Genomic DNA, 72,089 nt, shown 5'->3' on the forward strand with positions numbered 1-72,089 from the left:
TCAGCCAAGTGCCATAACTTTTTAAAGACGTTCAACCAAGTGCCAAAAATCCGTCATTGAAGGTCGTTAAAAAGTGATGGCACTCAAATGATCGATTGAAAAACTATATGACACTCACGTGACTCGAAAAAAAAAATTATAGCACTCGAGTGAGCACCGTTCATAAGTTATGACATTCAAGTGATTGGAAAAAAAAATTATGAAACTTTATTAATCACCACATGAAAGTTATGGCACTTGCGGTGTCCTTTTCCCATATTATTGGATGTAAGAAAGAACGTCGAATAACGACCAATGAAAACCGTGTAAGAAGAAGTTTTTTTATTGTTTAGTGAAATAAAAATACTAAGCAACATTAAGTTTTGTAATTTCATTTTCTGAATGTTCATCGTGTTCAAAGACGCTAAAAAGTTATTCACTATATCATTGTCTCAGTAAAAACAAGATTGACATAAACATTACCCTCAAAACTTGAATATCCATTACAAGTTTAAGTTGAAGGCAAAGAGGAACAGAAATGTTTGATCTTTGAATCAAGTAAAAGAATCAAGATTTCTGCGCATCCCAAAAAAAAAAACAAAACAAAAAACAAAAAAGATGAAGTTAAAAAATGCAACTGCATCCAGTTTCATAATCAAAATCTCTAGCATACAGTGTGAATCTTCACACACAAATGGATCCAGTTAGTATAAAAAAGATGAACCCAAGCCAAATTTTTAAGGATATCTGATGATTTAAAATAGTGGTGGTTAGATGATTACCCATCATATTTCTCCAGCTCCCATCCCTGGATGCCACCGACTTTCTGGAGAGCCCGTCTCCACTTCTCTACTTCCTCTGTGCTGACCTTCCTCTTCTGATTCACCATCTTTTGCTCCAACTCCGCTATGGCCTTGTTATATAAACCCTTGTTTGACTTCAGATCATCAGTTTTCACGTTATAAAAGATGGGGAATATCGCCTTCTTATTCCCATCTTCCTCGGATTTAGAGGTGCTCTCCACCTTCTTATTCCCATCTTCTTCAGGTCCAAAGGCATTCTCCACCATCTTCGCAAGCTCGCGGAGGCACCAGTGTTTCGAAGCATAGTTTGGGGAGAAGATGGTTATGTAGAGCTTGGAGTCATCGATTGCTTGTAGAAGCTCCGTACTAAATTCTTCACCTCGTGGAATCTCTTCATTATCGATGAAAACATGAATCCCAGCATCTATCAAGGCATGGTAGAGGGTGTTGGTGAATCCACGGCGGGTATCCATCCCACAAAAATTGAGGAACACCTCGTACTCACTTCCTGAGTTCGCCATAGGATTAGGAGCTGAACTTCGCACTTAGCAGGGTCACCCCTCTCTCTCTCTCTCTCTCTCTCTCTCTCTCTCTCTCTCTCTCTCTCTCTCTCTCTAACAGGCACTATTGAAACGCTTCTTCATCAAGCAAATTGTACTGGGTATAAGAAATTTCGCACGAAGTCGACGACGTTTTGCAGATCCCAATACAAGTCGGTGACTTTAATATTGAAGTCACGACGAAGACATTTCAGACTTCTAGAGGACCATTAAGTATTATTAATTTTACTAAAGGTAGAGAATATGATATGATTCTCAAACATTTAAATCTTTATGATTGTCCTATCTATATCTACAGTTGGAACTTATTAAAATCCCAGTGCGATATGTCAAATTCACCTTATATGTATATAAAAATAACAAAATATCCCTAACGAATCAACTCTCAAGATAACTCATGGGACTCTAGATTACTGGAAAAATCTCCTTCATATTGCAAAGAGTGGATTTGCTGTATTTTTTAGAATGATGCTCTAACTAAGCATTGTCTAAGCATATATTTACTTCTCACAGTAGAGTATTTTTAATGGTCTCTTCACCTTGATGACTAGCTTTTTGTTGTAATTAATTGTAATTAACTAGTCAAATTTCCTCATAAAATGTACCTTTAGCACGGTCAATAGGCGCGGTTCTAATACTTTTTCAGCTAGCACATTGTACCAGTTGTAGGTAATTTCAAAAGAAGCCGAAGAGGTTTTGCAGATCTCGTTACAAGTAGGTGACTTTAAATTGAACGACAAAGACTTTTTAACACTTCTTAGAGGCCCGTTGGAGTACCATCAATTTTACAAAGACTCGATATATGAGTCAATTACCAATCGAATCGGAAAATTAAAATTGACTTGGCTAACCTATAGATTCAAAGAGTTGTGGCATATTCGGATCTAATCTAGAGTCCATCTGATCAGTTCAGACATCAAGCCAGAGATGTTTTGTAGATCTCGATGCAAGTCGGTGACTTTAATATTGAAGACACGACCAAAACTTTTTAAAACTTCTCAGAGGACTATTGAAATATCATCAATTTTTCACAAAGACCTGAGATATGAGCCAACCGCCCATACATTCGGGAAATTAAAATTGACTTAGCCAACCAAAGGATTCTTTAGAGTTTTCTAGTAATCGGATCTAATCTGGAGCCCATGTGATCGGTTCAGAAATCAACAACAATGGTAATACATTATTACCAACTTGGAGGGACGTGGCCTTATCATAACAATTGTGAAACATTGTCTTCTCCATCATGAACAGGACATGCTATGGCATGGCCACGTCAAGAATTATTTTTAAAAAATTATTACACTTCAGACATTTGAATATGACCCATTTGCCATAAAAAAAAAATTGCGTATAGGAACCTTCGCAGCAGGTGCAGCGTTCAATTTACAGTCAATACGGTTGATGGATTAAAAAATAATAAGGTGGAGACCAATTGAAAAAACACATGGAGGTGTAACTTTCACACGCCCAATTTCTTTCAAGTGTCTTTTTCGTGAGTTAAGTACACCACAAGTATCAATTTTTATGTACGGCACTCACTTTCGTGCCATAACTTTTAAAATGATTATTTAAGTGCCGATTTTTTTTAAACGATCACTTCAGCGCCAAAACTTTCAAAACGATCACTTAAATATCAATTTTTTTAAAAAAAACACTCACTTCAGTGTCACCTTCGGCAACCCGTCAGTTTAAATACTAATAAAATATAAGTAATGTCGGATTTCCGACGAGCCATGTCAAGTCAAATCGGACGTGGCCTATTTTTTATTAATAGTTGAGCTGACATGGCTTGCAATAAATCTGATGTGATTAATTTTTTCATTAATATTTGAGCTGATGTGACTCACCGAAGTTGGCGGTAAAGGTGAGCGTTTTTAAAAAAAATTTGGCACTTAGGTCATCGTTTTGAAAGTTTCAGCATTAAAATGAGGTTCGTACACAAATTTTGATATTTATAGTGTATTTTAGCCTTTCCTTGTACATCTATTCTCTGAATCCACTCTTGAACTTTCGAATAAGTAAAATGAGATTCTCTAACAAAATGTTTCCAAATAAGATTTCTCTAGCTAACTAGAAAAATTTCCTTCATTTCATAAAAACTGGATTTGCTTCACTCTCTGCCAAAAATGCTCCAGATAAGCACTCCCTTAGCGCGCGCGCATATATATATTTGCCTTCATGGCTTGCCTTTTGTTAACATTATCATTACTTGGATATAACTGCTCGCGTTTTCACATAAAATATGCCTGCATGTTAAAAAGCAAAAAGCTGCGCAAATCTTTCACTCTTATTTCCTTATTGAAAACTATTAGGACGTGAGCACGGTACAGTTGGTGCAGTTTGGATGTCAAATCAAACCGACCTACATAAGTATGATTTGCCGAAAAATGAAACCAACCGAATCGTATTATAGTCGAGAACCATCGAAGTCAAGCCATTTTTTTTTTTTTGGGTGGTTGGGGGATTGATTCAATTTAGTTGTTCTTTCTTCTTTCATCTTTTCCTTTTTTATCATGAAAAAAAAAAACTAAATCTACATTCACAACAGCTCATAAATTCACACATAATGAAAATCAAACCTATTTCCATAGGCCAACCGATCACGCGCCTGGATAAGTGGATGTTACAATGGTTTGATTCCAAAATGAACCTGGTCTCGAACTAGGAAATCGCCGGCATCTTGTGATCGATTTGGAAATCGCGGAATGCCTTCATATTTCATTCGTACCCGCTAGACCTGAGAGGTACCATAGACCATGCAATTACAGCACAGTCAAGCTTTATGAGATGGAATCCCAATTGGAACAGAAAGAGAGAGCAAGAAATCCACTCACCTCGTACTTGGCAGATGCCAGCGAAGGGGTCACTAAAGGTCAACCTAGCTTGCTCCAAATCGGAGAGCTCGCAGGACTCGGCCGTGGCGGGAGTGGTGCGCTATCACAGAGGGACCTTGACTAACGGCTTCGCATGCTCGGTTTATGCTAGATCTGCCGCGGCAGCCGAAACCCTAGCCCTGCTTCGCTGTCTGCAGTTCGTGGAGGAAGAGTTTGACCGAGATGTGTTTCGTGTGAGAAACGTGGAAGTACAAATTGATTGTACTTTGCTACAGAACTGTATCCTTCGTGGGGAGCAAAGCCCATGGAACGTCCGGGCTTGGATGGATGAATGCAAAGCAAAGCTGGCCCAACTTGATTTTTTTATCTGAACTTTTGACTCAAAATTCTTTAGTGTATACATGTAGTTAATCACAATTTTTTACTCGAAATTCGTTTGTGTATAGATCAAATTAATCACATTTTTTCATGTTCACGTCGGACCACTCAAAAGAAGGCAAGATGATGCTATAAAGATTAATAAAATGGGTGTCTGAACCAGATTATTCGTCTCAAACAGGGACAAAACCAAAGTGACACCAAAGGCATTGTAAGGTGTCATAGTGTACAGTAAACTCAAAAAAAGAACAACCTGTATTCATAGGAAATTGCAAAAGCTTGTTAGTTAATACAGGAGGCCTTGTAATTCCGCCAGGCAATCAGCAACAACCCTTGTAATGATCTCCTTTGGCAACAGCACATGTACAACATGGAACCAACTCAAATCACTCGAAACTGATGAGCTTTCATCGTTTCTTGATTCATCTTCATCTTTCAAATAGAGAACATTTACCTCCTGCCTCTCTATAAAACATTGGTGTTTGAGAAGATATTGTAAAGCAATGCTGAATGCACAGGGCAAACACCAATAATAAGAATAAAAGCTTCACAGAAATTATATGTACCAACCTCCAACTTTGTCAATCATCAAGAGACATCAATGTCAAGTTTGGCTCAATGGTCATAGTTGGCAACTCTGCATTAAATTTATGATGAAAATGAGAACTAAGGTATCCATTGAAATATAGAAAGGTATAAATATTCGGCAACTAATTTTTTTTTACTTAACTCAAATTTTTTGAGTTCTTCTAAGTCCTCCTAAATAATGGAGAATAATTTCAAAAGAAGACAAACATGAAGAAAACATTGAAATGTAAGGGTGTGGAGAAGCAGCTAAGATGAAAAAAATATATACGGATGTGGAAGAAACGGTTAGGGTGAAAAAAACAAGTTGTTTGGAAGGGGTGTGGGCAAGGTTTTCCTTTAGTAAAATAAAAAAGAAAGAAACAAGAAACAAGGTCAAAAATAATCTTAATTAAAGAATAGGACCTAAAAGGGGTAATGTAGTTAATTAATATAAAAGGGGGTATCATGAGCCAATAAAGAGGTGGAAATAGGGCGAGCCTTTAATAACCATCGACATATATTTTTGTGGCTGACCAACGCTTTTGAAGTGAATAACTTCTATTAAAGATCACCAACCTTAATTAGACTGACGTACCAACTTTCGTCATATTAAATATCAACTAATTTTAGTCACCAACCAACTTTTTATGTTGCTTGATTTAGAAAAGTACCAACATTTCTAGAGAAATTTTGTAGAATGGCCCATTAATTTTTTTGAAAGTTTCTAGCTAGTTAGATGAGTTAAGGCCTGATTCACTTTCCCTTTGAAATGCGCATCACTGTTACATTTCCATGTTCCCTAGCTATAATTTATTAGAGATGGTAACATGCCCCCACATCAATGTAACCCTTGCTATTCCAACACGTAAAAGCAAATTGAACCTCATATAGCTCCACCATTATAGTGTCAGCCCAATTAAACTCCCTGGGATATGCTGGCCGCGCATCCGCGTATATCTCCACTTGCTTATCAAACTCATATATATCATACGCGACTTCTCCAATAGGGATCGAGTCAGCATAAGAAAGCCATGACAAGTACTGATGAAATGTGGAGGGGCCGCACTCGACTTTAACTTTCTATTTCTGCGATTGCACAGTTTACTATTGATCCTTTTATTATTGCCAAATCGTGCTTCCTCCTCTAGACAAACTCGGAAATAGAAAGCTGAAGTCAACATGCCCAGGAAGAATACATCTCTTCGCTGGGTCAGTGGGATTGTAATCTCGTGAATATGTGAAATCTTAGGAGAAATGGAACACTTGACTCAGCGAATTATAATGATTATACAAATATTTCCGCTTAGTTAAGGTCTACGCTTGAAGAATATATTAAATTTAGTTGAGTTGTGAGATATAATTTCTTTTTCCCGCCTTATATAGAATTTGTTCAGATAGTATCTTCCCTTGTTGAAGCTTGCGGGCTATAATGTACAAGCTCTTTTTTGTTCTTATCTGTCTGGCCAGTAGCTATGTGGCACTTATTCAAATGATAATTTTTTAGTGCATAAAAACTAATTATTTGGGGAGGATATGAATCCTCTTATTCAATTACTAAATTCAAGTTCCCTCATCCATGGATATTGTTGGAGGAAAATGGATCATGACGTGTCTTAGACCTGAAGGATGATACATTTGGTAATTTATCTCGTTTAAATAGAAATGATCGGTTTTCTTCTGAAAAATAATAGTGAGTATTGTAACATATCCTCCATAAAAACTCATGGTGGACTCCTTGCAAATCTCAAAATTCGCATTCTCAACAGGACTGAAAGGCTAGGCTTAATTTGATGTAGGACAACCAATCTACAATATCACATGATCACGATTCTCGAAAACAATAATATGGGTTGGTCAGCCCTTTTTCAGGCTTCTTATAACAAATGGGAATGCTAATAACTCTCACGGATACTTGTTGATTATGGAGTCATTGAACTACTCCTAAATCTTTTCCTAGTAGTATCCTCTTGGACTTGGATATATCAAAGCTATTTCCTATGGAATAATTCAACTTTGAATTCTTAAAGTAATAATCACGACATGTTACATCGAAAAACTTACTATTTCAATTCCAATTGAGAATTCGTCGTGGTGACGTGTATCACCTCGGAGAAGCACAAGAAATGGGTGTGATAAAGAAATCTGTCAGTGGTAGAAATGCAATGGATCCCAAAATATGGGCAACGGAGCAGCTGCGGATAAGACGAGCACATGTGGGTGTCGATTCAAGGTGAGAAACTCCGAATGATACTGCAGGGGATTCCATCAAAGTGCGCAATTTCCCTAGTCCCTCCATTGATGGGCGCTATCGGCACAAAGATGGGCTATTGGCTACTCAGGTGGGATATTAGATCAACCCCAGCTAATTGAAGAGCTAGTGCGAAACACATATTACTTGGGACGGCACCTTGGTTAGTTACGATTTTGAATGAATTCTCTTCTTTCTAATCACGTAGTCTTGTTTTTGGAACCCTTCTTTTTGTGTTTCTTTAGTCTGCTATTTCAGGTCGTAGAAAAGAAGGATGCAAAAGAGAAATGCAAAGTAAACGATATTTCTGTCGCGATGGACACTTTGCTCAGCCTTTTTCTTTGCATACGTTTGCTAAATTCATTGATTATTGATGATCACTCTTTTGCCAAGAAAAGTAAGAAAAAAAGCTGTAAACATATTGCGTTAGTACTAATTCAGTCTTAAACTTTTTAATTTGATCAATTTAGTCCTAACTCTTTTCACTTTTTCCTGATTGAGTACATCGGGCCAATTCATTCTGAAATTGCTAATACAGACATCAATCATCCTACAAGACATGGCTAGTGCCACCTAGATATTTTTCATAATTATTAAATTACTTATTTCTTGAACAATATTAGTAAAGTCGGATTCACAAATGACGTAACTAGAAATGCATACCTTGAATTGGAGCATAATTAAGTAAAATCCAAACTAATTCGCCAAATAAATAGGGCACTTGCATATCATTGTTTGGTTGTGGATGGAACAAAGGAGCGAAGTAACATTTGACCTATAGAGAGGGAAAGAACACAACCTAATTAGAACCAAAAGAGACGAACAAACTGAGGTAGTCCCATGGAAGCGTTTCATGACAGGATCGAATGTAAGGCTCACTTCAAGATCATTGTAGCACTACAATGCAACCACACATCCCGGCTTCTGGAGCAGACAGGTCACGAGGAGGCTTGAGCCACCATAATCAAATCCACTGAATTTTCACTTCCACTCATGGCCACGATTTCGTAGTTGGAAATGGGCATTGGGGTGTGGATATAAGGGTCCGCTTGCATCAATGGCGATCCCCTGATAGTAATGCTGAGCTACCCACTTTACAAGGAAACGCAGGGCATATGAACAGAGCTGTACGTGACGAACAATTTGGTATTGGTGAGAGAAATTGAAATTGGTGAAAGAACTATCGAAATCATAAAGTATAGAGAGAGGAGGAGAAGCACATTTGAAAAAGAAAACAAATGGGAAAAGAAGCTTGGAAGGCACCGAGCACTAAGCAAAAATATGAAATGCAATGTTTGGCTATCGAAATATTCGCAGTCGACAATACATAAGCTCTCCATCAATTTGCCCTGTGCAAGAAGACACCTCGCTTCTCTCAGTTTACTCGAACTTGATGTAACAGATGATCTCTCGGGGAGTTCACACCCAAACATAAACACCAAATTTCAAATGCGAAAACCGACAAGTTTGACAAATCAGAAGTCCTACCGAGGTGTTGGACATGCATGTAATCAAAAAAGATATGAGCTGCTGGTGAGCTGGGGCCGAATTGCTCCCCTACTTCGCGGACTTCTTTGAGACAAACACCTTGCCGAGAAATCTTTTGAGAGAGCGACCCCACTTCACAAGACTTTTTGGAATTTTCCCTCCTGCTTTTGCCCACTCTGTTTCTCTCTCTCGCTTCTTCTCATTATTTTCCTGGTCCTGCGAGGAAGCAAATAACAAGATGGGCTGCGCTCTCTCGGTGTTACAGAAATAGAAAGCAAATAAAGCAGAACAAACAGTGATGATCAATGAATTGATAGAAGGCGCACCTTTTCCGATGGAGGATCATCCCCTGTTTCTGTTTCAGAATCTTCAATTTCATAGTGCGACTCTGGTATCGATATGTTCATTATATGCTCTCTGTAATACCCCACAGTGAAGTCCATAACCTTATCGCCAAGGTCGTACACCCCACAAGTTGATGTAGATATCCAGATCCCATCTGATATTCTTAAGACTGATGCATCAAAAATCCCTTCAATTGTTCTGCACCAACACAGCGTCAAAAGGTGCAGAAACTTTAACTCGTCGATGCCCCCGACATCCTGCAGGCTCTCGCACCCTCCAATGTTTAAATGCCTCAACTTCTTCAAGTTCGACAAACCAACTATATATTTCAACGAAATGCAATTTTCAACAGAAAATAGCCACATTGATTCCAACTCGAAACAAATTGAATCTCCTGTAGCACTGGGCACCTACACAGCTGGAGTTTTTGAAGTAGGACTAGGGAGCTTGAGACAAGGGACACTCCTCCCACCATCACTCAACTCGGGAGCTTGTAGCTCATTGCACCCTCCCTCCTCCGACTGACAAACCAGCCTCTCCAAAGATTTGCATTCGGTAATAGATAAGCTCCCCATCAATTTTAAGACACCGAGAAATTGAACTTCAACTAGCTTGTCACAAGAATCCACATCGGCTTCTCTTAGTTTTCTCAAACTTGATGTAATTGATATTCTTGTGACGAGTTCACACCTTGCGATAGTCAACCTTTCCAACTGAGGAAGCCCATCGAGATCTGCTTGTTTCACTCGAATGTTGTCAAGCTTTAGAACTCTCAAGTTTAGCGGAAATTGTTTCAGCGTTTCCAAGTCTAGTCCATAGAGAGTGAGTTCTTCCAGCAGAGAAAGGGCATCCCAATCTGTAGACATTGTGCGGACATTTAAAAGGCACAAGTGCTGCTTCCTCGGTTTGGATAGCCTCCCAATCCATGGCAAGCCGCAAGCTTGAACTACGTATGATTCGTTTTTACCTTCCGAGTCATTGGATAGGAGCAATTCAACTAGATTAGTAAGGTTTGAGAGGTTAGGGACAGTCCGCAACGAGCGAGATCTAAGTTGTAGAGTGGTCAAACTTCCGGGGAGCTTCGGCAACTCTCGGATCTTATGACAATCCTCTAAGTCCAGTGTTTGAAGGCGGCGAAGCTTGCTCATTGCCCCAGGCAATTTCACTATGTTCGTGTGTGATGCATAGAGAGATGACAGACTTTGTAGTCTACCAATGGACTCCGGTAATCTTGTAATGCCTGTGTGTGATACATCCAGCTTCATCAACGACTCTAATTTCGAAATTGAGTCGGGGAGTTCCCTCAAGCTCTTACATCCCTGAAGAGAGAGGTGCTGAAGATTCTTTAGTTCGCCAATTTGTTCGTGCAATTTTTCAAGTGCCTCACAAAACTTAACACTCAAATCAGTCAGCCCTATCAATTTCCCAATAGAGCAATGAATTTCCTTCAAAAATCTGCAAGAAGAAATAGCGAGAACCTTCAATTTCCTTGCCCCCTACAAAAGCCAATGAAACATCGGGACGGAGTATTAGATGTACGTAGAAGAAATAAATATGGATTAGTAGTCCTTTCTTCAAGTATGGATGGTTTAGTACATCGTGTCATGTAATGTCGTATGTGTGATAGAGGTGGTGTGGTGATTAGGCTCCCAACTTGTATCTTTTGTCATTTGGTCCTCTCACTTAAGAGAAAATTAGACAGTAAATTCATTAAATATTGTCAAATTCATTGACTGAGAAAATTAGGCTGTGGGGGATTCTAACATACCTCGATTAGGCTCCTGACGGTGTCATCTGTCAACTCATCGCCAAGAATATCCATCACAACCACGTTTTCTAGATGCAAATTGGTTGCCATAAACTGTGGTTTACGGTTGTGGTTTTTGTTATAGTAATGCAACTTGATCCATCTCAACTCCGACGGACCTGTAAAGTTGCCTTGGAAGCTCACGTCTTGCAACCACAGCAGCCGAAGATGTCGGGACCGTTTCATTTGCTCCTTGATCGGGTTGACTCCATTCATCAATGGTTCTAAATGGAGAGCTTGAATGCTTTCGTTGATCCGCCAATGACATTGAGGAGCGGGAGCAAGAATTTGTCAATATCCGACAAATTTATTTTGCCTAAGAGAAGGAAAATCAAACAGGCGAGTAGCTCCCTCTTCGGGGACGCCATTCCTCAATTAAGAACACGACTACGACCCAAAAAAAAAAAAAATTAAGAACAGGACAATTCAAATTTGGCCATACTTTACCTCTGTTAATCTAAATTCGCGGAAGAAGTAGTAATCAGCCCACAACCTGCTATGCTCTTGATTAGCAATTGCTCTTCCAAGATCTCTAAAGCGGTCATGCATCCGGAACTCATTATTATTTAAAACCTTTATCATGCATCCGTTAATAAGGACATCAATAGCAGACTTTGGGCTAAACCCACAATCTTTCCACATGTAGATTGGATAGGTCCCATCGTAACCGATGAAAAAGCATGCAACATCGAGAAATATCTGTTGTTGACCTGGTTTCAAGGTATTATAGGTAATCCTTAGCTTTCCCAAGACATCGTCATGAGGTGTTTTCATTAGCTCCTCTAGCATCTCTTTCCATATTTCAATGTCTTCCCGACCAAAAAGCGATGAACCTATTGCTTGAAGCGCTAATGGTAGTCCACCCGTTGTAGAGACAATGCACTTTGAAAGAGTATTGTAATCCGGTGGAGGAGAGGTGTCATTGAAGGCATGCCTACTAAAAAGTTGAAGAGCATCTTTGTTGCTCAGCCCCTTCATTTTATAGGGCAAGATTTCATACTTAGCTCCCCTAATAGTCAGAACCCCATTATCCCTAGTGGTAACAAGTATCCTGGTACCGGGATACAAAGAACTCCTTCCGATTAGATTTTGGATTTGGCTGCCATCATCTACATCATCCAAAACAATCGGTACCTTCTTGTTGCAAATTGTATCTCCAATCGCTTTGATCCCATCATCGGTGTTAACAATGTTGCGAGCCCCTCTTGAATTAGAGATATCAGACAATAATTGTTCTTGCAACCTGATTAAGCCCTTGGTTTTTGCCATTTCCCTTACATCATCAAGAAAGCTGCAGTTTTTTCCAAATCGAGGACATAATTGGTTGAAGATTTTTTTGGCAAGTGTTGTTTTACCCATGCCACCCATCCCGCAAATTCCGATAAGCCTCACACCACCAGAGTCGATGTCTAATAAATTATTTATGGCTGCTATTCGATCCTCCATTCCGACTAAATCTTCGGTCACTTCTCTCTGTCTTGTCTTGAGCCTATCCACAACCTCATTAACTACTGACTTGCTTAGATCCCCATCACGCCACAAAGTTGAGCAGTTCGGCGAGAAAAGGTAACAACTTCATATCCTTGCATGTTGACCAACCATATACTAAGTCAACTAATATCCATCTAATTATCTTAAACATTGTCCCCATGGAAACATTAAAATTATGGATGAATGACATAACCATAATATGTAGTGTTGTGCTATGAGATCGACAATTCTTGCACAAGAACAATTCAAATGTATGGACATTTGTCCTTATGTTTATGAGGTAATTTTTTTTTTTTTTTTAGGGTGGGTCAGGCGTCAACAACAACTTATACAATAAAAAGGGCACGAATTGAAACAGGACTCAAATAAGATGGACTAAAGACTAGATTAAAATTCAAAGTTACCCCCAAAAATTCAGGAATATGATGAATGACAAACATGAAGATCCATTACAAGTTTAAGTTGAAGGGACTACAAGTTTAAGTTGAAGGGACAGAGGAGCAGAAATATTTGATCTTTAAATCAAGCGGAAGAATTAAAATACAGATGTGTGATGAGTTACAGCAATATGAGATTTACTTATTTCCTTGGACGTGGAAAAGAACTTAAAAATGCTCTTGCATTCGGTTGCGTAATCAAGTTCTCCGGCATACGTTAGAAATCTTAATATACACTTGGATGGAGTTAGTGTAGAAAAGATGAAGGAAAGCCAAATTTTTATCATGTAAAAGAAATTGGATATCTCATGATATGATAATAAAAACAAAAATAAAAAAAGAACTTGAGACTTTCTATTTCAATTTATGGAAATTGGAGTGGAAACATAATTTTTGCACATTCACGGTCGATTGTTACCCTGTATAATTCTCGGATCCAACCCGCTGATGCCACCAACTTTTTCGAGAGCTCGCTGCCACGTCTCTATATCCTCGGAGCTGAACTTCTTCGTCAAATTCAGCATGTCATTATTGTACAATTGGGTTCTCGGCTTCACATAATCGGGTTTCACATTATAAAAGATGGGCAATATCACCTTCTTATTCCCATCTTCTTCAGGTTTATAGGTGTTCTCCACCATCTTTGCAAGCTCACGGAGGCACCGGTGACTCGAAGCATAGCTTGGGGAGAAAATGGGTATGTAGAGCCTAGAGTCATCGATCGCTCGAAGAAGGTTGCCCCCAATTCTTTCGCCCGGTCAAAGCTCCTCGTTATCGATGAAGACGTGAATCCCGGCCTCAACCAAGGCATTGTAGAGGGTGTCGGTGAATCCACGACGAGTATCTGACCCTCTAAAACTCAAGAACACACGATACTCACCTCCTAATGGATTGCTAGTGCCCGTTCCTGTCTCTGATATCACCATAGTAGCTCGCTTCACACTTAGCGAGGTCACCCCTCTCTCTCTCTCTCTAATCAGCCTTCTTGAAATGCTTTTTCGGCTAGCACATTGCACCGCCACAAGAAGTCGAAGATGGTCTAGAGATCTAGATACAAGTCGGTGACTTTAATATTGCGATCGCGATCGTCGAAATACTATTAATTTGAAAAAGAGTTGAGATATGAGCCATTTGCCCTAAAAAGACGTGTATAGGCTACTTCCTAGCGGGAGCGGCTACCATCATTCAATAAAGTCGATGAATTTTGTCGCGACCTAAAAAATAAACAAGTTAATTTTCGGGCTAATGGATTATCGGGTTAATTAATTAACTAACCTAACTCGGACTCTCCCAAGTCCATACCAAATCGCAACTTAAGGTTCAAATAATTAACATGCAATGTGTTTTGAATTTGGAGTCGCCACTAATCATTTTCGGTAGGTTGATTAGAAACCTAAATAAAATAGCGGGAGAAGACTATCTTATTTCCGCGAACCGGAGATTTTGAATTCGGGGATTTGGTTACGCTAGATTACTCTAACGCCCTTTCGGTACCATTTTCATGAAAAATATTTGATTTGGCAATTTTGATGGATTTTACTTGAAATTCAAAGATGCAATTTTTTGATTTTTTCTTCTTTTTTATGGGGATGTAAAACATTGAACTTTGTACGATATACACCATGGGTGATTTAGAAAGAAAGAAAACGCAGCCAATCACGAGTATTTACAAAAATAAATTAACATGTAATAATGCTAAAATTTGGAACACGTGGCATGTCTAAAATAAACAAACAAATATTCAAACCAAACGATTACATTTTTATAGATCGAGATGGAAAGGGTTACCTTCTATTACACAAAATCTTACTCACGTCCACGTTATGGCTTCCTTCAAGATCTCGGAATTGGAAGAACGTGGCTATCGTCGAAAAAAGGCAAGTAGTGGCGTTGTTGGATGGCGAGAGGCGAAGTACGTGCCGGGACTCGTCGAAGATGATGCTCGACTAAAACTCTTTTCTTCACTCTCAAATTTTCTCTTACGATTTTTCTCAAGAACTCTCTTTTTTCCTCTCTAAAGAATTTCTCTCACAAATTCTCTCAATACTCTTCCACTCTAAAACTCTCTCAATTCTCTTTCACTCTCCCCCTAAAACTCTTCTCAAGAGCTCTCTTTTATAGGCAAAGTTCTCCATCCTTCATTCTTCATCTTCACTTCTTCACCTTCCATTTTCATCTTCTCTTCTTCATCTTCATTTCTTCACCTTCCATTTTCATCTTCCTTCTTCATATTCATCTTCTCTTCTTCATCTTCCCTTCACCATCTTCCTTTCATTATCTTCTCTTCTTTATCTTCTCTTCACCATCTTCCTTTCATTATCTTCTCTTCACCATCTTCCTTTCTCCATCTTCTTTTGGTATTTGCAATGCAGTCCCGAAGTTTCAAGTATTTGCAATACGAGTCCTCGAAGTTTTAAGTATTTGCAATACGGTCCCTGAAGTTTCAAATCTTCTCGGTGTATTTTTCCATCCCGTGCCTAGTCTAGACGCATGCTAAATTAAGTGTTACGCTTGCCCAATTATATGCCAATGCAATGTACGCTAAAAATAAATATGTGAGATGATTTTTTTATAATTTTTATGCAAAAAATAGATTAGTCAAAATTTAGGCGTCAACAGCTGCCCCTATTTGAGTGGAGGCTCGTAGAGGTTCCGCTCAAAGACAAAATTGAACCCTAAATTTTGACAGTGCAAATGATGAATGAACTTTTTGGCGGGAGTTTTAATCCCATTTTTTATGTAATGAAGTGATGCATGATATGCAAGACTGTAAATAACATGTGTCATAATTCCTCTTTTCCATGTTAGAGAAACCTGCACATGGATCGCATACAAGAATACCTGTTTTACCAAATTTCTCGTAAGCTAATGGTTCTCTTAATTTCCAAGTTTCTTTTTGCAGATGCAAGGATTTTAAGGTATCGGTGCCTTATCCGTTACCGGAGACTTCTCCCTAATGCAAGACAGCGCAAGATATGTGTGTCGTTTGAGATCACAAGAGCTACGTCGTTGTGAGTCGAAAGAAGTGGGATCAAGTTCACAAGAGCTACGTCGTTGTGAGTTGATTAAATGTCGAAATCGCCGGTGCATATGTCTTCACGATTCGATAAAGGAGAACCAAAATCATAAGAGCTACGTCGTTATGATTTGGTTTGGATCAAAAATATGGGTGCTTATGTCTTCATGATTTGATAAAGGAGCCGAAAATCATAAGAGCTATGTCATTATGAGCCGACTAAAGGTCAAGATCACCGGTGCATACGTCTTCGTGATCTCGATACCGAACTCATAAGAGCTACGTCGTTATGATTTGAAGAGATGTCAAGATCGCCGGTGCATATGTCTTCACGTCCCGAGATTGAAACCATAAGAGCTACGTCGTTATGATTTGATAAGATGTCAAGATCCGCCAGTGCATATGTCTACACGACTTGACGAAGAGGCATATTGCCCGAATTGAACAATATTTGATAGGAGCACCATCGAATGGAATCGATAAGTACAAAAGGGGCATATTGCTCGAATTGAATCATAACAACTATCATGAGAAGAGTTGTTAATTTGAAAAGGGGTTCGGAAAACTTACCCGGGTTCTCCAAACGATTAATCAAGGAACGAAGCGATTGTCTGTATCGCACGATAGGCATTTGCCAACAAAACTTGCTCATTCAATAATCCTTGGATGAATTTCGAGACCTTGGGAGGGAACTCGAACATCGGGAATGTATTACCTATCATAGAATGTCGGAGGTAACACACACAAACATATTCAACAATGAGTATAATGCAATCACTCATACTATGGTTCATGCATAACCATTCTGTCAAGTTTGCATTACCAATTTTGTCCAGGGAGGTTCTCACATTACGAATACCTCGAATGTGAGCTGAATGGGGGACTTCGGTCCGAAAGGGCTTTCTCTCACTCTCGAGAAAAGCTATTTATCCCTGTCTCGGGATTCAAGAGAAATCACTCAATCTTTCCATCATTGCATTCGATAAGGATCAAAGTAATCTCGCAATTGATACGACCGAGTCGATCCGGAGGTCTTGATTAGGACCGTAATGAGAGCTAGGTCAAAGGTTTACAAAGGGGACTCCGGTTGAGTCAAGGTCTTGAAATGAATTTCTTCATCATTTGCTCCGGATTTACAAGTCAAGAATCCCGCAAAAATGAGAGAGAAATAATCTTGCTCGAACTTCTTCGAGTGATGCTTAAAATCATTTAACTCTACGTTAACTCAAGTGCCCTAATCGAAGAGACTTTGGAGGATTATAACGTAGGCTAGGATTGGGGACCGAGGAACGAAAAGGCTCGTTTTGGCTCGGAAATTAAATGAGAAGGGGCTTGACGTTGGTGATCATCGCCGACTAGTCACCGATCTTGGTCTTGGAAATGTCTTGGTAAAGAATACCATCATTGAATGAGGGATGGTAGTTTTCTACCGAAAATTGCACTTTACAAACCGATTTCTTGGGGAGTCTTCTTCATAACAAGTGTCTGTCAAGGATTTGCAAGAGACACAATGCAAACATGTACATGGAATTTACAACTTAACATGCAAAAATGTACATTCAAAATTCAGAAGTACTTTACAAATGAATGTGCATTGGCCTTACTTTTGGTAGGCACTTTGCTTTTCCTATGCTTGAAATTTTCATATGAGATCGGCCTTTGCTTTTCTTACTCCCGACTCTCATTTTTCTTTTTTTCTTCTTTTTTTCGAGAAGAGATTTCTTTTCCTTTTTCTTTGAGAGCTCTTCGACATCTCTTTATTTTGCTTTTTTTTTTTTTTTCGAGAGCGGGCCCTTCTCCTTTAAGTTGAGTTTGCCTCTTTTTTTTTTTTTTTACAATCCAATGATTTTTAACCATGAATTACAACAAACATAAACATTTACAAAGAAAAATTATGTAAACATAAAAAATCTAGCATACAAGAAATGAGTCCATTCGGAAATTCTCTGTTGACCCGACCATCTCCAATTCTAATCCTTGGGAAAATGGTATCTTCGTCTTTGGAATGAGCAAATGATCACCAACGGGGGTTTAAGAAATGAATTTGCGAGGCTCAAGTGGGCTATGCAAAGAATGAAGTGTATAGATAGAGAAGTGAATGCTCTTCATCATCCTAAGGCACTTGAATTAAAATTCGAGTATAAATGCAAAGAAACACCCGAAGATTAATGTTAGTCCGAGCAAGAAAATTTCTAACCATTTACCTCGTGTTGCTTCTTTGGAATTAACTCGTCCGGACTCCGGTGTGGGGTGGTTCTTGACAGGGGTGAAGAAATGAAACCACCGCTCAAAAGGGGTAATCAATGGATAACCTGTAGTGTTTAGGATAGAAAAATGAACGCCTCCGTCACTTCGGTTATCGTACCTTTCGCGAGAAAACTCTTTACCTCGGGGAATGCAGAATTTTGCCACCGTTCATCTCGCCCGAAAAAATTGGACGTGTTTGGGAAATGATTGCCTTTCATCATCCTGTCATGCCCCATTCCATACATTTGATGTATCTTATGTAGTTCATGTTCCTTATTCGAGTTGGTAAATTAAATACGAGGAACAGTCATGCACAAACTATGCAATGTATGAGTGTTTTCGAGCATATAAAATGTAGCAACTTTTTATCTTGGTGCAAGCACGTAAGAAAATTCTTAAGGGCGTGAATTGTGAGTTGCCCTTGCTCATGCAAATGAGTTGCAAAACTTCATTATCTAGTTTGAGACATGAGATTGTCAAAGGCTCCGGGGAATTTCTCATTTCATTAATTTTTCGGGAGAAGGGATACTTCCCTATCCGGAAAGGCGGTGACCCTCGTAAAAATCAAAAGGGAAAGCGTCAATGTACGTTCTCACGTTCTAAACGAGTTGAAACGATACCGCTTTACCCTTGTACGTATTCCTTGCAAACTTTGAATTGAAAAGATCAATTTATCTCGGATCGGTGTGTGTCCGGGATGTTATCTCTCCGGGTTACGTAACCATCTTGGCTGAGTTTCAATCTAAGACCGAATCGCGAAGCAAAAATTTTTTTATTAATCTTTGTACATTGATGCCAAATCCCGGGATCGAACCGGGATGCCTCGGACCCTTGTCATTCCCCCAACCACTAGGTCGTGGTGATGTTGGCGTCCATGGTTGGTTCGCTTTTTGCTATATTGTTCTCAAAACAGTTGGCAATCCCCCGTCGAGAATAAAATAAGCATAATTTAGAGTTTGAAATGACTAAGAGCCAATTGGGACGATACGGAGTTACCTATCTTTGAGCCCGCTTGGTCTTTTACTCGTATTCTCCCAAGTAAGGCTATTCGGAATTTCTCTTTACGGGCGTTCGAGGCGTCGTCCACAAATTGATTTGCTATAGGCCTAGCTTAGTAAGGAACTTACGCATTTGACAAGAGAGGAGAAAATTCGTCCTTTAACTCTAGGCAAATTCTAGACAGGTTAGAAAGTAAAAAATATCCCACGTAGGGGAACTATACATGGAATTAAAGGAATATTCATGCGAGATTGGTTCCACCTCTCTTCTTGGCCACTTCAACGATCAAGCGATTCTGTCTTGGACTAAACACCAACAATCGTTGTTTGAAGACCCATAATAACTTGCTTCGGATCACGGCTCCGGAGGTCCTTCATTTCCAAACAGGCTCATCAAGGTAGCAAGCTCATCATCAAAGTAATCTTCTGATTTTTCGAGCAATTGATACTCGAATTGGGCATTGTTACTTGCTAACACCGGTGACAGATTGCTCGTGAGCGGTCGACTCCTTAAGCTTGAGCCTCCGTCGTTGCTCGGGAACTTGTAGGGATGATCAACTCGGTGCGCTACTAGAACCACCAGCGGAAGGTTGGTATGACCGTATTCTTGATTGGGAAGTGGCCGGGTACCTTTTGCTCGGTAGGTTTTCCCGGAATTGATCTTCCACCAACTACGGTCCCGGTCGCCTTGGTTCCAAGCCGCATCGTGCTTCCTCGCCTTATCTCTAACCCTTTGAAGGTGATTTGTTACACTTTGCATGGTGAGTCCGTCTATATTCATCATTTTGTGTACGGCCCGGTGGTCGTCTTTGAATTGATTCCTAGTTGTCGAACCGCCTCAATGAATATAGAATGAAGCTTGGCGGACCAAAGGGGCCTTTTCTTTTGGACAAAATCGTCGTCGTCGCCTTGGTCGTGGTTTTTTTGTACAAGTAATTGCTTCCTTACAGCATGCTGCCAAATGTTTTGGAGCACTTGAACGCGATCGGCTTCGCGGGACGTCTCGAGCACCATGCGATATGGCCCTCATTATGAGCTGGCGATCATTACTTGCCGATACTACGATGACCTGTATGTCCAACTCGGAATCAATGATCTTTAAGAGATGAAACCGTCCATGTCGATCCCTACGACGGCCGTGACGACGATGTCAAAATCATATTTGTCTTGCCTCGGTACTTGTAAGGCATCCGTTGCTTTCGCATTAGCAAAAACCCTGTACATGCAACTTCTCAGATAGCAACGAGGATTGAGAGGGAAACGGGGTTGCCATCAATGACCATGACTCTGAGATCTTCAGGATAGGAAGGTTCCCATACTTCCTTTGGAATGAACGTGTTTTTCTTTTAAAACCTTCCATATGTAGATCAAAAATGGTGACGTTTCGACCCGAGACCGAGCTTTAGATGTTCTCGAGACTTGCAAAACAACGCCCGAAAATCACAAAAGTGATGGTGGTCTTTCGTGACGAGTTACGGTGGTCATTTATAAACTTTTTCTGATCTCGTTAGTCTCGCATATAGGTTCTTGCTTTTTCTACGAAAGAGGACAACTTTTTCTCTCCTTTCCGGTCTTAGTGCCTTGGATCCATTTCGTAATAACTCTTGCCTCTCACTCAATCTGTCATCTTTTTCCTTTTCGATATGTAGGAGCCCTCAAATCTTTTCGCTTTCTCTATGAACGAGGCGAGTTATTTCCTTCCTCGAGATCTTTTCGGTTCCCCCCTACGAACAGGCGGTTATTTCCTTCCTCGAGATCTTTTCACTTCCTCCCCGAGGCGGTTATTTCCTCGAATCTTTTTGCTTTCTCTAATAACGAGGCAGCTATTTTTTCTCAAATCTTTTTGCATCTATCTATGTGAAGGCTTTTAATGCTTTTCCTTTCGGCGTTCGGTCAAATCGACAAAGAATTCACGCATTTAAGCATGATGATATTTGCGGATAGTACTTGTTCTTTGCCCCTTGATTAACTCTAGGCGTAAAAGGAAGAATGTCTCACATGGGGACTTTGTAACAAACAAGACATTCATTCACACATGTCTCTACTTCTCTTGAGAATTCATAAGGGCTAGCTAGTAATGCTCAAAAGAGTGATATTTTGAAAGCCCATAATAAAAACTCAAGCTTCATGTAGGCTACTGATTCGGAGTTTCATCGGTGTTGAATTGGCCGATTGTGACATCGGGAAACTCCAATTGTAGTGATGCATGTCACTTCCCTCGAAGGGCATCGGTTACGCCTCCGCAAGGCCGACATTTTCGGGATGTATCCCCAACGAAATCCGATTGTGCGAGAACTTGCTCGGGAGGATGAATCGATAGATGAGCATTTTCAATGCTCGGATGTGGCTCATCAAGGAACATGCCACCAAAGGTAATGGGGTTCTTGCGAGACATGGCAAATAGCGATGTTAAGAGCATCCCTATACCTCTTGATCTCTCGCTCGAAGCTCTTCATTTTCTTCCTTTAGAGACGCAAGTTCATGACTTTCACTTGAACCTTCACTCGGGCCCGCTTGTTTTGAAACCAAAACCCGACCTTCAAGGGCTCCATTCCTAGCTTCCGGCTCAACTCATTTTTTCGTTTCCCGTTCACGTAAGGGCACTCCTTAAAGGCAGCTTCGAGCTCTTTGATTTGATGTTTTCTTTTACGGGGTTGACTACGGCCGCTGCTGCTTTGCTATTGTTGTTCTTGTTATCGAGATCTTGAACTTCACCGCCAAGGGAGTTGGGTTTTACGGCCTGCTCGGATCCGGCCTCGAAATTCAGCCAGTTCATTCTCGGGGATGTCTAAGTTGGTTGCCTCCAATAAGTCTTTGGTAGCCTCCAAACATGTTGGATTGAAATACTTCTTACTTGCCTTTTGTTCACTCTACTCTCCATTTGTATGCTTACTCTCTCCAAATTCTTCGAGTAAACATGCATGTTCCGAGCCTCCCTTTTAACGTGGATGAAAACCACTAAGCCGGTGCTTCTCCCAAGATTTCGTGTTTCCCGCTCTGTCTTCTTCATTTCCTTCTAACATGGTGGGACCCTCAAATCTTTTTCGCGATATGCTTGTCCCTCTTTTAATATGGCGGAACCTTTAAGTCATTTCGCAACTTTTCGAATTTCGTGAGCCTCGAGATGGTAGATCCGTGATTCACGGACGAAACGTCTGTAGTTTTACCCGGATAATTAACTCGGCCCCCACAATAATTATTGCTATGACTTTTTCTCGCCCTTTAAATTAGGATTTAACGCCGAGACGATTATCGCTTCCATATCCTCATCTCCAACCTTCTAAGCACTCTTTCGCATCCACTCTTTTTCAAGCAACTTCAAGAACAATGGCCTCCCTCCCCGCACGCATCTTCTCGGCTGAAGTTTTGGCCAAATGGGAGAAACTTTATAATCTCTTAGGCCAGGGCTACTCTTATATAGCCAACCATCCGGAGGTCGAAACCGAAATCCGTCTCATGTTTACGGATATGGACACCGTTTCTATTCAAGGTACCAAGTTAGAAGAGGAATATAGGATCTTCCCTACCCTCTTCACTAACTTCCCGGAGGCTTACAATCATGCTTATCAAGATGTTACTTTGGCCTATCTTGTGAGGGCACGCTATCGGGATCGGTCGGATAACTTGATGTTGGCCGATCTTGTAGCCGACAATTATAAGAAGGCCCTTGACTACGGTAATGATCAAGTCTCACTTCTTCGATTCGTGAGAGGGGGAACTTGGTGGAACAGCTTGGCCATGTCCCGGACCATCTTCGAGCGCGATCCGCTCGATATTGTTTTGAAATTTCAATGCTCATGGCTGGAAGAAAGGCTGAACGATCGACCCTGGATATAGCCCGCGGGAGAATGTCGATCCATGACTTGGAATCTGCTGCCGAGTATCACGAGGACGGGTGGCCAAGCTTAAAGAGAAATGTGAGCTCCTCCTCTTTAAGGCGGCGGATCTCGATTCTCGAAGCGATCGGTGTAGGCGGAGCATCAACCGTATGGAGAGTCGGTTAAACTCATTTGTGATGCTCATTAGGGCTCGGTTTGGCTTTACGTTCCCACCCCGATGATCCGTTTGTAAGGCTCTCCGATGGATGAAATAAATGCAAGTTTTTACTCATTTGCATTTCGCTTTCGCATTATTCGATCTTCCATATCTTGACGGATTGAAGGGGCTCTTCATTTTACTCATTTCATCTTGGTCGTCATATCTTTTTTTGCAAGATAAGCCTTTTACTCGTGAATATGTAAATCTCACGCTGCGATGGTCATTTCAATTGGGCCGGAGAGACTCCCCATTTGAAACAATCTCTCGGCAAAGATTAGTAGCGAGGAAACAAACGAATGCCCAAATGTGAACAACTCGTGAATGCGTATTAATATTATAACTCGATTATGAAAACATCGAGTGAATCAAGTATAATATTTCTTTACTGAGTCGGAACTAAGCAGGTTGGTGAAGACATGACCGTCCATCTCGGCCATAATCAAAGCACCACCCGGGGAGCACCTTCTTTACTATATATGGACCACCATAGTTTGGAGCGAATTTCCCTTCGGGAGTGGGACTATTGGCAATAATTTTCTCAAGACCAGGTCATTGATCCGAAAATATCGAGGCCGAACTTTTTGTTGAATGATTTAGCAACTCTCTTGATAACATCGGCCATGACATACGGCCTTAAGTCTCTTTTCGTCGATCGATTCAATTGGCTTGCCCTCTGCTTGGATTCATTCGGTTTCCGTCAACTTAGCTTGAGACAAGTATACGTAAGGAAGGAATTTCCTCTTCAACTCGGTAGAAGTGACCTCCATTCCATATACAAGAGAATACGGGGTTGCCCCCAGTAGATGTCCCGGATCGAGGTCCGATACGCCATAAGTGCAAATGGCAACCTCTCATGCCAATCGCGATAATTTTCAGCCGTCTTCGCTAAGATTTTCTTGATGTTCTTATTGGCGGCTTCTCTTGCTCCATTCATCCGAGGACGATATGGGGAAGAGTTCGGATGCTTGATCTTGAATTCTTTGAACAATTCGTCCATTAGCTTGTTGTTCAAGTTTGAGCCATTGTCGGTGATTATGGCTTCGGGTGAACCATATCGAGCGATGATATCTCGACGGATAAATTTCACGATATTTCGTCTTTGTGACCGCTAAATAAGATGCGGCTTCGATTCATTTAGAGAAATAGTCAATTGCTACCAAGATGAATCGATGCCCATTGGATGCTTTAGGATTGATAGGGTGATAACATCAATGTCCCACATAGAAAACGGCCATGGTTCGGATAAGCGATGCAACTCGTTCGGAGAGACATTAATCTTGTCACCATGAATCGACATTTGTGACAACTCCGGACATGCTGAACCGGGTTGGAAGTTCCATCATACTTTTTGAAGTCGGGCATCTTGAACTTTTACGGCACAATGATCTTTGAAAAGACAGACGAGTCAACCCGGGGTATGTTGTGAGTCCCCTCGACCTCTCGGATCCTCTGTTCCATTTGGGCCAATAGCTTGGCCGTATCACCATTCAATCCCGGGGGCCACGGGGCTGGCTTGAGGGATTGGGACTACGGGCGGCGTGTTCGAGCTCACGCCTGTGATGATCACATCCTCTACCGGCATTGTCGGATAGGGAGTAGCTTCCGGGGCTTTATCGAAGTTGTCCGTAGGAGGAACTAGACGAGGAAGCGGCGGGATGGCGGCGGATGATTGAAGTTTGGCGGTGAAGGGCGGCCATAATTTCTTTCATCTTTCGGGACATCATCCCTTCAAAGCGCTCGATCAAGGAGCCAAGTTTCTCGTCTAGGGCAAAGACGACGATAGCGTTGATGTCGGCCATCCTCTTTGCGACCGATCGAGTAATGTGTAGAGGATCCGTGACAAATTACGTCAGCGCAGAACAAACCCAAAATGAGTATAGGGAGCAAGAATAGCGAGCCGGCCCATGACATCCCTCTAGACTCAAACGAACAAAGTGATTATGGCCAAAGGATTGAAACATGTAATTTTCGGTTTGTCCGCTTTTACGAAAAAAAATCGTATTAATCCGTACGTTGATCAAAACATGTCCAAATTTTACGAGCTTATAGTTGAGAAGGTGATGAACAACTTTTATGTTGGCCAATCGGACTAGAAATGCACCGGATCAAATCGGTTTAATGTGTCTCTCCAAAACAATCACGTTCGTAAAACTGTTATAACCGCATGTTGTTGAAAAAACGAAGGGCCATCTTAAATTATGAATTTAATTCTGAAATTTTGCAAGATATTAGTTGAAACATAGGTCTACAACTTTTGTGTTTGGCACTTACTCAAAGCTCGATCGTAGAATTTAGTAAAAATCGCACAACAGAATAAACCAAATCAAAATTGAGGACAATCGATGAAATTGTAAAAACTACGGAAGCAAAGTGCGAAATTGAAAATAAGACAATGAAACTTCTAAACAATCAACCTAAACCATGGACCGGCCCAAAATAAAAATGAGATAACGGGGTACAAGAGACAAGAAATTACCTCTCATACGAAGAAAATGCCAATCACAAAGACATGCGCATGAATTGTGAATTTAAATCTTATTCTATCTATCCAAAAGGCTTTTGCAAAGTGAAATGATGAACGAAATGACATGTCGCGACCTCGCGCGCAATCATCATGACTAGTCGCAACCTCGCGTACAATAGTCATGACTAGTCGAGTCCAATCACTTCGGCTTGGTTCGGTCGACAAGGGCAATTCTCATGCATCGTAGCCTCACGTGTATGAGAACGACCCTTGAGCCATTTTTTGGAAAAATTTTCGGGATCCAGGATGGGATAACCTTTAGCGAAACCTTACCGCCAAGGTTAAAGCACCATCTAAATACCATCTTAAAACTATTAGTGTGACCCGGGTCCCGGTCACGGGTTGTGTGCGATGTAGTGCAAGTACGATAAATCATGCACAACAATTAAAGGCAAACACCGCTTCCATGATTCAAAAGTTAAATCACAATTCCAATTCACCAAGCTCGCCAAAACAAAGGGTTAGTCGATCACTCCTCCCCTTATAACTCCCAATCGCAAAAACATTTAACACCTAAGAATGAGAATTCAACCAAAGTTTACCAAATCAAGTGATTTCTTTTTCATGAAATTATCGGCCTAAGTCCTCTTTGAGTCCCCGAAGGAGTCGCTAAGTTTGTCGCGACCTAAAAAAATAAACAAGTTAATTTTCGGGCTAATGGATTATCGGGTTAATTAATTAACTAACCTAACTCGGACTCTCCCAAGTCCATACCAAATCGCAACTTAAGGTTCAAATAATTAACATGCAATGTGTTTTGAATTTGGAGTCGCCACTAATCATTTTCGGTAGGTTGATTAGAAACCTAAATAAAATAGCGGGAGAAGACTATCTTATTTCCGCGAACCGGAGATTTTGAATTCGGGGATTTGGTTACGCTAGATTACTCTAACGCCCTTTCGGTACCATTTTCATGAAAAATATTTGATTTGGCAATTTTGATGGATTTTACTTGAAATTCAAAGATGCAATTTTTTGATTTTTTCTTCTTTTTTATGGGGATGTAAAACATTGAACTTTGTACGATATACACCATGGGTGATTTAGAAAGAAAGAAAACGCAGCCAATCACGAGTATTTACAAAAATAAATTAACATGTAATAATGCTAAAATTTGGAACACGTGGCATGTCTAAAATAAACAAACAAATATTCAAACCAAACGATTACATTTTTATAGATCGAGATGGAAAGGGTTACCTTCTATTACACAAAATCTTACTCACGTCCACGTTATGGCTTCCTTCAAGATCTCGGAATTGGAAGAACGTGGCTATCGTCGAAAAAAGGCAAGTAGTGGCGTTGTTGGATGGCGAGAGGCGAAGTACGTGCGGGACTCGTCGAAGATGATGCTCGACTAAAACTCTTTTCTTCACTCTCAAATTTTCTCTTACGATTTTTCTCAAGAACTCTCTTTTTTCCTCTCTAAAGAATTTCTCTCACAAATTCTCTCAATACTCTTCCACTCTAAAACTCTCTCAATTCTCTTTCACTCTCCCCCTAAAACTCTTCTCAAGAGCTCTCTTTTATAGGCAAAGTTCTCCATCCTTCATTCTTCATCTTCACTTCTTCACCTTCCATTTTCATCTTCTCTTCTTCATCTTCATTTCTTCACCTTCCATTTTCATCTTCCCTTCTTCATATTCATCTTCTCTTCTTCATCTTCCCTTCACCATCTTCCTTTCATTATCTTCTCTTCTTTATCTTCTCTTCACCATCTTCCTTTCATTATCTTCTCTTCACCATCTTCCTTTCTCCATCTTCTTTTGGTATTTGCAATGCGAGTCCCCGAAGTTTCAAGTATTTGCAATACATCCCTCGAAGTTTTAAGTATTTGCAATACGAGTCCCGAAGTTTCAAATCTTCTCGGTGTATTTTTCCATCCCGTGCCTAGTCTAGACGCATGCTAAATTAAGTGTTCTGCTTGCCCAATTATATGCCAATGCAATGTACGCTAAAAATAAATATGTGAGATGATTTTTTTATAATTTTTATGCAAAAAATAGATTAGTCAAAATTTAGGCGTCAACAAATTTTAAAATAATAAGGTGGAGACCAAATTTTAAAAAAAAAAAAAAAAAAAAAAAAAGGAACGCGTATGGCCGACTTCCCAGCAAGTGCAACTACCATTAGTCGATAATTAAAGTCCGATGTAACTTTTCACATGCCCAATTTCTTTCGAGTTTCTTCTTGTGCTTGTCACATGACTCTGCCTATGTAACAAACAACCTCTGTTCTAAATTCACACCCGAACTTTTGGATTAAAAAAAACAAATGAATCCCAAACATTTAAATCATTTACATTATTCTGAAACCATATCTACGTTGGACATATTTAACACCCCTCTCCAATATTGTAAAAATCACAAATTATGCTTAAAGAATCGCCTCCCGGATGACACGTGGGACTCTAAGCTAAATCTACTTCATATTGCAATTATTGAATTTGCAGCATTCTCCACCAAAATAATAATAATAATACTAATAATAATAATAATACACCACCAAAGTACTGCCTCAGCACATATTCAACAATTCGCCGTGGAGGTGTACCTCTTTTTTTTTTTTTTTTGAGGTGTACCTTTTTCACACGCCCAATTTCTCTCTTCTTCGTGCTTGTCACATAGCTCTCGCCGTTAAGAGTGATCGGTTCTAAAGTAAGTGATTCCTATCTTTATTCTGCTCCGCACACTCAAATTCTATTTTGTAAAACATTTGTGTACCCGATCATTTTCATACTAATCTTTGCTCTGCGAATTAATTGAAAATTTTTCAAAATAACCTATTCATCCCCCCTTGAAGTATATTGTTAGCCCCAACAGTTTACATTTCACGGTCACTCTAGCAAATCTCCAATTCTTATCTTTTATTCCTGTGCATATTTCGATAGTGTCTATAATTGTATGCGTATATTTGAAATACTTATAGACTAAATTTTTTAAGTTAATGGAACAAATTCCTACATCTAGGAGGCTAAATTATCAGAACTGTAAGGTGGTTGACCCAGAAGGATCTGCTGGTGGTTTGGCCATTTTGTGGGACGAAAAAGTGGAACTCGGTTTAGATTTACTAACTGAAAGCTACATAGATCTGAGATGCAGAGATTTACTCAACGGCAAGAGGATGCGAATGACCTTTGTTCATGCCCCCTATAACTTTCGGAAAAAACTTGTGCTCTGGGAGGAACTTCGAGCAATAAGCTCGTCGATTACAATACCTTGGTTTTGCTTGGGTGACTTTAACGAGGTGTTGTATTGTTGGGAAAAGATGGGGAAACCTATGCCTGATAACTACCGAATGACGGCTTTCCGGGATTTCCTAGACACGTGCTCTTTAATGGACATTGACAATAAAGGATGTGCCTTTACTTGGTCTAATAATAGAGATGGGGAAGACAACGTCAGAGAACGGCTTGATAGAGTACTGTGCAACATCAAATGGAGAGTCTTATTCCCTGAAGCCGAAGCCTTTGCTCTCCCTGCCGTAGGGTCTGACCATAGCCCCATTCTTCTGTCTTTAGAGGCAAAGCGGGTCAAACGAAAAAAAGAGTTTAAATTCGAAGCATTTTGGCTTGAGAATGAAGAATGCAGAGAAGTTATAAAGGAAGTGTGGAGTTCTCCAACCCAGGCGGATAAGAATTTAACTGGGAAGCTGCTTGCAATATCTACTGCTTTATCTAAATGGAGTCAAAAAGCATTCGGAAATGGACAAAAAAGAGTTTGTAAGTTAAAAAAGGAGTTACAACAGTACTTGAACAACTGTCATACTCCTTTTGAAAGGAAAAATTGAAAAAATTGCAGGAAGAAATTGAGGCAACGTGGGGACACGAAGAGATGTATTGGGGGTTAAGATCCCGGATAAACTGGCTAAAATGGGGGGATAGAAACACAAAATTTTTTCATGCGACAACGATCCAACGAAGACAAAGGAATAGGATCTCTATGATCAAAGGGGCTGATGAAACCTGGATTAAAGAACCAGGTTTGATTAAGCAAGTTGTATTTATGTTCTTTAGAGATCTTTATCAATCTGAGGGCTCTCGAAACTTCTCCCCCATTTTGGAACAATGTCCCAAGGTAGTTACCGAGGAAATGAACCTCTCCTTAACAACTGAGGTGAGTTTTGATGAAGTTAGAAATGCTGCATTCCAACTTGGGGCTTTGAAAGCACCTGGTCCTGATGGCTTGAATGGCTTATTTTACCAACAAAACTGAGAAGTGCTTAAAACTGATACTTTTCAGGGAGTTAAGGATTTTTTCAGATCAGGAACCATGCTGCCAGATCTTAATAAAACCACGATTTCTCTAATACCAAAGGTCCCAAACCCAGAGAAACTCGACCAATTTCGTCCCATTAGCTTGTGTAACTTTGGATACAAAATTATTGCTAAAGTGCTGGCGAATAGATTGAAGCCACTGCTGCCCGAAGTGATAGCTGCTGAGCAGAGTGCCTTTGTTGGAGGAAGACAAATTCAGGATAACATTTTTGTAGTGCAGGAGGTGTTACACCACCTCAGAATTTGGAAAAGAAAAAGAAGATTCCAAGCAATTCTGAAACTTGATATGAAAAAGGCCTACGATCGTGTGGAATGGGATTTCTTGGAAGCTTGCCTTATTAAAATTGGGTTTGATACAAGATGGGTGGGATGGATAATGCAATGTGTAACTACTACATCGTTTAGCGTCAAAGTAAATGGAGAGCCTCTTCAATTCTTCAAACCATCTCGAGGAATCAGGCAAGGGGATCCTCTCTCTCCATATCTGTTTATCCTAGTGGCCAATGTGTTAACTTCGCTAATGAAGAAAACAGTGGCTGATGGAAGTATTAGGGGGATCAAATTCAACAGATGGTGCCCCACTCTCTCCCATCTACTTTTCGCGGATGACTCATCTTTTTTCTGGATGGGAAAGTTCTTGAATGTGAGAACTTATCATTAATTCTAAACCAATATTGCATGGCTTTTGGACAAGCAGTGAATTTGAATAAATCTGGGATCTTTTTCAGCAGGGATTGTCCTCGGAGCTTAAAGGAAAACATGGCAAGGGAACTGAGAGTTCCTATTTTAGAGAGGACAGGGAAATATCTTGGAATCCCTTCAGATTGGGGAGAATAAAAAAAAACACATGTTTGCCTGGATTCTTGGACGTGTCAACAGTAAGCTAGAATGCTGGAAGGAAAAACTTATGTCGAAAGCAGGTAAAGAAATCCTAATTAAGACAGTGGTACAAGCGCTCCCACAATATGCCATGTCTATTTTCAAGATTCCAGTATCAATTTGCAAGGCTATTGAGCAGAAAATTGCAAGATTCTGGTGGAAGACTAACGAAGCTAAAGCTGGAGTCCACTGGAAAAAGTGGGATTTGCTGAAGTTGAGAAAAGATGAAGGGGGCCTGGGTTTCCGAGACTTGCTAGATTTCAACAAAGCGATGTTGGCCAAACAAGCCTGGCGCTTAAGTATTAACCCTAATTCACTTTGGGGTCAAATCTTCAAAGGCCTCTATTTTCCAAATGGAGATTTCAACATGCAGAAAAAGGGTACCGCCCGTCATGGGGTTGGCAGAGTTTGATGCTGGGAAGGGACTCTATTTCACGTTCTATAATGTGGACCGTAGGAGATGGGACAAAAATAAGAACTAGAAAAGACAAGGGGTTGAAGAAAGGAGTTTTAATTGGCCCTGCGAATAGAAACGAACCTCATCTTGTATCAGGACTTATAAAAAAAGAAGAGGGCTGTTGGAATGCAGATGTTTTGCAGGAACATTTTGATGAGCAAACAGTGTGTGAGATCTTGTCAATTTCGAACTGAAACCGACAAAATTGTGTGGGCTTGCACCAGAGCGGGTAATTACACTGTGAAAATTGGATACCACTTCATTCGAGAAGAAGCAAGTAAACAAATAGAGAACACAGCTTCTTCTTCCTACACCCCCCCTCAATCTCTATGGACAAACATTTGGAAATTGCAGACCCCTCCAAAAATCAAATTCTTTATGTGGAATCTTTGCCAGGGTGCTCTCCCAACAAAGGAAAATCTTTTCAAAAGGAAGATAGTACCTGATCCTTTATGTCCCCTGTGCAAACAGGGTATTGAAACAGCAGAACATGTATGCCTCCTCTGCCCATGGACGAAGGCCGTTTGGGAAAACCCATCGCTGAACCTGCAGATTTCGGATTGGGGATTATCTCGAATTGAAGAGTGGACTTATAACTTATTGAAACACAGAAAAAATGCACTAGATTTGGCTAAGGTAGCCTCGGTTTTATGGAATGTGTGGAAAGCATGAAATGCAGCTGTTTTCAATCAAAAACCAACCAACCCCGACGAGGTTGTAAAGACGGCCCTCATCTCACTGAAAAGCTTTCAAAAATGGAACGGCAAAGCTAGCAGATCTGGATCCGAAGAAGGAAACCCCTCAACTTCCTGGAAAGCTCCCAAAAATCGAAACTTTAAGGTAAATATTGATGGGGCTTATGTACCTAGAGCGTCGGAGGGCTCAATAGCGTGGGTTGTTGTGACTCGGTCGGCCGATTGGTCAGCGGTGACACGAGATCTATAGCTGCCTCATCGGCCCTTGTGGTTGAAGCTCACGCTTTAGCGGAAACCCTCAATTGCATCCTCTGTCCCCGAAGGAATGAAGATGAAGACTTAACTGAGCTTCTCTCTCCTGGCCATTGTACTTTTGAGTTTGAGAGTGACTGCTTGGTCTTAGTGGAAGCTATCTCCAATCCCCACCAGCACTCGTGGGAAGCCCATGTGCCAATCCTTAAGTGCAAAGATATCTTGCTGAATTACCCAAATGCCCAAGTGTCCTATTGCCCTAGAGAATCAAATTCCGTTGCTGACTGGGTGGCTAAAAAACATTGAAAAAGTACCTTACCTTTAAACTGGATTTCCTCCCCTCCCCTTGCTTTGTGGGAGCTATTATGTACTGATGTCCATCCCTCGGGCTTTCTTTCCTGAGTTATTTCAATAAAAAGTTCTTGTTTGGACCAATAAAAAAAATTATGTAAAGGACCCTTCAAATTTTTTTGACAAGTTATATTCCATGATTGTGCATTTAAACTACTAGCACTCAAATTGTAATGTTTTTTAAAAAACTGAGGAACACTTGGTTTTGAACTTCCAATGTGTTGTGGGCGCTCGTTCCTGGAAGTGAGTAGGCACTTAGCAGGGTCTCTCTCTCTCTATTAGGCACTATTGAAATCTTTTTCTTCTAGCACCTTTGCACCGGGTATTGGGGATTTGGATTGCTCGTGCTCCTTTCTCTCTTACATCGCCATGGGAGCACTTAGCAGCAGCCCCCCCTCTCGATCTCAAAATGCTTTTTCATCTAGCACGTTGACCGGCTGGAGGCAATTTCACAAAAAACCAAAGATATTACGCAAATCTCGATACAGGTCAAGAACTTTAATATCGAAGTCGATGACTTTTGAAGACTTATCAGAAGATTGTTGAAATGCTTTTAATTTTACAAAGACTAAAGATATGAGCCAACAACCAATCAATTCAAGAAATTAAAATTGACTTAGATGACCTATAGTCTATAGATTTAAGGAAGTTTTGGAATATTCGGATTTGATTTGGAACCCATGTGATCGGTTCAGACGTTGACAACAATTGTAATACATTATTTCCCGCTTAGATAGAAGTGGTCTCATTATAAAAAAAAAATTGCGAAACATCGACTTTCCCATCATGAACAGAACATGCTATGGCCACGTCAAGGTTTATTATTAGAATACTATTGCAAATTCACTTTGTTTGAATTTGATCCCATGTGCCATCAAAACGCGTATAGGCAACTTCCCAGTAGGTGCAACGTCCAATTTACAGTCAATAAACTTCTCTTTCGAGTTTCATTTTCGTGCTACTGCTTGCCACATGGCTTTGTCTTATATAGACAGCATCTGTTCTGAAATCACTTTTGAACACTCTTGAACTTTTGGATAAATCAAATAAGATTTTAGGAAAATCTGTTAACTTTTGAGCGAAAATGAGTCCAATTGGATATATTGATGAGCTCGGACTTGGGCTCCCTCTTAGTGATCTCATCGGATGAAGGTATCGGACTTCCCAACACAAAAATATTATAGAACAAAAGAAAACGAGAAAACACTCTAATTGATACTACAATGAGAGGTCTACCTTTCGGATATTCTCTACCTTGTTTCTCGTCTCCACTTATCTGGACACCAAACCACGAGCACTCTGTCGTTTCTATTGTGGAATCTCGAGGTCGACGATGCCAATGCTTGATTTTGATGTGGTCGAGTGACATTGATAGAAAATTAGGGTTCGAATTGAGGGAATTGGGGATTCAAATCAACGAAGGGGTTGCAAATTGGGGAGTTAATTAGGGCCTCGCTGTGAATGATCTGAGTCGAATGTGATGTAATTAGGGTTTGATTTTTTTTTTTTTGGTCTATAATTAGGGTTCGAATTGAAGTAGTGTTGATTCTGATGGAATGGGGTCGCGCGAATTGGAGGAGTAATTAGGGTTCCTCTTGGTAAACCGGCAAGAACTAGGCAGAATTTAAGCATTATCTTTCCACTAGAAAATTACTTTCCTTTGGGACATAAAGAGCGCAAATGACCACCATCAGAAATATATTTTTTCTATTTTTTATTCCCTGAATAAGTTTTTGAGCAAAGACATTCGTTTGACAACAATACAAAATTTATGTTTCCAAAATAGAAATTCGTTTGATAAGAGCATAAAATTTCTATAGTTATCTTACACTGAAACTCGTCCAGCAAACTAAAGATCTGCGGACAGAAAATAGCGAAGGGCTAATGGGAGCCGAAGACCGAAGACGGGCAACCATAGGTTGGCGGCCGACAAACGGTGGATGTCGAACGTATTTGTATATGTACAATCTATTTGGGATATTGACATCAATGTATACATATACGCACACACATGCATGAATGTGTCATAGTTTAAATGCAGGTTGTGCAATAAATGAAATCACCAACCGTATCATTTGGAAAATCACCAATCCTACATAACCTTTCATAAATTATGCTTATGGTCTTATAGCGTTGTATAAAGAAACTTGGCTCCGAAGACGTTGTCTTTCATGGCGTTGCTCGAATTCCACTTATCGGGTTTTTTGGCATGACCATAATGGTGGCAACACCAGACAATCATGATATGCAAAGCACTTTATAATGTGGTTCAATTTGATCTAATCTGCAGAAAAAGCAGCATGAAGACTGTATTACTAATTCGAACAGAACGCTCTTGTAGTACACGGTCTTCAACTTTGATCTCTGTCTCTCTCCTTCTTAATCTCCTTTTTTTGGTGCACCTCGAACCTTTGTATGCACTTCACCTTTCGTTCTTACCTGTGAGCTAGCTAGTCCCACTGATCTTTAGGACATGTTCCTAGTTTATCATTCATAAAGAAAACCTGAGTGCCCATGATCTAATTTGACTTAGCCAATACATACAGCTAAACTTATAAAAAAGAACCCATACAGCTAGCATAGCACATGCAAACTTTTTTGCTTTCACATTTACTTAATAACCAAATAATTTATGCTCACATCTGCCAAAGTGTTCATTTCGGTGCATAGATTCGATCCACTACATCTATAACATTTTGAAACATGGCGAAATCGTCGATTGAAATTTGAACCCGATTAACACAACTAACTCCGTAAAATACCGTCCTTGCAATTTCGATGCTCATTGACTCAGCTTGACACATTGATACCTAATCCGTTCCCTTGACAACCCAACTAGTACAGCGTCAGCTTTATTCCAACCTCGGAGAAAGGCATAAGGATACCTTAAGTATTAATATATGTGTACGACGCTCACTTTAGTGCTATTATTATTTTATTTTGGATCATATAAATGCCAAATCAATGTCCGCATTAGCGTTGATCGTATCAGGTCAACATCAACCATACCCGATCAGCGATTTCCAACCAAGATTGTTCAAAAAGGAATGAATTAACACAAATGTAAAAGATTTAAGACTGAATTGATAGAATAAAATCTAAGATTGAATTAGCAAAATTGCAATAGGTTTACGACTTTTTTAGTAATTTTCCCACGACATGCTTATATCCGTCGGAATTGGTCTTTTAATGTTGAATATGGAAGCTTGGCTCTGAAACGAGAATGCAGTGGTATTTTGGCGTGATTGCAGTGGTAACAATACAAGAGATGATAAGCAAACCACTTTAAAAACAATATGAAGGACAATAATACAATACATTAACTCTCACCTTATAAGATATCTCTATTTCTCTCGCGATAGGCAAACTAATATGAACAAAATGCTCTTACGATACGTACCGTCTATCTTGACCTCTATCGCTCTTGGTGAAGCGCCGTCTCTCTAAATTTGTTGTTCTTACGGCACGCTAAAGTTTATATGACTTCCCTTTATAGGGTAATAAACCGACTTTGAGGACTCGATCATCTACTCCACCCTTACCCAAATTGACGTATCAATTGGACAAATGCATGGTCCCGTGGAAGATGAGGCCATTTAACCTCCCACTTTTGCATGCCTCGAACCTCTATATGCACTTTACCTCTGTTCCTATGTAAGCTTGTCCCACTAATTTTTTAGGGCTCGTTCCTACTTTATCACTAATAAAAAGAAAAAACATAAAACGAAAATTGTGGTACGGTGCAATTCTGGTCTCTAAAAGAACAAGAAAATTACGGACTTGAAGTATGCTCGTTTTCTTAAAAGACGGTCCAAAGGAGATTTTGTTCTAAATGAGGATCCGAAACTACCACCTAGTCTCAAATAAAGGTCCGAACTTGCCAGCTAGCCAAATTTTCGCCCTATGGCAACTAGACTAGGGGCAATCTCCTTTATTGTGATTTTTCTTTCGTGTTCTGTTTTCTTCTTTCTTCTTTTTTCTAATTTAATTTTTTTTTATTTTCTTCCTTTCTTTTTTTTTTCCTTTTTATCTTCTCCAGGCCTCCATCATCTGCATTTCTCCTCCTCCGAAGTCCCTCCCTACCTCTCTCTCTCTCTCTCTCTCTCTCGCCATCACGCTTTCCACCTCACCCCAGCACCACACTCGACGGCAACTCGAGCCTCTTTGTTGTCGAAGAAGGTGGAGCACATGGGCGCCGTTGCTGAGGATGTGCTAACATTCGCCATCAATCCCTAGTGATATTGATGAGCTTGTTGGTATGGCTGCTCGTAATGGCGACGAGGCTGTTGGTGGTCGGGTCAGGCTAGACTGGGCCGGCAATGGACTCGGCGAACTCGTTTGGGTGGGCATATGTGAACTACTAGCACAACACGGGAAAGCAGTTCTTTAGGTACTGGATTTGCCCATATGTGGGGCTTAGCAGTTTTGGCCGGTGGGGTGTTCAATCTTTTGGTTCCCAATCCAGAAAGTAAGGGAACAAAGGCCTGCAAAGAATTAAAAAAGCAAAGGGGTTCGCCTTTTTGGTTGATTATTGCTCTTCGATATCTTCACCTTTTTGGGAATAATCGAAATTGAAGGGACAAATCCCAACTGCCATCAATATTTGTGGGCTTTGATGTTTGTAGTCTAGAGCACTGAGAACGAAAATTGAGCAAAATGAACTAAATTGAGGGATTATGCTTTACGATTCGTTTGATGGCAAAATCAACTCCAGCACCTTCGTTTGCCACCACATTCATTTGAGGAGAGAGGCACGAAGAAGATTAAGAAGAAAGGAAAGGAAAAAAGAAAAAAATAGAGAATATGGATCATGAGTGTCTTGACCTAAAAGATGATACATTTGGCCAATTTATCTCGTTTAAATAGAGATGATCGATTTCTTTAAAAGATAATAATGAAGAGTATTGCAACAAATTCTCTGGAAGAACTCATATTCAATGCCTCACAAATCTCTAAATTTGCATTCTCACCCTTTTGATGGGACTGAAAGGCTAGATTTATTATGATGTACGAAAACTAATTCACAATATCATATGATCAATTCATCCCTTTTACAAGCTTCTTATAATAATCGGGAACATTCATAATTCTCATAGATCTTTATCAATTATTGAGTCGTAAGACTCCTAAGCCATTCTCTCGGACTTGAGTACATCAAAGCTATTTCCTACAAGGATTCACCTACAGATTATTTTTTGCCTATAAAACAATTCAACTTTGAATTCCGAAGGTAATAATAACAACATGTTTTACCGATATTACATCAAAAAGTTACTATTCAATTCGAATCGAGAACTCATCATGGCAATGTGTTTCCCCTTGGGGAAGCCCAATAAGTGTGTGATCAGGAACATGCCAGTGATGGGAATGCAGTGGGTCCCAAAAGTAGGAACAGAGGTGCCGCGACAAGAAAGACAAGCACATGTGGGCATCGATTTAAGGGGAGAAACTCCGAGCGATCCTGCCGGGGAGTCGATCAAAGTACACAGTGGGGACTAGTGAAGTAACCCTACAGATATCTATGTCTAACCCGAGATACAGGTCGATTTTCCAAATCACTTCATTGATTGACGTGATCATTACACAGATGGGTCATTGGCTGCTCAAGTGGGAAATTGGATCAATCCAGACCAGTTGAAAAACAAGCGCAAAATACATATCACTGGGGACAACACCATGATTCGTTATCATCTTGGATTAAATATCTTCTTTATAACCATGTAGTCTTGTTCTTGGAACCCTTCTTTTGTGTTACTTTAGACCGCTGTTTAAGATGGTACCAAAGGAGGACGCAAAAGATAAGTGCAAAATAAATTGTGTTTCCACCGCACAGAAAATTTTGATCTACCTCTTTCGTTTGCATATGTTCTTGTTTAATTCATTTATTACTGGAGTTGCCTGTTAGCAGTCCCGCGTGGATAGCAAGAATAGTTTTGATTCACATTGAGGCAAGTTTTTAACGGGTGGAAACTAAGCGGAAAATTGCCATCTTTAATTGGTCCTTTGAAAGACCATCACATCAAATGGGAAAGATTTGCATATGAGATTGAATAAGTTAATTCATCGGGCCTGCCTTTACGAGAAAATTGGAGGCCGCCCTAAATGGGATCAACCTGAAAAAGCCTTCAAGGGGAAGAATTTTGGGAATCACCTGTTTACCTAAAAGGCCAAGGACAAAGAATTTGGTCTGGAAAAAGAACATTCGTCTTGTTTTTATGTTTGTTCAGTGTCATGGAGTGGTAAACCAATGAGTCTTGAACAATATCAGCAAAGATAGATTCATGAAGCATGTTTCTACGGGGCACCTTTCGACACAATGAGATGCATACGATGAATCGGAATAGATTGACAAGTAAAATACAAGCAATTGAAAAGGGGAAAAAAAATAAAACCTGATAAGAACTAAAAGAAATTAGGTGGTTTTGCCAATCAGCTCTTGAGACAAGAAAGATATGGGCATTAACACTCTTTCAATTGCTAGTCATAGTCATCTCGCCACATGTTCGAAGGAAAAGGGAAGCCAAGAACGTCATTCTGTCCCATCTGTTACCTCCTCTTTGGCTTCTTCATCATCGCTCTCTTCCTCTTTCTCGTCGTTGCCGCTCCTTATCCACGGAATAAACATACGGAGGCCTGTGAGACAACTACAAAACCCCCTGCACATTGTCGAAATCCCCAAATAACAAATGACATTCATCCCTAGTTTGAACACCCAAACGCAATCAACTAGCAAGAAACAACATAATCCTTTAATACCATTCAAGTGGACTAATAGAAATTGTTGACATGACTGTTTTAATTGCTTTTTTTTTAATCATTCGATCAATAGGTACTCAGATTTGAAGAAAGTAGGGCAAAGCAGAAGGCATGTGCAGAAAGCCCTTCTTTAGATTGAAAATTGTCAGTTTCAATATCAATTTATTCAATCGCAATTTTCAATTGCAGCAAGCTTGCGATCTAGAGCAATAACTATTGCCTAATTTAATTTCAGCGTTTCAAAAAATTGGCGCGAATTTTGAACAGAGAAGATATTTCAGCTAAGTTTTAGGTTGTTGTGATCTCTTACCTCCTCTTCAGCTTCTTCATTGTCTCTCTCTTCCTTGTCCTTGTCTTGGCCTCGTCGCCGTCGTTGGCATCGCCTTTGCCTTTGCCTTCCTCGGAGACATCGTTGTTCTCATCGTTATCGCCCATGGAAGAAATCAACGGAGGCCCGTGGGATGACTGCAAATCCTCATGCACATTGTTGTCCTTGTCATCATCACCCTCTATACCGTTGGCCTCGTTGTCATCACCATCGTCTTGCTGAGGAGAGGGAAGTTCAAAAATATATTATGTAAGGTGGATTAAACATATTAAAGAAGAAAACAGATTCCCCAAATATTATATGACAACAATCTTTAATTTCAACACCCAAATGCAAGCGCCTAGCAAGAATCAGCGTATTGGGTTTTCCTCACACTTAATCATCATAAGAATGCTTTGTAAAGCATCAATCGAATTTAAAGGTCTTAGAATCAAGCAGCATTCGTTTGTTTTTATAATTATTCTGTCATGGGCGTTAAACATCAATGAGTCTTGCACATATGAAGCTAAGGGCAATGGTGCTCATTGCCAATTATCAGAGGAAATTGAAGATATAAGCGGGAATTTGTGACATTGTCGTTCTATGGAGAGAAATTGAGATGTGTAATTGCCCTACCTATTATACTCATGTGAAAGATGGTGCATTGAAGCTAAGTGTAAGGAGATACAAATTTCTGAACTATGCACATGGGTGAAGGGAAGGGACACAAGTTACAATGCACATGCTTCCAAGGAATAAATGACTTAGTGCATAAGACTGTTACCTTTGCTGAGTTTGCTCTAATCTATAATAGAAGCGAGTAATCATTTATAAACAAGGTCAAAATGGTGTACATTAGACTGGAATAGTACCCATGAGGTGACAGATTTTGTAGAGCGGCGGTATTCTATGGCAACTTATAGATAGAGCGTATGAGTTAACCCTAGGTTGAACGATCCAAGTGAAGGTGGATAAGTTGGAATAAACGTAAGCTGAATTAAGTTGAAGGTAGTTTTGGTAATTTTGGGAGAAACGGAGGAGGTGTCTCATATAGAGGTGCTAAGAGATTAATGGAAATTTGGGAATGTTGAGAATGACTCGTTTTTTTTAGGTGAGAAAAGTCGAAAGACCACAACGTGTAGCAAGGTAGAGGATATTTGTAAATATCCCTTCTTGCTGCTCATTTAAGACATCATTCAAGTTGTCATTGTGTATCACCAATTGGAAGTGGAGCATATATCATGTGTCGTACTCGATTTGATCTTTCACATGCTGTTGGTAGATTTACATGTTCAGCCAGTTGTACTCAAGCCAATGTGGACGAATTTTGACTGAGAATGTTCACTGAGTATTAGACCAAGATTCTAACCTCGTGTTTCGGCTCTTCCTCGTAGGATTATTTCCTCGTCACCATCGCCTTCCTTGTTGACAGTCATTGCCGCATCGTTATCGCCCTTGGACCAACCTAGCGCTAGCGCAAGAGGACATGCGAAGGAATGTGTTTTAACCCCATTTTCAAATCCTTTTGGTATTATTGAAAATTACAAAGGAGGTGTCTCATATAGAGTTTTGCTTTGAGAAAAACAGTATTTGAGGTTGAGCGATACACTAGAAGAGCATTGGGTGGAATCGGAGCTTGGAATCGAGAGATTGTTTTTTATGTCGGGGTCTCCTAATTTGTGACGGGTCCATCATTGTTACTCTTCTGGTGGAACTCTTTGGACAAAGCTATGCAAATTGGGGTGCGTTGAATCTATTTTTTATTTAATTTTCTGGTATATCATGATTTTGTTAGATTGCATAATCCTATTGTGCAATATCGACTAAACGAAGTTTCATCATCAATTTTGGGGGGCCTTAAAAATAGGCTCCATGTCAACTTGAGTAATTGTGATAAACACAGAATGAACTAAAGGCATAAATAGGAAGAAGGCGCACTTGTTCCGATGGACCCGAGTCCGACGCTTGTGTTGCTGCATTCAGAATCTCCTCTTTGTAACTCTCCCAAGTGATGCCTAAAGCATATAGACCAATGCCTGGAGACTCCCTACAATCCCATATATCTATGCGGCACTCATTTGGTATTTTTGAGCTTGATGCATCGATAATCCTTCCCATTGATATGCACCTACAAAGTTGCAACCACCGCAAACGCTCCAACTCGTTAATGCCCTCCACAACCTGCAGGCTCTTGCAGTCTCTAAATTCTAAAAATGCCAAATTCTTCAAGTTTGACAAACCGCCTATCCTTTTTAACGAAATGCACTCTAGGAACAACAAATACTTTCAATGATTCCAATGCTGAAACAAATTGAATCTCACGTAGCTCTAGGCACGTTCTCAGGATGAGTCTTTGAAGCATCTTTAGGGAGCTCGAGACAAGGGACACTCTCCTCCCACCATCACTCAACTCGGGAGCTTGCAGCTCATTCCACCCCGCCTCCGACGACGACGACGACGACTGACAAACCAACCTCTCCAAAGATTTGCATTTGTTAATGTGCAATTGCTCCATCGATTCTAAGACACCGAGAAGTTGAACTTCAACTAGCTTGTTGCAAGAAGACACCTTGGCATCTCTCGGTTTTCTCAAACTTGATGGAATGGATAATCTCTTGACGGGCTCACACCTTTTGATAGTCAACTTTTCCAACCGATGCAGCTCATGGAGTTCTACTTGCTCCACTCGAGTGTTATCCAGCTCTAGAACTCTCAAGTTTGACGGAAGTTGTTCCAGCTTTTGCAAGTCTAGTCCTTTGAGAGTAAGTTCTTCCAGCAGAGCAAGAGAAGCCCAATCGGTACACGTTGTGTGGACGTTTAAAAGGCACAAGTCCAGCTTCCTCGGTTTGGATAGCCTCCCAATCCACGGCAAGTTGCAAGGTTGAATCATATTCCATTCTTCATAAAAATCGGAAGCATCGGATAGGAGCAGTTCAACTAGATTAGTAAGGTTTGAGAGGTCGGGGACAGTCCGCAGCGATTTTGATTCAAACCATAGAGTGGTCAAACTTCCGGGGAGCTTCGGTAACTCTTGGATCTGATGACATTTACATAGATCGAGAGATGACAGGCTTTGTAGTCTATCAATGGAATCCGGTAATCTTGTAATGCCCGTGCATTGCTACATTCAGCTCGGTCAACGACTTCAATTTTCGAAACCGAGTCGGGGAGTTCCCTCAATATCTTGCAACTCCACGAGAGAGAGGTGCTGAAGCTTCTCTAGTTTGCCAATTTGTTCAGGCAATTTTTTAAGTTCCTCACTCCAAGAAATAGTCAAGTGAGTCAGCCACGTCAGTTCCCAAATAGACCAATCAATTTCCTTCAAATATTCGCAATGATTAAAAGTCAACTTCTCTAAAACGGAGTCTTGGGAAAAGGTTGGTGTCCTATGTAGCGACTGAATATTTGAAAGAGTGAGAGCCTTTAGCTTCTTTGCACCCTACAAAAGCCAATGAAACATCAGGACAGAAAATTGGATGTTCGTACGAGAAATAAATATGGATTTAAGCTCCCAACTCGTATTGTTTGTCATTTGATCCTCACACTAAATGAGAAAATTAGACCGTAAATTCATTAAATTTTGTCCTTGATTGGATGAGAAAATTAGACTAAGGGGGATTCTAACATACCTCGACTAGGCTTATGACCGCATCTTCCCTCACCCCATCGCCATAAATTTCCATCACAACCGCGTTTTTTGGATTCAAATTGGTTGCCGTACACAATGATCGATCATTGTAAACCAAATCGATCCACTTCAACTCGGAAAGACAGCCCGTAAAGTCGCCTTGGTAGGTTAGGTCACCCAACCGCAGCAGCCGAAGACGTGGGAACCGTTTAATTTGCTCCGAAGTGACAATTATATCCCTATCAGCCACCCAATCAGACAACCTCAATGATAGGTCTTTGCAATACAGTGCTTGAACGCTTGTTTTGATCTGCCAATGACAATGAGAAGTAGGAGCAGGAATTTGTTGAAACATTCATTACGTCGAAGAGAATTAAAAAATGAAACACAAGAGGATAAGTAATTTTCAATTAAAATTTGGCCATACTTTACCTCGGTTGATCTTAATTCGCGAATGATGTCATCTGGAGCCCATAACCTGCTGTGCTCTCCATTACTAATTGTCCTTCCAAGATCTCTAAATTGATCATGCATCCAAAATCTATTATTGTCTAAAACCTTTATCATGCACCTCTCAATAAGGACATCAATAGCAGACTTTGGGCTAAACCCACAATCTTGCCACATGTAGATTGGATTGGTCCAATTAGAACCGATGAAAAAGCATGCAACATCAAGAAATATCTGTTGTTGAAATGGTTTCAAGGAATTATAGGTAATCCTTAGCTTTCCCAAGACATCGTTATGAGGTGTTTTCATTAGCTCCTCCAGCATCTCTTTCCATATTTCAATGTCTTTCCGACCAAAAAGCGATGAACCTATTGCTTCAAGAGCTAATGGTAGTCCACCCGTTCTAGAGACAATGTCCTTTGAAAGAGTGTCGTAATCCGGTGGAGGAGAGATATCATCGAAGGCATGCCTACTAAAAAGTTGAAGAGCGTCTTTGTTGCTCAGCCCCTCCATTTCATGGGGCAAGATTTCACACTTAGCTCCCCTAATAGTCAGAACCCTATTATCCCTAGTGGTAACAAGTATCCTAGTACCAGGATGCAAAGAACTCCTTCCGATTAGATTTTGGATTTGGTTGCCATTATCTACATCATCCAAAACAATCAGTACCTTCTTGTTGCAAATTGTATCTCCAATAGCTTTGATTCCATCATCAGTGTTAACAATGTTGCGAGTCCCTCTTGAATTAGAGATATCGGACAATAATTGTTCTTGCAACTTTATTAAGCCCTTGGTTTTTTCCGTTTCCCTTACATCCTCAAGAAAGCTGCAGTTTTTTCCAAATCGAGGACATAATTGGTTGAAGATTTTTTTGGCAAGTGTTGTTTTACCCATGCCACCCATCCCGCAAATTCCGATAAGCCTCACACCACCAGAGTCGATGTCTAATAAATTATTTATGGCTGCTATTCGATCCTCCATTCCGACTAAATCTGCGGTCACTTCTCTCTGTCTTGTCTTGAGCCTATCCACAACCTCATTAACTACTGACTTGCTTAGATCCCCATCACTGCCACAAAGTTGAACAGATTCGATTGAGAAAAGGTAACAACTTCATATCCTTGCATGTTGACCAACCATATACTAAGTCAACTAATATCCATCTAATTATCTTAAACATTGTCCCCATGGAAACATTAAAATTACGGACGAATGACATAACCATATTATGTAGTGTTGTGCTATGAGATCGACAATTCTTGCACAAGAACAATTCAAATGTATGGACATTTCTCCTCATGTTTATGAGGTAATTTTTTTTTTTCCTTTTGGGGTGGGTCAGGCGTCAACAACAGCTTATACAATAAAAAAGGGCACGAATTGAAACAGGACTCAAATAAGATGGACTAAAGACTAGATTAAAATTCAAAGTTACCCCCAAAAATTCAGGAATATGACGAATTACAAACATGAAGATCCATTACAAGTTTAAGTTGAAGGAACACAGGAACAGAATTGTTTGATCTTTAAATCAAGCAGAAGAATTAAAATACAGATGTGTGATGAGTTATAGCAATATGAGATTTACTTATTTCCTTGGACGTGGAAAAGAACTTTAAAAATGCAACTGCATTCAGTTGCGTAATCAAGTTCTATGGCATACGTTAGAAATCTTAATATACTCTTGGATGGAGTTAGTGTAGAAAAGATGAAGCAAAGCCAAATTTTTGTCATGTAAAAGACATTGGATATCTCATGATATAAAAATAAAAAAAGAACTTGAGACTTTCTATTTCAATTTATGGAAATTGGAGTGGAAACATAATTTTTGCACATTCACAATCAGATTGTTACCCTGTATAATTCTGCAAATCCAACCCGCTGATGCCACCAACTTTTCTGAGAACCTGCTGCCACGTCTCTATATCCTTGGAGCTAAACTTCTTCATCAAATTCTGTATGTCATTATTGTACATCTGGGTTCTCAGCTTCACATCATCAGGTTTCACATTATAAAAGATGGGCAATATCACCTTCTTATTCCCATCTTCTTTAGGTTTATAGGTGTTCTCCACCATCTTTGCAAGCTCACGGAGGCACCAGTGACTCGAAGCATAGCTTGGGGAGAAAATGGGTATGTAGAGCCTAGATTCATCGATCGCTCGAAGAAGGTTGCCCCCAATTCTTTCGCCCGGTTGAAGCTCCTCGTTATCGATGAAGACGTGAATCCCAGCCTCAACCAAGGCATTGTAGAGGGTGTCCGTGAATCCATGACGAGTATCCTTCCCTCTAAAACTCAAGAACACCTGATACTCACCTCCTAATGGATTGCTAGTGCCCGTTCCTATTTCTGATATCGCCATAGTAGCTCGCTTCGAACTTAGCAGGGTCACCTCTCTCTCTCTCTCTCTCTCTCTCTAAATAATCGGCACTGCTGAAATGCTTTTTCGGCTAGCACATTCCACCGCCCGCAGGCAAATGCGCAAGAAGCCGAAGATGGTTTGCAGATCCAGATACAAGTCGGTGACTTTAATATTGCAGTCGCAACTGTCGAAATACTATCAATTTGAAAAAGAGTTGAGATATGAGCCATTTGCCCTAAAAAAACGTGTATAGGCAACTTCCTAGCGGGAGCAGCTACCACCATTCAATAAAGTCGATGAATTTTAAAATAATAAGGTGGAGACCAAATAAGCCATAGAAATAGTGATGTACCTTTTCACACGCCTCATTTAAAAAAAAAAAGGGGAACGCGTATAGCCGAGTTCCCAGCCGGTGCAACTTCCATTAGTCGATAAAGTCCGATGTAGCTTTTCACATGCACAATTTCTTTTGAGTTTCTTCTTCGTGCCTGTCACGTGACTCTGCCTATGTAACAAACAACCTCTATTCTAAATTCACACCTGAACTTTTGGATTGAAAAAGACAAATGATTCCCAAACATTTAAATCATTCACATTATTTTGAAACCATATCTACGTTGGACATGTTTAACACCCCTGTCCAATATTGTAAAAATCACAAATTATGCTTAAAGAATCGCCTCCCGGATGACACGTGGGACTCTAAGCTAAAATCTACTTCATATTGCATTTATTGAATTTGCAGCATTCTCCACCAAAAAAATAATAATAATAATACACCACCAAAGTACTACCTCAGCACATATTCAACAATTCGCCGTGGAGGTGTACCTAATAACTTCCCTTTTTTTTTTTTTTTTGGAGGTGTACCTTTTCACACGCCAAATTTCTTTCTTCTTCGTGCTTGTCACATAGCTCTCGCTATTAAGAGTGATCGATTCTAAAGTAAGTGATTCCTATCTTTATTCTGCTCTGCACACACTCAGATTCTATTTTGTAAAACATTTGCATACCCTATCATTTTCATACTAATTTTTTTTTTTTTTTTGGTAAGGAACCACTCATACTAATCTTTGGTCTGCGAATTAATTGAAAAAGTTGCGAAATAACCTATTCATCCCCCCTCGATGTGATATTGTTAGCCCCAACAGTTTACATTTCACGGTCACTCTAGCAAATCTCCAATTCTTATCTTTTATTCTTGTGCATATTTCGATAATGTCTATAATTGTATGCGTATATTTGAAATACTTATGGACTAAATTTTTTAAGTTAATGGAACAAATTCCTACATCCAAATTATGGAAAGGACCCTTCAAATTTTTTTGACAAGTTATATTCCTTGATTGTGCATTTAAACTACTAGCACTCAAATTGTAATGATTTTTCAAAAACTGAGGAACACTTGGTTTTGAACTCCCAATGTGTTCTGGGTGCTCGTTCCTTTATGTGAGTTCGCCATAGGACCTCACGTTGCATGTAGCAGGGTCTCTCTCTCTCTCTCTCTCTCTCTCTCTAGTAGGCACTGTTGAAATCTTTTTCTTCGAGCCCCTTTATACCGAGCTTTGGCAATTTGGATTGCTAGTGCTCGTTTCTGTCTCTTATATCGCCATGGGAGCACTTAGCAGCAGCCCCCTCTCGATCTCGAAATACTTTTTCATCTAGAGCGTTGACCGGCTGGAGGCAATTTCACAAAAAACCAAAGATATTTCGCAAATCTCGATACAGGTCAGTAACTTTAAGATCGAAGCCAATGACTTTTGAAGACTTATCAGAAGATTGTTGAAATGCTTTTAATTTTACAAAGACTAAAGATATGGGCCAACTACCAATCAATTCGAGAAATTAAAATTGACTTAGATGACCTATAGATTTAAGGAAGTTTTGGAATATTCGGATTTGATTTGGAACCCATGTGATCGGTTCAGACATCAACAGCAATTGTAATACATTATTTCCTGCTTAGACAGAAGTGGCCTCATTATAAAAAAATTTCGAAACATCGACTTTCCCATCATGAACAGAACATGCTATGGCCACGTCAAGGTTTATTATTAGAAAACTACTACAAATTCACTTTGTTTGAATTTGATCCCATGTGCCATCAAAACGCGCATAGGCAACTTCCCGGCGGGTGCAACGTCCAATTTACAGTCAATAAACTTTTCTTTCAAGTCTCTTTTTCGTGCTACTGCTTGTCACATGGCTTTGTCTTATGTAGACAACATCTGCTCTGAAATCACTATTGAGCACTTTTGAACTTTTGGATAAATGAAATAAGATTTTAGAAAAGTTCATTAACTTTTGAGTGAAGATGAATCCAATTGGATATATTGACGGGCTAGGACTTGGGCTCCCTCTTGGTGATATCTTCGGGTGAAGGTATTGGACTTCACGCCACAAAAATATTACAGAACAAAAGAAAACGAGAAAACACTCTAATTGAGACTACAATGAAAGGTTTACCTTTCGGATGTTCTCTACCTTTTTTCTCTGCTGCTGTAAAAAATTGAAGATTCTCCACTTATCTCAACACCAAACCACGAGCACTCTGTTGTTTCTACTGTGGAATCTCGAGGTCGACGATGTCAACGCTCGATTTTGATGTGGTCAAGTAACATTGATAGAAAATTAGGGTTCGAATTGAGGGAATTGGGGATTCAAATCAACGAAGGGGTTTGCGAATTGGGGGGTTAATTATGGTCTCACTGTGAATGATCTGAGTCGAATGTAATGTAATTAGGGTTTGATTTTTTTTTTTTGGTCTGTAATTAGGATTCGAATTGAAGTAGTGTTAATTCTGATGGAATGGGGTCGCACGAATTGGGGGAGTAATTAGTGTTCCTCTGGTTAAACCGGCAAGAACTAGGCAGAATTTAAGCATTATCTTTCCATTAGAAAATTACTTTCCTTTGGGACGTAAAGAGCACAAATGACCACCATCAGCAATATATTTTTTCTATTTTTTATTCCCTGGATAAGTTTCTGTGGATAGACATTCGTTTGACAACGATACAAAATTTATGTTTCCAAAACAGAAATTTGTTTGATAAGAGCATAAAATTTCTATAGTTGTCTACCACTGAAACTCGTCCAGCAAACCAGAGATTTGTGGACAGAAAATAGCGAAGGGCGAACGGGAGCCGAAGACCAAAGACCGGCAACCATAGGTTGGCAACCGACAAACGGCGGATGTTGAACATATGTGTATATGTACAAACTATTTGGGCTATTGACATCAATGTATACATATATGCATACATTTGTATGAATGTGTCATAGTTTAAATTGTTGTCGTCTAAGTTCGTATAAACAGAAAATAAGATTGAAAGACTAACCTTTAGCTAATGTAAAATGAGTATGCAGAAGATTGATTCGAGCCCAACGAATGTCGCTGTCTCCTTAAGACAAATTTGTCCCCTCAATTCGGACAAATTTCGTACCCGAGGACGTTGGAAAATTGTCTCCCGGGATAGAACGGATCGCGTTCCTCTGAAGCGGTACTTCTTCAAAGGACTCCAACGAACGTAACTTTGCAGAATTATCGCACAGAATGTATGAGGGGAAAACATGCATGCAAGATTTTGAGGAAACCGAAATGTATGCTCAGAAGAAAGAAAACGTGTCCCAAAATGGCCTATTCGAGGACTATTTATTTTTGGAAGAACGAAAAGCCACGAAGAGTCACGAAGCTTGAATTCGGGCGGTAGTTTTTCATAACCGACCGACTCCTTACGAACAATTGTATTTGTTCGTTATTCTCCGAATAATTGCAACTGTTCGTTCACGGACGAACGTCCAAAAATTTCCGAACAATTGCAACTGTTCGTTCGCGGACAAATGTCCAGAAATTTCTAGACAATTCGTTTCAGCTATGTGTCTGTTCGGCAAAAAATAAAAGACTGATGGGCAAAAAATAAAAATATAAAAAATGGATTATAAGAAGCCCCGACGCCTGTGCCCGAACCGAACCGAACCGGCCGGACGGCGGCGGCGCGCGCGTGTGTGGGCCGAAATCCATTTGCGTAGGTCCTCCCTCCTCCACAAAAGTGGGGTGCCCCTTGGGGCCCAAACCCATTTGTGAGGTTCCACTTAATAAACCCATCTCCCATCTACCTCTCATCCTATGTGGGACTCCCACATTTCCTTGTCATTCACTCTAGAGGGATAAATTCCCCAACAATCCCCCACATGAATGAGATATTCGGACATCACGACTCTTCGTATATGCATGAAATGCAATATGCGATTATTCCTTGAGAGATAGTTACATCGGGATAAGTAGTCTAAAACTTTGAACTTTCCCTAGTGAAACCATCGGACTTACTCGGTCAATCAGTAGACTTGATGTCTTTGAACCGTCGACCTTTGGTGTAAGCCTAGATAATAAAAATCACATAACTTTCTCTCGAACAAAGTTAGTTCTCACCGTTGTGTTCGTTTTGGCCATGAACACTGCCTGGTCTCATGAGTGTTTTAGAGAATTCGGCCTTTTCAATTCTCACAGAAGCGGCCCTCACTTCACACTCACATAGGTGATTTACGAACATATAGTATATCACATACTCAATTCGGAATCATTAAAGGCTTTTCGCTTAACCTTCACATATTAGTACTGTCTTCATCTAGGAATGAGTAATAAATTACAATACTCTACACAGCCTTCATAACTTGGTTGTCCCTTTGAACCTAGATCTTGGGATCTCCGGTCAACAAGGAAGGGTATCCGCTATGAGGACTTATTTATAGGCCTTAAACCCATTCCTTTCGATGTTTTCACAACTATCTCTCTAGTTAGGCCTTTTGTTAGTGGATCCGCAACATTATCTTTTGACTTCACATAGTCAATTGTGATAATTCCACTAGAAAGAAGTTGTCTTACAGTGTCATGTCTTCGACGTATGTGTCGAGACTTACCGTTATACATGACATTCCTTGCCCTTCCTATTGCTGCTTGACTGTCACAATGTATGCATACAGTAGTCACCGGTTTAGGCCAATTAGGAATATCTTCCAAGAAGTTTCGAAGCCACTCTGCTTCTTCACCGGCCTTATCCAAAGCAATAAACTCTGATTCCATTGTAGATCTTGTTATGCAAGTTTGTTTGGATGATTTCCAAGACATTGCTCCCCCACCAAGTGTGAATACATATCCACTTTTCGATTTTGTGTCTTTAGTGCCGGTTATCCAATTTGCATCACAATATCCCTCAAGTACCGCTGGATATTCCGTATAATGCAAAGCATAATTTTGAGTATGCTTCAAGTAGCCCAATACACGTTTCATAGCTTTCCAATGATTTTCATTTGGACTAATTGTAAATCGGCTTAGCTTGCTTACCGCACAAGCGATATCCGGTCTAGTACAGTTCATGACATATATTAAACTGCCTAGTATACTAGCATAATCATTTTGAGCCTTACTTACACCAGTATTCTTTGAAAGATGTAAATTAACATCTATCGGTATACTTCTTGGTGATATGCCTAGATTCTTGCCTTTTTCAAGAATCTTCTCAATGTAATGGGATTGAGATAGAGATAATCCTTCGGATGTTTTACGAATTTTAATTCCTAAAATGACATCTGCGATTGTTGCGACCTAAAAAAATAAACAGGTTAATTTTCGGGCTAATGGATTATCGGGTTAATTAATTAACTAACCTAACTCGGACTCTCCCAAGTCCATACCAAATCGCAACTTAGGGTTCGAATAATTAACATGCAATGTGATTTGAATTTGGAGTCGCCACTAATCATTTTCGGTAGGTCGATTAGAAACCTAAATAAAATAGCGGGAGAAAACTATCTTATTTCTACGAACCGGAGATTTTGAATTCGGGGATTTGGTTACGTCAGATTTCTCTAACGCCCTTTCGGTACCATTTTCATGAAAAATATTTGATTTGGCAATTTTGATGGATTTTACTTGAAATTCAAAGATGCAATTTTTTGGTTTTTTATCTTCTTTTTTATGAGAATGTAAAACAATGAACTTTGTGCAATATACACCATGTATGATTTAGAAAGAAAGAAAACGCAGCCATCCACGAGTATTTATAAAAATAAATTAACATGTAATAATGCTAAAATTTGAAACACGTGGCATGTCTAAAATAAACAAACAAATGTTCAAACCAAACGATTATATTTTTGTAGATCGAGATGGAAAGGATTACCTTCTATTACACAAAATCTTACTCACATACACGTTATAGTTCCCTTCAAGATCTCGGAGTTGGAAGAACGCGGTTGTCGTCGAAAATGGCAAGCAATGGCGTTGTTGGGTGGCGAGAGGCGAAATATGTGTCGGGACTCGTCGAAGATGATGCTCGACTAAAACTCTTTTCTTCACTCTCGAATTTTCTCTTCTGATTTTTCTCAAGAACTCTCTTTTTCCTCTCTAAAAATTCCTCTCAAAAACTCTCTCAAAACTCTCTCAATTCTCTTCCACTTCCCCAAACTCTCTCAATTCTCTCTCAATTCTCTTACACTCCCCCCCTCTAAAACTCTTCTCAAGAGCTCTCTCAATACTCTCTCAATTCTCTTCCACTCCCCCTTCCTAAACTCTCTCAATTCTACTCCTCTTTTATAGGCAAAGTTCTCCATCCTTCATTCTTCATCTTCATTTCTTCACCTTCCATTTTCATCTTCTCTTCTTCATCTTCATTTCTTCACCTTCCATTTTCATCTTCCCTTCTTCATATTCATCTTCTCTTCTTCATCTTCCCTTCACCATCTTCCTTTCATTATCTTCTCTTCTTTATCTTCTCTTCACCATCTTCCTTTCATTATCTTCTCTTCACCATCTTCCTTTCTCCATCTTCTTTTGGTATTTGCAATGCGATCCCCGAAGTTTCAAGTATTTGCAATACTGAGTCCCCTGAAGTTTTAAGTATTTGCAATACGGTCCCTGAAATTTCAAATCTTCTCGGTGTATTTTTCCATCCCGTGCCTAGTCTAGACGCATGCTAAATTAAGTGTTCTGCTTGCCCAATTATATGCCAATGCAATGTACGCTAAAAATAAATATGTGAGATGATTTTTTATAATTTTTATGCAAAAAATAGATTAGTCAAAATTTAGGCGTCAACAGCTGCCCCTCTTTGAGTGGAGGCTCGTAGAGGTTCCGCTCAAAGACAAAATTGAATCCTAAATTTTGATAGTGCAAATTATGGATGAACTTTTTGGCGGGAGTTTTAATCCCATTTTTTTTAATGTAATGAAGTGATGCATGATATGCAAGACTGTAAATAACATGTGTCATAATTCCTCTTTTCCATGTTAGAGAAACTCGCACATGGATCGCATACAAGAATACCTGTTTTATCAAATTTCTCGTAAGCTAAATGGTTCTCTTAATTTCCAAGCTTCTTTTTGCGGATGCAAGGATTTTAAGGTATCGGTGCCTTATCCGTTACCGCAGGCTTCTTTCCGGTGCGAGACAGCGCAAAATATGTGTGTCGTTCGAGATCACAAGAGCTACGTCGTTGTGAGTCGAAAGAAGTGAAATCAAGTTCACAAGAGCTACGTCGTTGTGAGTTGATTAAATGTTGAAATCGCCAGTGCATATGTCTTCACGATTTGACAAAGGGGAAACAAAATCATAAGAGCTACGTCATTATGATTTGGTTTGGATCAAAACCATGGGTGCTTATGTTTTCATGATTTGATAAAGGAGCCGAAAATCATAAGAGCTATGTCATTATGAGCCGACTAAAGGTCAAGATCACCAGTGCATACGTCTTCGTGATTCGAGACCGGAATCATAAGAGCTACGTCGTTATGATTTGATAAGATGTCAAGATCGCCAGTGCATATGTCTTCACGACCTAACGTAAGAGGCATATTGCCCGAATTGAACAATATTTGATAGGAGCACCATCGAATGGAATCGATAAGTACAAAAGAGGCATATTGCCCGAATTGAATCATAATAACTATCATCAGAAGAGTTGTTAATTTGAAAAGGGGTTCGGAAAACTTACCCGGGTTCTCCAAACGATTAATCAAGGAACGAAACAGATTCTCAGTATCGTACTGGTAGGCATTTGCCAGCAAAACTTGCTCATTCAATAATCCTTGGATGAATTTCGAGACCTTGGGAGGGAACTCGAACATCGGAAATGTATTACCTATCATAGAATGTCAGAGGTAACACACACAAACATATTCAACAATGAGTATAATGCAATCACTTATACTATGGTTCATGCATAACCATTTCGTCAAGTTCGCATTACCAATTTTGTCCAGGGAGGTTCTCACATTACGAATACCTCGAATGTGAGTTGAATGGGGGACTTTCGGTCCGAAAGGGCTTTCTCTCACTCTCGAGAAAAGCTATTTATCCCTGTCTGCAGGATTCAAGAGAAATCACTCAATCTTTCCATCATCGCATTCGATAAGGATCCAAGTAATCTCGCAATTGATACGACCGAGCCGATCTCGGAGGTCTTGATTAGGACCGTAATGAGGGCTAGGTCAAAGGTTTACAAAGGGGACTCTAGTTGAGTCAAGGCTGCTGAAATGAATTTCTTCGTTATCTCGCTCCTGGGTTTACAAGTCAAGAACCCCGCAAAAATGAGAGAGAAATAATCTTGCTCGAACCTCTTCGAGTGATGCTTAAAATCATTTAACTCTACGTTAACTCAAGTGCCCTAATCGAAGAGACTTTGGAGGGTTATAACGTAGGCCGGGATTGGGGACCCGAGGAACGAAAAGGCTCGTTTTGGCTCGAAATTAAATGAGAAGGGGCTTGACGTTGGTGATCATCGTCGACTAGTCACCGATCTTGGTCTTCTGGAAATGTCTTTAGAAAGAATACCATCATTGAATGAGGGATGGTAGTTTTCTACTTTGAAAATTGCACTTTGCAAACCTGATTTCTTGGGGAGTCTTCTTTCACAACAAGTGTCTGTCAAGGATTTGCAAGAGACACAATGCAAACATGTACATGGAATTTACAACTTAACATGCAAAAATGTACATTCAAAATTCAGAAGTACTTTACAAATGAATGTGCATTGGCCTTACTTTTTGGTATGCACTTTGCTTTTCCTATGCTTGAAATTTTCGAATGAGATCGACCTTTGCTTTTCTTACTCCCGACTCTCATTTTTCTTTTTTTCTTCTTTTTTCGAGAAGAGATTTCTTTTCCTTTTTCTTTGAGAGCTCTTCAACATCTCTTTATTTTGCTTTTTTTTTTGTTTTTTTTTCGAGAGCGGGCCCTTCTCCTTTAAGTTGAGTTTGCCTCTCTTTTTTTTTTACAATCCCATGATTTTGAACCGAGAATTACAACAAACATAAACATTTACAAAGAAAAATTATGTAAACATAAAAAATCTAGCATACAAGAAATGAGTCCATTCGGGAATTCTCTGTTGACCCAACCATCTCCAATTCTAATCCTTGGGAAAATGCTATCTTCGTCTTTGGAATGAGCAAATGATCACCAACGGGGGTTTAAGAAATGAATTTGCAGGCTCAAGTGGGCTATGCAAAGAATGAAGTGTATAGGATAGAGAAGTGAATGCTCTTCATCATCCTAAAGCACTTGAATTAAAGTTCGAGTATAAATGCAAAGAAACACCCGAAGATTAATGTTAGTCCGAGCAAGAAAATTTCTAACCATTTACCTCGTGTTGCTGCTAGAATTAACCCGTCCGGGACCCGATATGGGGTGGTTCTTGACAGGGGGTAAAGAAATGAAACCACCGCTCAAAAGGGGTAATCAATGGATCACCTGTAGTGTTTGGGATAGAGAACTGAATGCCTCTGTCATTTCGGCTATCGTACCTTTTGCGAGAAAACCTTTTACCTTGTGAAATGCGGAACTTAGCCACCGTTCAACTCTCCTGAAAAAATGGGACGTGTTTGGGAAAGGATTGCCTTTCATCATCCCGCCCTGCCCCATTCCATACATTCGATGTATCTTATGTAGTTCATGTGCCTTATTCAGAGTTGGTAAATTAAACATGAGGAACAGTTATGCGCAAACTATGCAATGTATGAGTGTTTTTTAGCATATAAAATGCATCAACTTTTTATCTTGGTGAACAGAATTCGCAAGCACATAAGAAACTTCTTAGGGGCGTGGATTGGGAGTTGCCCTCGCTCATGCAAATGAGTTGCAAAACTTCATTATCCGGTTCGAGACATGAGATTGTCAAAAGCTCCAGGAATTTCTTATTTCATTAATTTTTCGGGGAGAATGGATACTTCCCTATCTAGAAAGGCAGTGACCCCCGTAAAAATCAAAAGGGAAAGCATCAATGTACGTTCTCATGTTCTAAACGAGTTGAAACGATACCGCTTTACCCTTGTACGTATTCCTTGCAAACTTTGAATTGAAAAGATCAACTCATCTGGATCGGATTGTATGTCCGGGATGTTATCTCTCCGGTTTTGTAACCATATGGGCTAAGCTTCAATCGGCATTGAATCGCGAAGCAAAAAGGTTTTTATTAATCTTTGTACATTGATGTCAAATCCCGGGATCGAACCTGGAACGCCTCGGACCACTGTCATTCCCCCAACCACTAGGCTGTGGTGATGTTGGCGTCCACGGTTGGTTCGCTTTTTGTTATATTGTTCTCAAAAAAGTTGGCAATCCCCTGTCGAGAATAAAATAAGCATAATTTAGAGTTTGAAATGACCGAGAGCCAATTGGGACGATACTGAGTTACCCATCTTTGAGCCCGCTTGGCCTTTTACTCGTATTCTCCCAAGTAAGGCTATTCGGAATCTCTCTTTACGGGCGTTCGGGGGCGTCGTCCACAAATTGATTTGCTACAGGCCTAGCTTAACAAGGAACTCACGCATTTGATAAGGGAGGAGAAAATTCGCCCTTTAACTCTAGGCAAATTCTAAACAGCTAGAAAGTAAAAAAAAAATATCCCACGCAGGGGAACTATACATGGAATTAAAGGAGTATTCATGCAAGATTGGTTCCACCTCTTTTGCTGGCCATTCCAATGATCGATCGATTTTGTCTTGGATCATACACCAACGATCGTTGTTTGAGGATCCATAATCACTTGTTTCGGATCATAACTCGGGAGGTCCTTCGACTCCGAACCGGCCGATCAAGGTGGTGAGCTCATCATCAAAGTAATCTTCTGATTTTTCGAGCAATTGATACTCGAATTGGGCATTGTTACTTGCTAACACCGGCGACGGATTTCCCACTTTGTTTTCGCCGTGAGCGCCTCGACTCCTTGAGCTTGAGCTTCCGCCGTTGCTCGGGAACTTGTAGGGATGATCAACCGGTCTGCTGCTAGAACCACCAGCGGAAGGTTGGTATGGCCTGTATTCTTGATTGGGAAGTGGCCGGGTACCTTTTGCTCGGTAGGTTTTCCCGGTATTGATCTTCCAATCAACTTTGGTCCGGTCGCCTTGATTCCAAGCCGCATCGTGCTTCCTCAGCTTACCTCTAAACCTTTTAAGGTGATTCGTGACACTTTGCATGATGAGTCCGTCTATATTCATTATTTTGAGTACAGCCATTGGTCGTGCTGAATTGATTCCTAACCGTCGAATCGCCTCAACGAATATAGAATGAAGCTCGGTGGACCAAAGGAGCCTTTTCTTTTCGACAAAATCGTTGTCGTCGCCTTGGCCATAGTTTTTTTGTTCGAGTAATTGCTTCCTTACAGCATGCTGCCAAATGTTTTGGAGCACTCGAACGCAGACCGGCTTCTCTAGGATGTATCGAGCACCATGCAATATGGCCCTCGTTATGAACTGCTGATCATCACTTGCTGATGTTACGATGACCCGTATATTCAACTCGGAATCAATGATCTTTAAGAGATTGAGACCGTCCATGTCGATTCCTACCATGGCTGTGACGACGATGTCAAAATCATATTTGTACTGCCTCAGCACTTGTAAGGCTTCCGTTGCTTTCGCATAAGCTGAAACCTTGTACATGCACTTTTTCAGCATAGCAACGAGGACCGAGAGGGAAACGGGGTTGCCATCAATGGCCATGACTCGCAGATCTTCGGGATAGGAAGCTTCCCATATTTCCGCCTGGAATGAACGTGTACTTCTTTTAAAACCTTCCATATGTAGACCGAAATGGGTATTTCGACCGCAGACCGGGCTTTAGATGTTTTTGGACTTGAAAATCACAAAAGCAACGATGGCCTTTCGTGACGAGTTCTGGAGGTCATTAGGTGCATGGAGACTTCATGTTCTTTATAAACTTTTTTTCGATCTATTAGTCTCGCATATAGGTTCTCGCTTTCCCTACGAAAGAGGACAGCTTTTTCTCTCCTTTCCGGTCTTGGTGCCTTGGATCCATTTCGTAATAACTCTTATCTCTCACTCAATCTGTCATCTTTTTCTTTTCTGATATGGAGGAGCCCTCAAATCTTTTCGCTTTCTCTACGAACAAGGCAGTCATTTCCCTCCTCAAATCTTTTTGCTCCCTCCTATGGTCGAGACAGTTATTTCCCTCTTTAAATCTTTTCGCTCCCTCCTACGGAAGATGCAGTTATTTCCCTCTTCAAATCTTTCCCGGGGTTGATCGCGGCTGTTGTTGCCATTGTTGTTGCGGTCGAGATCTTGAATTTCACCGCCAAGGGAGTTGGGTTTTATCGCTTCGGTGCCGGATTTGGCCTCGAAATCCAGCAGTTCGCTCTCGGGGATGTCTAGGTTGGTTGCCCCTAGTAAGTGCTGGTAGCCTCTAAACATGTTGGATTGAAATACCTCTTACCGCCTTTTGTTCACTCTACTCTCCGCTGTATGCTTACTCTCTCCAAATTCTTTTGAGTAAACATGTATGTTCCAAAGCCTCCCTTTTAACGTGGATGAAAACCACCAAGCCGGTGCTTCTCCCAAGATTTCGTGTTTCCCGCTCTGTCTTCTTCATTTCCTTCTGACATGATGGGACCCTCAAATCTTTTCTCGCAGATGCTTGTCCCTCTTTTAATATGGCGGAACCTTTAAGTCATTTCGCAATTTTTTCGAATTCGTGAGCCTCGAGATGGTAGATCCGTGATTCACGGACGAAACGTCCGTAGTTTTACCCGGATAATTAATTCGGCCTCCACAATAATTATTGCTATGACTTTTTCTGCCCTTTAAATTAGGATTTAACGCCGAGGCGATTATCGCTTTCATATCTTCATCTCCAATCTTCTAAGCACTCTTTCGCATCCATTCTTTTTCGGTTGCTTCAACAACAATGGCCTCCTTCCCCGCACACGTCTTCTCGGCCGAAGTTTTGGCCAAATGGGAGAAACTTTACAATCTCCTAGGCCAGGGCTACTCTTATATAGCCAACCACCCGGAGACCGAAGCTGAAATCCTTCTTATGTTTACGGATATGGACACTGCTTCTATTGAAGGCACCAAGTTAGAAGAGGAATACAAGATCTTTCCTACTCTCTTCACTAACTTCCCGGAGGCTTACCATCTTGCTCATCAAGATGTTACCTTGGCTCATCTTGTGAGAGCTCGCTATCAAGATCGGTCGGACAACTTGATGTTGGCCGGTCTTGTAGCCGACAATTATAAGAAGGCCCTTGACTACGGTAATGATCAAGTCTCACCGCTGATTCGTGAGAGGGGGAACTTGGTGGAACGTTTGGCCATGTCCCAGACCATCTTTCAGCGCGATCCGCTCAATATTGTTTTGAAATTCCAATGCACATGGCTGGAAGAAAGGCTGGACGATCGACCCCTGGATATAGCCCGCGGGAGAATGCTGATCCATGACTTGGAATTTGCTGTCGAGTATCACGAGGACAAGGTAGCCAAGCTTAAAGAGAAATGTGAGCTCCTCCTCTTTAAGCTGGCGGATCTCGATTCTCGAAGCGATCAAGATAGGCGGAGCATCAATCGTATGGAGAGTTAGTTAAACTCCTTTGTGATGCTCATTAGGGCTCAGTGTGGCTTTACGTTCCCACCCCGATGATCTGTTTGTAAGGCTCTCCGATGGATGAAATAAATGCAAGTTTTTACTCATTTGCATTTCGCTTTCGCATTATTCGATCTTCCATATGCCGAGTGATTTTATCTTGGTCGTCATATTTTTTTGCAAGATAACCCATTTACTTTGTGGATATGTAAATCTCACACTCCTGATGGCCAATTCAATTGGGCCAGAGAGACCCCCCATTTGAAACAATCTCTCAGCAATGATTAGTAGTGAGGAAACAAACGAATGCCCGAATGTGAACAACTCGTGAATCTGTCTTAATATTATAACTTGATGATGACAACATCAGAGTGAATCAAGTATAATATTTCTTTACGTAGTCAGAATCGACTGGGTTGGTAAGGACATGACCATCCATCTCGGCCATAATCAAAGCACCACCAGGGAGCACCTTCTTTACTATATATGGACCACCATAGTTTGGAGCGAATTTCCCTTCTAGGAGTGGGACTATTGGCAATAATTTTCTCAAGACCAGGTCATTGATCTGAAAATATCGAGGCCGAACTTTTTTGTTGAATGAATTAGCAACCCTCTGCTAATAACACTGGCCATGACATATAACCTTAAGTCTCTTTTCATCGATCGGATTTAATTGGCTCGCCCTCCGCTGGATCCATTCAGCTTCCGTCAAGATAGCTTGAGACAAGATACGTAAGGAAGGAATTTCCACTTCAACCGGTAGAACAGCCTCCATTCCATATACAAGAGAATACGGGGTTGCCCAGGTAGATGTCCGGATCGAGGTCCGATACGCCATAAGTGCAAATGGCAACCTCTCATGCCAATCGCGATAATTTTCAGCCGTCTTCGCTAAGATTTTCTTGATGTTCTTATTGGCGGCTTCTACTGCTCCATTCATCCGAGGACGATATGGGGAAGAGTTCGGATGCTTGATCTTGAATTCCCTAAACAATTCGTCCATTAGCTTGTTGTTTAAGTTCGAGCCATTATCGGTGATTATGGCTTCAGGTGAACCGTATCGAGCAATGATATCTCGGCGGATAAATTTCACGATATTTCGTGCCGTGACCGCTAAATAGGATGCGGCTTCGATCCATTTGGAGAAATAGTCAATCGCCACCAAGATGAATCGATGGTCATTGGATGCTTTAGGGTTGATAGGGCCGATAACATCAATGCCCCACATAGAAAACGGCCATGGTTCGGATAATCGATGCAACTCGTTCGGCGGGACACTAATCTTGTCACCATGAATCTGACATTTGTGACAGCTCCGGACATGCTGAATACAATCTCTTTCGAGCGTGAGCCAATAATAACCCAATCTCATAATCTTCTCGCCTAACAAGTGGCCGTTCATGTGTGGACCACGGATCCCTTTACGTACTTCCATCATCAGACGAATCGCTTCGGTTGAGTCAACGCATCTTAGCAGGACAAAATCGAATGACCGCTTGTACAAATTCTCTCCGTTCAAGAAGAACTTCGAGGCCATCTTCCTTATGTACTTTTGGTCAGATACGGTACTTTTTGAGGGAACTCCCCGCTTCGAATATAAGTCTTGATGTCATGGCACCACGGCTTACCATCGGGTTCATCGATTACGGCCATACAATATGCCCTCTTTTTTAACACCTCGATCTTGGTTGGGTCAACCTCAAGTCCATTGGCGACTTGTAATATTGAAGACAAGGTAGCCAATGCATCGCCGAATCGATTATGAGTCCGGGACGGATACTCAAATGAGATATCCTCAAATTCTTCCACCAGTTCATCCAGATACTCATGGTAGGACAAGAATTTAGCATCTCTCGTCTTCCACTTTCCTTACCGCAAACCTCTTAGTTGTCGTGGCGATATTACCGTACCAACCTTTCTTCATACCGTTCTCGATTTCTTCAGCCATTGCGATGAGATGGCTGAATGACGTGGCAACGGATCCCAAAATTCGGGTTCTCATAACTTGCGGCAGAGTGGAAACAAACAATTTCATGAGCTCCCTTTCGGGAGGGACTGGTTTCAGCCGAGATGCCACGTTCCTCCACCTGGTAGCATCTTGCTTGATTGTTTCTCCTCTTTTCATCTCAAGCTGTTCAAGATCTTCTCCGGTGGTGAGCACGTCCAAGTTAAAGCTAAAATGTTTGATGAAAGCATTAGCTGCCTTCTCCCAATCATCCATCCGGTAGATCTCGTAGTCCGTATACCATCTCATGGCAGCTTCTTTTAAACTAGCCTGGAAAGTCTGGACCATTAGGGGGCTGTTGATCGCATACTTGTTCATTCTTGCCTGGTACATCCGGACGTGCTGAACCGGGTTGGAAGTTCCATCATACTTCTCAAAGTCGGGCATCTTGAACTTCTCCGGCATTGTGACCTTTGAAAAGACAGACAAGTCAATCCGGGGTATGTTGTGAGTCCCCTCGACCTCTCGGATCCTCTGTTCCATTTGGGCCAACAGCTTGGCCGTATCACCATTCAATCCGGGGGCCACGTGGCTGGCTTGGGGGATTGGGACTACGGGCGGTATGCTTGAGATCACACCCGTGGTGATCATATCTTCTAGCGGCATTGTTTGATAGGGAGCAGTTTCCGTGGCTTTACCGGAGTTGTCCGTAGGAGGAATTAGAGCAGGAAGCGGCGGGCTGGCGGCGGATGATTGAAGTTTGGCGGTGAAGGCGGCCATCATTTCTTCCATCTTTCGGGACATCATCCCTTCAAAGCGCTCAGTCAAGGAGCCAAGTTTCTCGTCTAGGGCAGCACCGACGGTAGCGTTGATGTCGGCCATCCTCTTTGCGATCGATCGAGTAATATGTGGAGGATCCGTGATAAATTACCTGTATGCAGTAACAAACCCAAAATGAGTACAGGGAGCAAGAATAGCGAGCCGGCCCATGACATCCCTCTAGACTCAAACGAACAAAGTGATTATGACCAAAGGATTGAAACATGTAATTTTCAGTTTGTCCGCTTTTACGAAAAAATTCGTATTAATTCGTACGTTGCTCAAAACATGTCCAAATTTTACGAGCTTATAGTTGAGAAGGTGATGAACAACTTTTATGTTGGCCAATCAGACTAGAAATGCACGGATCAAATCAGTTTAATGTGTCTTTCCAAATAAATCACGTTCAGAAAACTGTTATAACCGCATGTTGTTGAAAAAACGAATGGCCATCTTAAATTATGAATTTAATTCTGAAATTCTGCAAGATATTAGTTGAAACATAGGTCTACCACTTTCGTGTTTGGCACTTACTCAAAGCTCCATCGTAGAATTTAGTAAAAATCGCACAACAGGAATAAGCCAAATTAGAATTGAGGACAAATGATGAAATTGTAAAAGCTACGGAAGCAAAGTGCGAAATTGGAAATAAGACAATGAAACTTCTAAACAATCAACCTAAACCATGGACCGGCCCAAAATAAAAATGAGATAACAGGGTACAAGAGACAAGAAATTACCTCTCATACGAAGAAAATGCCAATCACAAAGACATGCGCATGAATTGTGAGTTTAAATCTTATTCTATCTATCCAAAAGGCTTTTGCAAAGTGAAATGATGAACGAAATGACATGTCGCAGCCTCGCGCGCAATCATCATAACTAGTCGCAACCTCGCGTACAATAGTCATGACTAGTCGGGTCCAATCACTTCGGCTTGGTTCGGTCGACAAGGGCAATTCTCATGCATCGTAGCCTCACGTGTATGAGAACGACCCTTGAGCCATTTTTTGGAAAAATTTTCGGGATCCGGATGGGATAACCTTTAGCGAAACCTTACCACCAAGGTTAAAGAACCATCTAAATACCATCTTAAAACTATTAGTGTGACCCAGGTCCGGTCACGGGTTGTGTGCAGTGTAGTGCAAATACGATAAATCATGCACAACAATTAAAGGCAAACACCGCTTCAATGATTCAAAAGTTAAATCATAATTCCAATTCACCAAGCCCGCAAAACAAAGGGTTAGCCGATCACTCCTCCCCTTATAACTCCCAATCTGCAAAAACATTTAACACCTAAGAATGAGAATTCAACCAAAGTTTACCAAATCAAGTGACTTCTTTTTCATGAAATTATCTGGCCTAAGTCCTCTTTGGGTCCCCAAATGAGTCGCCAAGCTGTCGCGACCTAAAAAAATAAACAGGTTAATTTTCGAGCTAATGGATTATCAGGTTAATTAATTAACTAACCTAACTCGGACTCTCCCAAGTCCATACCAAATCGCAACTTAGGGTTCGAATAATTAACATGCAATGTGATTTGAATTTGGAGTCGCCACTAATCATTTTCGGTAGGTCGATTAGAAACCTAAATAAAATAGCGGGAGAAAACTATCTTATTTCTACGAACCAGAGATTTTGAATTCGGGGATTTGGTTACGTCAGATTTCTCTAACGCCCTTTCGGTACCATTTTCATGAAAAATATTTGATTTGGCAATTTTGATGGATTTTACTTGAAATTCAAATATGCAATTTTTTGGTTTTTTATCTTCTTTTTTATGAGAATGTAAAACAATGAACTTTGTGCAATATACACCATGGATGATTTAGAAAGAAAGAAAACGCAGCCAGTCACGAGTATTTATAAAAATAAATTAACATGTAATAATGCTAAAATTTGAAACACGTGGCATGTCTAAAATAAACAAACAAATGTTCAAACCAAACGATTATATTTTTGTAGATCGAGATGGAAAGGATTACCTTCTATTACACAAAATCTTACTCACATACACGTTATAGTTCCCTTCAAGATCTCGGAGCTGGAAGAACGCGGCTGTCGTCGAAAATGGCAAGCAATGGCGTTGTTGGGTGGCGAGAGGCGAAATATGTGTCGGGACTCGTCGAAGATGATGCTCGACTAAAACTCTTTTCTTCACTCTCGAATTTTCTCTTCTGATTTTTCTCAAGAACTCTCTTTTTCCTCTCTAAAAATTCCTCTCAAAACTCTCTCAATTCTCTTCCACTTCCCCAAACTCTCTCAATTCTCTCTCAATTCTCTTACACTCCCCCCCTCTAAAACTCTTCTCAAGAGCTCTCTCAATACTCTCTCAATTCTCTTCCACTCCCCCTTCCTAAACTCTCTCAATTCTACTCCTCTTTTATAGGCAAAGTTCTCCATCCTTCATTCTTCATCTTCATTACTTCACCTTCCATTTTCATCTTCTCTTCTTCATCTTCATTTCTTCACCTTCCATTTTCATCTTCCCTTCTTCATATTCATCTTCTCTTCTTCATCTTCCCTTCACCATCTTCCTTTCATTATCTTCTCTTCTTTATCTTCTCTTCACCATCTTCCTTTCATTATCTTCTCTTCACCATCTTCCTTTCTCCATCTTCTTTTGGTATTTACAATGCAGTCCCTGAAGTTTCAAGTATTTGCAATACAGTCCCCGAAGTTTTAAGTATTTGCAATACGGTCCCTGAAATTTCAAATCTTCTCGGTGTATTTTTCCATCCCGTGCCTAGTCTAGACGCATGCTAAATTAAGTGTTCTGCTTGCCCAATTATATGCCAATGCAATTGTCGCGACCTAAAAAAAATAGACAAGTTAAGTTTCGGGCTAATGGATTATCGGGTTAATTAATTAACTAACCTAACTCGGACTCTCCCAAGTCCATACCAAATCGCAACTTAAGATTCAAATAATTAACATGCAATGTGTTTTGAATTTGGAGTCGCCACTAATCATTTTCGGTAGGTTGATTAGAAACCTAAATAAAATAGCGGGAGAAAACTATCTTATTTCCGCGAACCGGAGATTTTGAATTCGGGGACTTGGTTACGCTAGATTACTCTAACGCCCTTTCGGTACCATTTTCATGAAAAATATTTGATTTGGCAATTTTGATGGATTTTGCTTGAAATTCAAAGATGTAATTTTTTGGTTTTTTCTTCTTTTTTATGAGAATGTAAAACATTGAACTTTGTGCGATATACACCATGGATGATTTAGAAAGAAAGAAAACGCAGCCAATCACGAGTATTTACAAAAATAAATTAACATGTACTAATGTTAAACTTTGGAACACGTGACATGTCTAAAATAGACAAACAAATATTCAAACCAAACGATTACATTTTTGTAGATCGAGATGGAAAGGATTACCTTCTATTACACAAAATCTTACTCACATACACGTTATAGTTCCCTTCAAGATCTCGGAGTTGGAAGAACGCGATTGTCGTCGAAAATGGCAAGCAATGGCGTTGTTGGGTTGCGAGGGGCGAAATATGTGTCGGGACTCATCGAAGATGATGCTCGACTAAAACTCTTTTCTTCACTCTCGAATTTTCTCTTCTGATTTTTTCTCAATAACTCTCTTTTTCCTCTCTAAAAATTCCTCTCAAAAACTCTCTCAATTCTCTTCCACTCCCCCCCTAAAACTCTTCTCAAGAGCTCTCTTTTATAGGCAAAGTTCTCCATCCTTCATTCTTCATCTTCACTTCTTCACTTTCCATTTTCATCTTCTCTTCTTCATCTTCATTTCTTCACCTTCCATTTTCATCTTCCCTTCTTCATATTCATCTTCTCTTCTTCATCTTCCCTTCACCATCTTCCTTTCATTATCTTCTCTTCTTTATCTTCTCTTCACCATCTTCCTTTCATTATCTTCTCTTCACCATCTTCCTTTCTCCATCTTCTTTTGGTATTTGCAATGCAGTCCCTGAAGTTTCAAGTATTTGCAATACAGTCCCCGAAGTTTCAAATCTTCTCGGTGTATTTTTCCATCCCGTGCCTAGTCTAGACGCATGCTAAATTAAGTGTTCCGCTTGCCCAATTATATGCCAATGCAATGTACGCTAAAAATAAATATGTGAGATGATTTTTATTTAGAACTAAAATTAGTTCTAATTTTTATGCAAAAAATAGATTAGTCAAAATTTAGGCGTCAACAGCTGCCCCTCTTTGAGTGGAGGCTCGTAGAGGTTCCGCTCAAAGACAGAATTGAATCCTAAATTTTGACAGTGCAAATTATGGATGAACTTTTTGGCGGGAGTTTTAATCCCATTTTTTTATGTAATGAAGTGATGCATGATATGCAAGACTGTAAATAACATGTGTCATAATTTCCCTTTTTCATGTTAGAGAAATCTGCACATGGATCGCATACAAGAATACCTGTTTTACCAAATTTCTCGTAAGCTAATGGTTCTCTTAATTTCCAAGTTTCTTTTTGTAGATGCAAGGATTTTAAGGTATCGGTGCCTTATCCGTTACCGCAGGCTTCTTTCCGGTGCGAGACAGAGCAAAATATGTGTGTCGTTCGAGATCACAAGAGCTACGTCGTTGTGAGTCGAAAGAAGTGGAACCAAGTTCACAAGAGCTACGTCGTTGTGAGTTGATTAAATGTTGAAATCGCCGGTGCATATGTCTTCACGATTCAACAAAGGGGAAACAAAATCATAAGAGCTACGTCATTATGATTTGGTTTGGATCAAAACCATGGGTGCTTATGTCTTCATGATTTGATAAAGGAGCCGAAAATCATAAGAGCTATATCATTATGAGCCGACTAAAGGTCAAGATCACCGGTGCATACGTCTTCGTGATTCGAGACCGAAATCATAAGAGCTACGTCGTTATGATTTGATAAGATGTCAAGATCGCCAGTGCATATGTCTTCACGACCTGACGGAAGAGGCATATTGCCCGAATTGAACAATATTTGATAGGAGCACCATCGAATGGAATCGATAAGTACAAAAGTGGCATATTGCCTGAATTGAATCATAACAACTATTATCGGAAGAGTTGTTAATTTGAAAAGGGGTTCGGAAAACTTACCCGGGTTCTCCAAACGATTAATCAAGGAACGAAACGGATTCCTCGTATCGCACTGGTAGGCATTTGTCGGCAAAACTTGCTCATTCAATAATCCTTGGATGAATTTCGAGACCTTGGGAGGGAACTCGAACATCGGGAATGTATTACCTATCATAGAATGTCAGAGGTAACACACACAAACATATTCAACAATGAGTATAATGCAATCACTCATACTATGGTTCATGCATAACCATTCTCGTCAATTTTGCATTACCAATTTTGTCCAGGGGAGGTTCTCACATTACGAATACCTCGAATGTGAGCTCGAACGGGGGACTTCGATCCAAAGGGCTTTCTCTCACTCTCGAGAAAAGCTATTTATCCTGTCTGCAGGATTCAAGAGAAATCACTCAATCTTTCCATCATCGCATTCGATAAGGATCCAAGTAATCTCGCAATTGATACGACCGAACCGATCCGGAGGTCTTGATTAGGACCGTAATGAGAGCTAGGTCAAAGGTTTACAAAGGGGACTCTAGTTGAGTCAAGGCTCTTGAAATGAATTTCTTCATCATCTGCTCCAAATTTACAAGTCAAGAGCCCCGCAAAAATGAGAGAGAAATAATATTGCTCGAACTTCTTCGAGTGATGCTTAAAATCATTTAACTCTACGTTAACTCAAGTGCCCTAATCGGAAGAGACTTTAGAGGGTTATAACGTAGGCTAGGATTGGGGACCGAGGAACGAAAAGGCTCGTTTCGGCTCGGAAATTAAATGAGAAGGGGCTTGACGTTGGTGATCATCGTTGACTAGTCACCGATCTTGGTCTTCCGGAAATGTCTTCTTAAAGAATTGAATGAGGGATGGTAGTTTTCTACTGAAAATTGCACTTTGCAAACCGATTTCTTGGGGAGTCTTCTTCACAACAAGTGTCTGTCAAGGATTTGCAAGAGACATAATGCAAACATGTACATGGAATTTACAACTTAACATGCAAAAATGTACATTCAAAATTCAGAAGTACTTTACAAATGAATGTGCATTGGCCTTACTTTTGGTAGGCACTTTGCTTTTCCTATGCTTGAAATTTTCATATGAGATCAGCCTTTGCTTTTCTTACTCCCGACTCTCATTTTTCTTTTTTTCTTCTTTTTTTTCGAGAAGAGATTTCTTTTCCTTTTTCTTTGAGAGCTCTTCGACATCTCTTTATTTTGCTTTTTTTTTTTTTTTTTTTTTTCGAGAGCGGGCCCTTCTCCTTTAAGCTGAGTTTGCCTCTCCCTTTTTTTTACAATCCCATGATTTTGAACCAGAATTACAACAAACATAAACATTTACAAAGAAAAATTATGTAAACATAAAAAATCTAGCATACAAGAAATGAGTCCATTCGGGAATTCTCTCGTTGACCCGACCATCTCCAATTCTAATCCTTGGGAAAATGCTATCTTCGTCTTTGGAATGAGCAAATGATCACCAACGGGGGTTTAAGAAATGAATTTGCAGGCTCAAGTGGGCTATACAAAGAATGAAGTGTATAGGATAGAGAAATGAATGCTCTTCATCATCCTAAGGCACTTGAATTAAAATTCGAGTAAAATGCAAAGAAACACCCGAAGATTAATGTTAGTCCGAACAAGAAAATTTCTAACCATTTACCTCGTGTTACCGCTGGAATTAACTCGCCTGGACCCCGATGTGGGGTGGTTCTTGACAGGGGTAAAGAAATGAAACCACCGCTCAAAAGGGGTAATCAATGGATCACCTGTAGTGTTTGGGATAGAGAACTGAATGCCTCTGTCATTTCGGCTATCGTACCTTTTGCGAGAAAACCTTTTACCTTGTGAAATGCGGAACTTAGCCACTGTTCAACTCTCCTGAAAAAATGGGACGTGTTTGGGAAAGGATTGCCTTTCATCATCATGCCCTGCCCCATTCCATACATTCGATGTATCTTATGTAGTTCATGTTCCTTATTCGTAGTTGGTAAATTAAACATGAGGAACTGTCATGCGCAAACTATGCAATGTATGAGTGTTTTTTAGCATATAAAATGCAGCAACTTTTTATCTTGGTGGACAGAATTCGCTAGCACATAAGAAACTTCTTAGGGGCGTGGATTGGGAGTTGCCCCTGCTCATGCAAATGAGTTGCAAAACTTCATTATCTGGTTCGAGACATGAGATTGTCAAAAGCTCCAGGAATTTCTTATTTCATTAATTTTTCGGGGAGAATGGATACTTCCCTATCTGGAAAGGCAGTGACCCCTGTAAAAATCAAAAGGGAAAGCGTCAATGTAAGTCCTCATGTTCTAAAAGAGTTGAAACGATACCGCTTTACCCTTGTATGTATTCCTTGCGAACTTTGAATTTGAAAAGATCGATTCATCTGGATCGGATTGTATGTCCGAGATGTTATCTCTCCAGGTTTCGTAACCATCTGGGCCAAAACTTCAATCGGTATTGACTCGCCAAGAAAAAAAAAATTATTAATCTTTGTACATTGATGCCAAATCCCGGGATCGATCCTGGGACGCTTCGGACCACTGTCATTCCCCCAACCACTAGGCTGTGGTGTTGTTGGCGTCCATTGGTGGTTCGCTTTTTGTTATATTGTTCTCAAAGCAGTTGGCAATCCCCTGTTAAGAATAAAATAAGCTTAATTTAGAGTTTGAAACAACTGAGAGCCAATTGGGACGATACGGAGTTACCCATCTTTGAGCCCGCTTGGCCTTTTACTTGTATTCTCCCAAGTAAGGCTATTCGGAATCTCTCTTTATCGGCGTTCGGGGGCGTCGTCCACAAATTGATTTACTACAGGCCTAGCTTAACAAGGAACTTACGCATTTGATAAGATAGGAGAAAATTCGCCCTTTAACTCTAGACAAATTCTAGACAGCTAGAAAGTAAAAAATGTCCCACGCAGGGGAACTATACATGGAATTAAAGGAGTATTCATGCGAGATTGGTTCCACCTCTTTTGCTGGCCATTCCAATGATCGACTGATTTTGTCTTGGATCATACACCAACGATTGTTGTTCTTCGGATCCATAATCACTTGCTTTGGATCACAACTCTGGAGGTCCTTCAGCTCCGAACCGGCTTATCAAGGTGGTGAGCACGTCCAAGTTAAAGCTGAAATGTTTGATGAAAGCATTAGCTGCCTTCTCCCAATCATCCATCCGGTAGATTTCGTAGTCCGTATACCATCTCATGGCAGCTTCTTTTAAACTAGCCTGGAAAGTCCGAACCATTAAGAGGCCGTTGGTCGCATGCTTATCATTCTTGCCTGGTACATCTGGACGTGCTGAACCGGGTTGGAAGTTCCATCATACTTCTCAAAGTCGGGCATCTTGAACTTTTCTGGCACAATGATCTTTGAAAAGACAGACATGTGTCGACTGGGTATGTTGTGAGTCCCCTCGACCTCTCGGATCCTCTGTTCCATTTGGGCCAACGCCTTGGCCGTATCACCATTCAATCCGGGGGCCACATGGCTGGCTTGGGGGATTGGGACTACGGGCGATATGCTTGAGATCACGCCTGTGGTGATCATATCTTCTAGCGGCATTGTTTGATAGGGAGCGGTTTCCGGGGCTTTACCGGAGTTGTCCGTAGGAGGAATTAGAGCAGGAAGCGGCGGGCTGGCGGCGGATGATTGAAGTTTGGCGGTGAAGGCGGCCATCATTTCTTCCATCTTTCGGGACATCATCCCTTCAAAGCGCTCAGTCAATGAGCCAAGTTTCTCGTCTAGGGCAAGACTGATAGTGGCATTAATGTCGGCCATCCTCTTTGCGATCGATCGAGTAATATGTGGAGGATCCGTGATAAATTACTTGTACACAGTAACAAACCCAAAATTAGTACGGGGAGCAAGAATAGCGAGCCGGCCCATGACATCCCTCTAGACTCAAACGAACAAAGTGATTATGACCCCCATTGATACATGTAATTTTCAGTTTGTCCGCTTTTACGAAAAAATTCGTATTAATTCGTACGTTGCTCAAAACATGTCCAAATTTTACGAGCTTGTAGTTGAGAAGATGATGAACAACTTTTATGTTGGTCAATCGGACTAGAAATGCGCGGATCAAATCAGTTTAATGTGTCTTTCCAAAAAAAATCACGTTCAGAAAACTGTTATAACCGCATGTTGTTGAAAAAATGAAGGGCCATCTTAAATTATGAATTTAATTCTGAAATTTTGCAAGATATTAGTTGAAACA

The 72,089-nt window shown here is 40.4% G+C and overlaps 2 protein-coding genes and 1 pseudogene across 2 annotated transcripts in view; all 3 read right to left on the reverse strand.

Annotated features, from left to right (window-relative positions):
• The window catches only part of LOC125314959 (disease resistance protein RUN1-like), a 7,419-nt gene extending 6,116 nt beyond the window's left edge, over window positions 1-1,303 (reverse strand). The window contains exon 1 of the mRNA XM_048278482.1: window positions 762-1,303. Coding sequence (XP_048134439.1) covers window positions 762-1,303 — 542 coding nt within the window. The remainder of the gene's footprint in view (window positions 1-761) is intronic.
• An 8,149-nt stretch (window positions 1,304-9,452) lies between these two features.
• On the reverse strand, window positions 9,453-46,236 carry LOC115725977 (annotated as a pseudogene).
• A 4,493-nt stretch (window positions 46,237-50,729) lies between these two features.
• LOC115725972 (putative methyltransferase DDB_G0268948) overlaps window positions 50,730-72,089 on the reverse strand; it is a 31,163-nt gene continuing 9,803 nt past the window's right edge. The window contains exon 4 of the mRNA XM_048281419.1: window positions 50,730-50,771. The gene's annotated coding sequence lies outside the window, so the exon portion shown is untranslated. The remainder of the gene's footprint in view (window positions 50,772-72,089) is intronic.

Source organism: Rhodamnia argentea, chromosome 1, assembly GCF_020921035.1.
Source record: "Rhodamnia argentea isolate NSW1041297 chromosome 1, ASM2092103v1, whole genome shotgun sequence".
Lineage (NCBI taxonomy): Eukaryota > Viridiplantae > Streptophyta > Magnoliopsida > Myrtales > Myrtaceae > Rhodamnia > Rhodamnia argentea.